The following is a 72089-nucleotide window of genomic DNA, read 5'->3' on the forward strand; positions in this document are numbered from 1 at the left end:
AACATTTCCGTGTATTGTTTATTCATTTCAACGAAGTGTACAGATACACCGTGATTTTTTGTCAAACAATTTACAATGTTTTCCTGTTACTTTTATTCATTTTAGTCTACCGAAACTCCGTTATGTGTTGTATATTTTAATGAGGTCCATAGAAACGCCTTAGTTTATTGTCAAAAAATTACCATGTTTTAACTTCATAAAAATGATTCAAAATTAACCGGTCTTATTTACATTTTTTTTTATATCTTGAAGGTACGGAAGCTCATTCGCATGCTTGCTCATCGTACTACTGTGGCAAGTTCTGTGGGACTGCTGGTTGCACACATTATTTATGCCGAGTACTCCATCCCGGGAAACTTTGCGTCTGTGTTCATTGCAGCAGGGTGAAAAATCCTTTCAGAGCTACTCAAGATGCTAAAAGTATTAACGAATTGGATTACACTCCACTGTAAGTATTTTAATTTCCAATTTTGTTGCATCATATTGAATGTTATAAATTTACAAAATGAAATTCATCAATAGACCAACATATGTTATATATCAAAAATATAAGCATGATTATTATATACATACCAACATTTAAGCTGAAAACATTAATTTCTATGTTGAGTGTACGATTGATTAAATACAATATGCCATTATATACACATTTCTAAATTTAAAATGGCAGAAACAAAACGAACGTTTGAAAAACTCTAGCAAGACTCGGAAGGTCTGTGTAGTTTGCTACGGAGAATAAGTGAGAATGGGGATATGTTGTCTTCCGTCGTGCCAACATCATTTGTCGTAAACAATAACGTTTTATTTATCAAACAAAGAGTGGTTGGTCAATTGAACGAGCATATTTAGAAATAAATATAATAGTATTTGAAAAGATTTAATTCAATTGTGAATATATTTTTATGTTGACTTTATCAGAAAATCCTTTACTTTTTCAGAATGAAGTCGATGGAAAATTTGGACAACGGAATGGATATGTTATAAGCAAACTTATGACATGCAGATCACAACCATGTACCTTTGCTATCATTCTTACCGCTTCCCCCCTTGCCACATTTTGTTCGAAATCGGTCAACAAAAAATTCCTCATCAACTTGAAAACTAACAAACGTTGTGTCATACACGTTCAGCTTTCCAGTCCAGAAGTAATATTATTATATAAAAGAAATAAACAAATTAGTATCTACGTGTGCCAAGATTTATCGGTGGTTATAGAAATAAAAATAACTGTTAACAAGAAATATGTGCATTTCTACGGACGTATCAAAAATAAGGGGTTTTCCTGCAACTATTTTATCTTTCTTTTCTTAGTTGTAGTCTTCATGTTCTAATAAAAAAAGCTTGAAAAACAAACTAGCGTTGTGATTTTAATCTTTTAATAACAGTATTACAGGGTAGGGAAATAAACCAACCTTCATAGAAATCCTCATTTAAAACAGACTTTTGATATTCTCAGATTTGAATACACTCAAAGGACAATAAAATATGACCAGAAAAAAAAGAATGGGATTCACGACAAAAAAACACATCTACAAGGAAACATTATACAATATAACAAAAGCAAAACCTGAGGGATCGCTTGGACCCCAAAAGGTGCGTTGACAGGGTAAATGATAGACGGAAGAAACAAAAAGGGTTGGGCAAATTGCAAACTCATAAGTCTTGAACAAACTAACAATGTCATGGCAAAATCGAAACACGACCAAAAGAAAAAAAACAATGGTCTACGAAACACACTTGTGTCACCCGTCGTGTTGCTCATGTAAGTACAGACCCAGTGATAAATCTTATTCGGTATGTCACATTCAAAGATTAGAAAATTGGGATTGTGGTAATAGTTATCAATGGTACCAGGCTTATAATTTGATACGCCAGACGCGCGTTTCGTCTGCATAAGACTCATCAGTGACGCTCAGATCAAAATTGTTAAAAAGTTGAACAAGTATAAAGTTGAAGAGCATTGAAGACCAAAAATTCCAAAAAAGTTGTGCCAAATACGGCTAAGGTAAGCTATGCCTGGGATAAAAAAATCCTTAGTCTTTCGAATAATTCATAATTTTGCAAACATTATATTTATAAAAATGACCATATAATTGATATTCATGTCAACACCGAAGTGCTGACTACTGGGCTTGTGATACCCTCGGGGACGAAACGTTCACCAGCAGTGGCATCGACCCAGTGGTGTAAATAGTTATCAAAGGTACCAGGCTTATAATTTGATACGCTAGTCGCGCGTTTCGTCTGATTAAGACTCATCAGTGACGCTCAAATCAAAATTTTTAAAAAGCCAAACAAGTATAAAGTTGAAGAGCATTGAAGACCAAAAATTCATAACAGTTGTGGTAACATATTCGTCGTCATCTGTGAAACAGATATTCCATAACGCTCAACAAACTCGAGATAGCATCCGTTATATTGTCGAAGGGATTACTTCAACTTCACTATTTGAAACTCTTGTTTTAAAGGCCTCCTGCTATGCATGCATCACCCGCCATCCAAATCCACAGTAAGTCAAAATGTCGCAATCAGCAATAAATCGACAAATTTACAGATTAGGCGAATTTTCGGGTACCTTAAACATTTATAGTAAAAATGTCAGTTGTTAGCTGAAACAAATACAACTCTTATCGGTCAACCAATTCTTGGTAGTAACCGTCAAGCTTATATTGCGTTGATTTCAGTTATTCTCCATCATACCTCTACAAGGGCAGTTTTTGTGACAGGATTCCTGCCCTGTTTGTAAAGTCCGTATAAAGTGAACTTTTACAGGCTAAACGAATCAATTGACTAATAAGTATTATTGAACCTTTTTCTTTGTTTGTCTTTTCGTCGTCTTTTGTTTTTGTTTTTTGTTTTTTGTTTTTTTGCCATGGCGTTGTCAGTTTTCTTTCGACTTAAGCGTTTTGAATGTCCCATATGCATAGTATCTCTCTATTACATTTGGTTTATGTGATTTCAGTTCTTCCTTTTCTTTAACAAATGTGTGATCATTTTTAAAACGGGAGCAATAAAAAATATATTTCGACAAAAACTGACAATACCATGGTCAACAAGAAAAGTAAAGAAAAGACAAATAAGAGTCCATTAAATGCTACACAGAACGCTAATATTTTTATGAAAAAGAAGCTTTTAAATATCATATGAAATGGGAGACATACCATTCAAATGCAGCTCGAATGTTGCTGCAACAAAATGGAAATTGAACTTTAGGATTCCTCAATTGTTTCATCAGCGAGTAAGAATTATCTAAGAAGTTGTACATACCATGAGCAACACAAGAGGAGTCACATGTACATTTGAAGAATCACATTTCCGGAGCACCTCAGATCAACCAGGTTTTTGGTGGGGTTAATGTTACTCAGTTTTTAGTTTAATGTGTATTATTTTGTAACAGTAGCATGTTGTTTGTCTTTTTGTCGTTTTGTTTTGTTGTTTTCCATAGTGTTGTTGGTTCCTCTTCTTGCGAATTTTGATTGACCATTTAGTATCTTTTCTCCCTATCTACGACTATTGAAGTCATCAATTTTGTCGTAACGTTAACAAATACACTCCAGCTTCAATTTTCGAAAAGTAAGTGTTTCTCAAATTTATTACAATTTACATACTGGAGTTAATTTTGTTTGGCAATTTGCCGCAGACAATAAATCAGTGCTTGCACGGGAGTTCCTAATTAGCATTATACATTTAGTAGAACTACTGAGATGGACATTATGAGTCAACTCAGAACTTATTCTTGCTTTTGTAGTTGACCACATCCAATAATGTCTAACACCATGGCCAAAAGATATGTGTAGGACACCATCTGTCCAAAAATTCAATGCTGTAATTGAAAAAAGAAAATATAGAAGAATAAACATTACATGACTTAGATAAGAGAATTATCTTCATGCTAAAATTTGACAAAGTCTTCAATTTCCAAATAAAAAGTATTGCATGTTCATCCCTTATTAAACAAACAAAACGGATGCCATGAATTACCAAAATTATTAAACAGCACAACATCTCACACTTGCTACCAACATCTAACTCTTTGAACATTCCTAGATTTACATATTGTCAGATGAGTTTAGACGAATTTAATGCTACATCAATGGTGAAAGACAACCCTCATGTCAATTTGCAAGACTTATTTTTCTTCGCAGAATGTACTTACTGAAATATATCATTTATACGTATTATGTAAATCCTTTCAAGAATAACCTGGATAATTTATCTGACATATTCATATACAGCATAAAAATGTAAAATACACAAGTGTTTGATGAAGTGAAACAAATAGTTGTTTCTATAAATTAATTACTAGACCACACCCGCGAAATCGCGGGCATTTAGAGCGTGGTTGAAAGTATGAAAACTGTTGTAGGATGAATTTTTGTAAAAAAAATTTATGACTGGAGAATTTCAGGAAAGGTATAAAAAGTATCTTAAACATGAACTGATGTCAATATAACATTTTGAATTTTTCACCAGTTCAAAATATTGGATGTAAATCTAAAGAATGTGAACGCAAAGGTCAACTATTTGAAGTAACATGAACGCACAATTTTTAGGAGGCGAGTTGCTTTGTTACCATACTTTTTGTTTCGTTGTGCAGAAGACAGAGTAATCGATATGTTAACCTTTTTAATTTCAGTCACTCGAAACAGATTCCACTGATGAAATCAAATTAGTATGTGATATTTGCAAATAAGATTTGAATTATGAATAGAGCCATAATAAAATACTCAATAAACAATGCGATTTGTGGACAAAACTGTCATATTTTACTGAAATCTGGAAATGGCGTCAGACTTAATAAGGTGTTGACTTTTAGGAAAGCAAATTAATTCTAATATGGGGTGCTTATTACGTCAATAGAATAGAGCCATAATAAAATACTCAATAAACCACAACCAATATAAATCGACGACGCCACAATGCGATTTGTGCACAAAAACGTCATATTTTACTGAAATGGCGTCAGACTTTTCAGTGGGTTCTTTACTATATCCATAGATTTGTTTTCATTTTCACATGGCCTGGGTCGTTATATTCATTAATGTTATCCCTTTCTTACGCTTGATATAAAATTCGAATATAACGACCCAGGCCATGTGAACATTTTCAACAAATCTTTAGCTTGCATGAATTATTTCGTAAATAAACATGTTTATATACCGGTTCCAGGGGTCCCAAGAAAACGGATTTTTATCGCTTCCAGGGACCGAAGGAATGTTTGATACCGTTTCCTGTAGCTCAGGTACCCAAAACATTGTATTGTTATCAAGTTAGGAATTAAGGGTTGTTTGTAGATTTACCAAAATTCTGTGTAATTTTAAACAGTCCTAAACGGATGTTTTGTCTATGACTTAAAAGTCCGTCCGATGACGGAAACAATATCCGGACGCCTTTATTTATGTTTTCCTCCCAAAATAACCCAAACGGAATAATCATAAGCGAGCATGACAAATGCGACTATGCATGGTACCTATAGGACACAGAGGCATGATTATTAATTTATTTAGGAAGGAAGAGAAGCAACACACAAAATGAGGTCTTCTCATTTAATAGTATAAAGTGGATAATAGATACTTACTTTGTGAATATGATACTTTTGAAAGAATATGTGAGAACACATGTTGCAGATCGCTTAACGAACTGAAGTCTGCAAGTCCAGTACATTTACTCTTGCAGTAACTCTGAAAAAATGAATAAATTTATGTCAAAAGATGCACGTTATTATGTTTTGTTTTGTGTCTCTTTGTCTTTTTCGTTTTTAGCCATGGCGTTGTCAGTTTATTTTTGACTTATGAGTTTGAATGTCCCTTTGGTATCTTTCGCCCTTCTTTTTTTTATAGTTCCTTAGGGTCTGTGACATTTCTGTTTACACGATTTTTTTTTACGGTGAATAGACTTTTTTATAAGTTCATAACGCGAACTGACCCTTTATGTGTCTATTCATTATTTGATTGATTTACATTTTTCGTATAAACCATGAATCTCTTTTTATTCAAATTCGTATTTCAAATTTACATAAAAATTCGTACTCTCATAACAATGTCGAAATTTTCTAAACATTGGTGGAAATTGTACTTGAAATTTGGTTTGAACTAGCTTTCAGTTTCTCTTGTTATACTAGTGGTACTTTTTGTCTTTAGTCGTTTGGGTAGTTCAGTGTTCGTCTTTCGTTGTTATCTGTTATGTGTTTTTTTTTTCGTTTATTGTTTTGTACATAAATGTGTGTATAATTGGTTTTCTTGTTTGATTTTTTCTAATTTTGTTATTTCGAAGTCTTTTATAGCTTACTATAACAGTATGATTTTTGCTTCTTGTTGAAGGCCGTACGATGGTCAGCAGTTCAATATGTTCATGTCATATGGTTTCTTGTGAATAGTTTCATTGCCAATAATATACATCTTTTCATTTTTATAATGTGCATTTATTTCCTTATTGTATTTTCAAAAAATGAGCATTTTATGTAAGTTTAAAAAAATATTTATTTGCTTAACTCATTCTTACCTCTGCATCATGCCAGGTCTTCGCCTCTTTACCAACATGGTAGCACGAATGTCCATAAAGCTGAAATCCTGAAGGACATTGTTTTGATGAATGGTGACCGCAACCTACAAACATAATTAGTATTATACATTAGGACATTTTAGGATACCCTAAACATAGGGCCCAAGGGCCCAAGATGGCGGTCACCGGGGAATTCCCCTCACACGAAATATAGATGATATAAACCGATTTAGAACGTATGACGTATGTCACATATTTCGACCAATGAAAAGACTGCAAATTTATATAACCAAATAAGGATGTTAATCCCCTATACACAAATTAAATCCATTTAAGGACATATCGTTTTCTTAATCGGATTATGATGAAAAACCTTACGTATGTTTGACCAATGAAATCTTTTGTATAATGATATAACGATAAAAGGATGTTAATCCCTGTTAGGGATTAAGTCGTCATCCTTCAGGAGATTACGTCGTCATTGTAGTAGTAAATATTGTTCAACATATTGTACAAACAAATACTATGTTGAGTATGCTTAATTTATGATATTTAAATGATTTGGTCTTTTAAGCAAGAGGGATAACAATAATTGAAGCAATATACATTGATTAAACATCGAATCGATTGTAAATCTGCTGCATATTAATAAAAAAGTAAAAGGATGTGCATCTCTTGCCGGGGATTAAGTCGTCATCCCATGGGAGATTAAGTTGTCATCCCATAGAAGATTAAGTTGTAATACATATATTTGACCAGTGACATCAGCTGCATATTACTATAACGGTATGCCGTGGATTAAATGGCCATTCCCTGGGAGATTAAGTTGTCATAATAGAATCCGATATGGTATTGTTGATTTTTTTTTCAATAAAACTATCACGGTCAAGTGGGGCAACCTCTATAAGAATGCAAGAAGCAATACCTACATCGAAACGATGGACGAATATTTTACTTATTCGTATGGGAGATTAAGATGTCATCCCATGGGAGATTAAGTTGTCATCCCATGGGAGATTAAGTTGTCATACATATATCTGACCAGTGAAATCTGCTGCATATTACTATAACGGTATAAGAATGTTAATCCCTTGCCGGGGATTAAATGGCCATTCGCTGGGAGATTAAGTTGTCATAATAGAATTCGATATAGTATTGTTGTTTGATATGTTGCTGATGTTTCTGGTGCGCGTCTTAGGGAGTAAAAAAACTCGGGCGGTCCCTATGCAGGGAAGTGAAAAGCCACCCAATGACTTCCTTTCTATTCACAATTATCCGTGTTGACCACAAATGTTTTAGGTCTTTCGCTCACATAGGCAGGTAAGTCGTCTGCGCAGCAAACGTCGACCAAGTTTCCCCTTAAAAGTCCCTCCAGTGCTTTTCCTGACATTGGTAGCTGAATTGATTTCTTTCGACACCATGGTCCTCTAGACCCTGAAGGTGTGCAAAGACTAGTCCACAGTCTCGACAAGCTATCAGGTCTTCTCTGTCATTTTCTATATCTGACGTTGTACTTTCTGTATCGAAACTGTCGTCGACTTTCATCTCTTCGACAGCTTCAGAGTTGTGAACTCCGCTGCCCGTTTGCAAGACATCAGTTTGGAGTCTTGACGACTCTGTCGTTCCTGGTTTCAGGTCAACCAACAGGAATACATAGGGTCGCCTCGTCGCCTCTTCAAATTTTCGTAGAAATAAATTCGACCTTTTCGGATACATCTATCGTCCTAGCGTCATGACGGGTTGACGATCTATGGGATTGCTAAAGAGAACGAGGTAATGCCAGTTTCGTCTCTGGGTAGGATCCTTTCCAAAGTACAAGTTTTTATTTATTTTAAAACCACTACCGATAAGTTTCTGTTATGACTGACTTCTGTAAAAAAGGCGTTGTTGATTCTTGAATCTTTGGCCGATGTTGACATCATATCATCCAATATGATCATATTCCTCATACTGGGATCGAAAAAGTCGTCACTTTCTAAATCAACCGGAATACCGTGCAAAAAATTCCACTCGCGGTAGCACTGTTTTCTGTATTTCCCCATAGAGTGGCTGCCATCTCTTGTACAACCACACGATCCTTTCTGGGCATGGTTGGCACATCCTCCTTACTTGTTGTAGCATGTTTTTCATAAAAAACGTCTTTCCACACGAGGTCGGTCCAGACATGATCATGGTGAACGGATAATCAAAAACAAAGTCTTGTAGTAACTGCTGCTGCTGAGGTACTTCGTTGTCTTCTTTTAGAGGAAGGTACTGCTGCTGATGCTGCTGCTGGTGTTGCCGCTGCTGCTGCTGCTGGGCATGCTTGTTTTTCATATCTCTTCGAAGATTGTGAGGCCAAGAATAAACGCTACGACATACGTTGCAACTGAACATCTTCACCTTTTCTGCATGTGTATTCAATGTTCTCTTATAGGTTTCTGTCGAAAGTGCAGCAAGCAAAACAGGTGGTCGTCTTTCAGGCGACAGAATTTGAGATTGTCGTCCCTCAAGACGAATTCGATTTGATACAGATCGGATCTGGTTACTCTGAGGTAAATTGGTTTTTCATATTCGATGTCCGCGATATCTTCGTTCAAAATCTCTGCCGATTGAAGAATAGGAAGAGTCGTTCCTCTGACGTACGTGTGGTCTACGAAATCCGAGCAAAAGTAGACCCGTCTCGTTGGTGTTTCAAATTGTGGTACGAACGATAACTCCAGCAGTGCACACTCCCATTCTCCATTCATTATGTAGCGTTTATGAAGTCTAAATGCACCGCCATTATTATTTTCAAAAAGCGAGAGAGAATCTTCGCTTGATACGAATAGGTAAAATTCGTTCATCGTTTCGCTGTAGGTATTGCTTCCTGCATTCTTATAGAGGTTTCCCCACTCGACTGTGGTAGTTTTATTGAAAAAAAAACCAACAATACTATATCGAATTCTATTATGACAACTTAATCTCCCAGGGAATGGCCATTTAATCCACGGCATACCGTTATAGTAATATGCAGCTGATTTCACTGGTCAAATATATGTATTACAACTTAATCTCCCATGGGATGACAACTAAACTCCCATGGGATGACGACTTAATCCCCGGCAAGGGATTAACATCTTTTTACTGTTTTATTAATATGCAGCAGATTTACAATCGATTCGATGTTTAATCAATGTATATTGCTTCAATTATTGTTGTCCCTCTTGCTTAAAGGACTAAGTCATTTAAATTTCATAAATTAAGCATACTCAACAAAGTATTTGTTTTGTACAATATGTAGAACGATATTTACTTCTCCAATGACGACTTTATCTCCTGAGGGATGACGATTTTCTCCCCAACAGGGATTAACATCCTTTATCGTTATATCATTATACAAAAGATGTCATTGGTTAAACATACGTAAGGCATTTCATCATAATCCGATTAAGCAAACGATATGTCCTTAAATGGACTTAATTTGTGTATAGGGGATTAACATCCTTATTTGGTTATGTAATTTTGCAGTCTTTTCATTGGTGGAAATATGTGACATACGTCATACGTTTTATATCGGATTATATCATCTATATTTAGGGTGAGGGGAATTCCCCGGTGGCCGCCATCTTGGGCCCTAGGAAACCTATGTTTTAGGGTATCCTAAAATGTCCTAAACTATAGTACTAGAATTCGCAATTATCTTAAAATGTTGTCAAAAACCATCCTTCGGGTGACGAAATTTTAAAAAAAACAATTTGTTTTCATTATGTTCTCATCATTGAATACACAAATTAAAACATTTCGTTTGATTGGTTTCGTCCATATCACTTTTAATGTATTATATAAAATTAAACATCAACGTTACTTTTAATGTATTAAGGAATCGAGAAGCTAAGATGAAAGACAGGCGAAAGATGCCACAGGGATATTCAAACTCATAAGTCGAAAACTAACTGGCAATCGTCACTTAAAACAAATTAGCAATCGTCAAATAAATTATCAATGATTGGTAACTGTTCCTTGAAAAAGATGTTATAAGACTTCAAAACAAAGATAATACTATTCAACAACATTTGTTTTAACTGTCTGATTATTGATGCTCATATGTTTTGCTATTCATCGATTGATACTTTCTAATTTCTGGTATTTAGTCAGGCTCTACTGTAGCTATGCAACCGTAGCTTTTACGTTCTTTATGGGTTTTTTTTACAATTTGCGGACCATTGTTCACAAATATCATAAGGACTATAAGAGCTATGGTACTGCAGCTAGCTCTACTGAGGATCAACTCATTTTCTGATTGAACATCCTTGGTAATATATGGTTTTGTGATATTGTCTGTTATAGATTCCGTTTGTTATAATATCTAACATTGTCTTATTTCCTCACGAATGCCATCACGAGTTGGTTGACCTTTATGGAATATTCATTTTACAGATGATAGCGGATATGTTCCAAATGTCGTAACTACAATCCCGTCCCCTTTTCCCCGATGTGACCTACCGAATTAGACTTATTACCGGGTTTGTGCTAGCATGAGCAACACGAAGGGTTTTTCATGTGGAGCAGAATATGGTTACCCTTCCAGAGCAGATGAAATCATCCCCAGTTTTTGGTGGGGTTCGTGCTGCTCAGTCTTTAGTTTTCTGTGTTGTGTTTTGTGTACTATTGTTTGTCTGTTGCTGTTTTTCTTTTTTAGTCATGGCGTTGTCAATTTATTTTCAACTTATGAGTTTGAATGTCCCTTTGGTATCTTTCGTCTCTCTTTTTCTTTGCAATGTTTATATATCATTACAAACTTACCAGTAATAACAGTCGTAGGAACTTGTGTTGTTGTTGTAGTCGGTGTAGTCGTTACAGTTGTCATGACAACATTGTCGTTGCAAAGGTCATAACTGCAACAACCTCCTTTTAGTTGTAATTGTTGTCTTTTGCCAAATATTTGCGGGCTGGATATCTTAAATCTCTGACAAAGCTTTAACATTAAAAAAGATAATATACAGTATGGTAATTATCTCTGTTTCTCTCTCTTGGTCGATCGATTGGTCGATAACATTTAAATTGAAAAAAAATTAAATTAGTGAGCACGTGTATGCATTCGGATGTAAAATGTTTTTAAGCCGAAGGAATCGCAAAAATTGTAAATTCTCGATCCTTTGAATGGTAAATTCGTAGTCTACTTTGTTAAGTTTTTGGACCTTTCAATGTCAGAGTTATAGATAAATTAATAGGGCGATATAATTTTGACATTAAGTGCAGAAATGTGCTATATCAGTCATAAACTTGACTAATTAATTTATCTGATCCAAATTTGCCATTGTACAGATAATCATAATGAATATAATCAGGCTTATTTATTTCAAATGACTCACATTAGCGTTGTGGAAAAAAATCTTGTACGTTTGCATTTTTTGCACTTTTTCAATACATGCAATTGAAAGAAGTTGGAATAATTCAAGCAAATATGTAAAAAAAAATTCAAAAGAAATAGATAAATACTGAAACAACTATTTTTCAATTTCCTTAAAAATAGTATTTTGTCGATTTGTAAAAGAAAAGGAAGACACCAAGGGCCTATTAAAAATAAATTGAAGAAAAAAATATCTTGTGATGATCATGCATATTCTTCAGATCGGAAGTCAAATTTAGAGGGAAATTAAAAATATCGTATATCTTTGGTCAGATTTCAAGACGAAATTTACAATAAAAAATCAATACAAAAGGCAATTAAAGATCTTTGAAAATACCTTTAAAAATACTCGAAACTTAGTCTCTCGATAAAATTGGAAGTATGAAATGCGAATGGGGAAGGATGTGGAGTTAGTTCTCTTTTGATGACTAATTTGCATTTTATTTTTGTGAATGAATATGTTCTTTGAACACAGTAAAGGTATGAATTATAGGGATTGAAGCATAGTTATATTTTGTTATTTAAGGAATGACTGTAATATTTTTTCTGTCTATGAAGAAATAACATCAAAAATGTGGTGCACACTGAATAACCCGCGTAGCGGGTTATTTTAAAGTGTGCACCACATTTTTTATGTTATTTCGAACAGACAGAATAAATATTACAGTCATTTCTTATAATTTAATTCTTAATTCCATTTTAAACCGGAGTAAATCATGATAAAACGTTGATGACGTCAAGGTCACATGACAAAATTATGTCTATGAGCTGATAAACAAAACAACGTCAGCCAATCGGAAGACGCGTTACATCCAAAATTAAATTATAAAACAATATCTTTGAAACTTCGACTATTTATTTTTCATTTTTCATAAAGTTGCAAATACATCAGGACACTTTACTTCGAGATAAAGTACATTACTTCGAGATAAAGTTATGAAACCGCATCATGAATAGCCTTTATAGATAACAATTCTATATCAGTGAAGTTGAGGAGGATTTGCTGGCGTTGTAGTATTTACCAAGCGAATTTGTCACCAAACATGGAAACCATGGACAATCAGATGACGAGGTTACTATTTACCCAACGGAGTCATGATTCAAATAGAATATGCTATCTGACTGTACATTATATTTCAGTTAATGCAGGTATAGTATATTATGGTAGTAAATCCTAAAGCAAAAAAAAAATGAAAAAACCACATACCTGATCATCCATACATCCAAGTCTGTATACCGGTCTGAGATCAAAACTTAATGTTTCAAGAGAATAACATTTCTGAAATAATTAGTTTAATAATGATAAGACACTCATTACATTATCTTTAAATTTCTGCTTACATTTACTATGTTATCTCATTTTTGCAAAAACAATTCTTAACAAATTATAAGTGCATTATACATGTAACACAATCATGTAGCAGTAGAGTGTGTTTCCTTTTTTTATTTTCTTAAAATGAATTTTGATGTTTCAAAAGGTCGAACTCACAATGTTTAATATTTTTAGACAAACTGCAGAAGGTTAATAAGGCCACCGGCGGACCCTTTAGAGAAATGTTCTTTAACATACAGAGATCGTGACTTCATCCTTACACAGGGTATTTACGTCCCCAAAACCCCTCCAACCCAATTCCGATTGGACGTGGCTGTGTATTTATTATATACTTAGTAGTAAATACAGAATAATAGTACAAAATGTATGTGTAATACGGTCAACGCCAATCGTGCTGTATCAGCCAACCATGATGATATCGATATCAGTCACGGTTGCAAAGACTTTAGCACACCTTTAATCTGTATGACGTCACGTCATTGATATCAGTCACTGTTGCAAAGGATTCATCAAACCCATAATCTGTATCACGTCATGTCACATAAAAACATATCTTCTTGAGGTATATAATTAAGTGTATATAATATGGCTTTTTCAATATCACACAACGTATCAATCCTCAACCAATATAATCCCTCGAGCAGAGCTCTTGGGGTTATATTGGTGTCTCGGGTTGATAAGGATGTGATATTGAAAAAGCCATATGATATTTTCTATTTATTATACATCCCACATAGCCAAACGGGGCGTAATCTTCATATTACCATTTAGGTTTAGCTAATTATTAAGCCAGGTTTAACTCAACATTTTAGTTGGAAAATGCATGTGCTAAGTCAGGAATATAGCAGATGTTCCGTGGTTCGATAGCGTTTGATTTTTTTTTAATTTTATGAACTTCCACTTTGAATTTCCCTTAGAGATCAGTAGTTTTGTTATTATTTTTTGTTATTTTTTTTTCCTTTATTCGAAATGACCTTGCAGTGATAAAACTGTCATTTCGTACTGCTTGTTTCAATTTCGAGATTTTTTTCCTAAAAATATCTCCCGCATTAAAAACAGCTCACCATGCCCCCGTTACATGCGGTGGTCGCCTTGCAGTCATCAATATGTTCTATGTCATTACAACTATTACATCTAACTGAAATGGCGGAAAGCAGAAAAGATATCATTAATATGGATAAAACATTAGCCAACAATCCGTTTGAAAAAATACACTTACGAATTACTTTTCCCATATACTAGAAGGGTAAAAGACGTTTGGGAAATACACATAATTGCTTGAGAAGTTCGAAAATTCATTAATATGTCTTTCGATACAAAAATAACAATAGCCCTCATTATTGTTTACGGGTTACCAGTAATTTAAAAGCATTTTTTGGATATTCAATTCATGACACTGTTAATGTCATACTACTATTTTAATTTGGGGAAAAATGAACTGTGTTACTGTATTAAATAAAGGCTTACGAACAAAAATCGAAGACATTTTTTTTTTTTTTATGTCACAAGACTTCTTACCTCTCGTAACTTAAACCTCAGATTGATCACTACGTTCAACATGCAGTTGCCACAAGCAAATTATTATTCCTGTTATTTGAAACCTTCTTTTACATTTGTTCCATTTGTTTTATATTTAATTTCTTCTTTCTGTAAACTTAAAGTTATAATATACTTGTTGTTATCTTGGTTCTGATTCCTAGTTGCGTCAATTCCAAAAACTTTATTTGCTTCTTCGCTAAGCACGCAGCAGTTAAGAGTAGGATCAAAAACTGTTCAGCTCTGAGCCAGAATAATATGCCGGTGAGGGTGACATGTCTTCGTGTGGATTATTACCTTGGTGACTAGTTCGTTAACAAACAAGCGGAGGAGTCGGTTTTGTACAAAGCACAGTCCGTATCCATATCACATTAACATGTTTTACGTCCTGAAATGCATGCAAAATGTATTTGCCACTGGACGTTAAATACCTCTTCATCAAAACACTGATGTAACTTCTTATTTTAACATGTGATACACCGAAAATACATGTTGGATTTTGTTTTGAATCAAACTAACATGTTTCTAAATTTGCAGCAGTGTGCTAACTTAAAAACAAATAATATTACGTTACTCACAGCAGCTTTTACACATCAGGGGACATAACTTCGAAGCAACACATGTATCGTTCTTACAGAAATCTGGGTTTAACTGTATTATACGTGTACAGATGGTTTCATCAATATTTCGACAGTCGTTGTTCAATGGTGAGATAGTTGTTTTATCTGCGATCGAAAAAGTTAAAGACGTAAATCATAATGACTACAATGTGGTTTTTAAAATTATCACAAGTTAACCCATGTGAAAACTATCTAAATTATAATAATCAAAAAGCAGATTTTAGAGGTCACAATTACTTTAAAGCATTTGGGTATATAATTGGCCAAACAGTATCCATCATAAGTTACTCGCACTCTCTGACAGTGCCAACCTATGAAATAGTTACGATATATCTAGCTAGAGATTATGAATTCATTCTTGAGGAAATCAAACATGGAGAACATTACACGTCTGACAAAGCAACGAAATCTTTTTTTTAAAACATTTTTTAGGGTAAAATGAAAACCAAAATACAGTTTAATTCACGTGATGTATATTTGAGGAATGTCAGTACTTGCTTTAAAAGAGTAATAACTGTCAATTCCCAATTAATTCACGGTGGCAACTCTTCAAAAGCAGTACTTAATGTTATTTGTATTCTAATGCAATATTCATGTAATATTTGAAAAAAAAATGAAATATAACAGAAACCATATCCAGAAATCAACGCCACTTTGCTTATTTGAATATTATACTAAAGAAATCGGATACGGGTCACGGAAATTATATTGAAATGATAGGGAATTTAGAAAAAAATGTCTGTTTTAACTTTGATTTAAGTGATAGACAGGTTGCCGGGGCAGAAAATAAATATACACAAAAATATGCACCATTTAAACGAAATATAATGACTGGCGTTGCAAAAATCAAGGTTCCTGAGCTATTTTAAAAATCGAAGCGAGAGGCTTTTAACATTGCAGTATAAAATACAGGCTAAAATGGCTGAAACGTCAAATTTGCAAACTTCGTGTTGAAAATTGGCTAACAAGGTCATTAGAAATACAGGTTGCCGGGGTGAAACTTGAAACTTGAATGTCCAAAGAATAAGCAAGTCCAAACCTTGTATGTTTAGTCGTTGAACTCTAGGCTCCCACGTAAAGTTAAAATGCCTCTATTTCAAAAAGAATAAACTCACGAAAACACGAAAAATTCACTAAATTCGCGTTCATTGTTTTGATTTTGACCGCCTGACAACTTTACGGAAATATCAGAGTAATAGGGATCATTCGTAATATTTCTTCCTGTAGACGTCGCTGGTGTTCCATAAGTGGTTGTCGGAAACGTTTTAATCAATTTGACGCTTGAATCGCATTACGTTGCACATGTCTACATTAGTAACCACAATCGACACTCGCTAATTTCACCAAACTAAGCTCCAAAATTGTTGTGTCCCCGGCTGCAATTATTCTGAAGGGGGACCACAGATTCCCAAAAGACCATGAAATTCTTTTAAAATGGAGAGGAGGCATCAAGAGAGTTGATCCACCCATCAAAAATATCTAGGGAAACCCGGCGGAAAATATTCGACCAAGTTTGCCATAACCAGCTGATAACCATGTCATGCCAGGAGATTATATATAACAACAGGATTAGGTTATTATGTATTTATATTTTTCTTATATTTAGTACAGTATTTAACCTCTTTGTTTTATTTTTTCTCGATTAAACAGCCCAATAATTTGACAGGTTATTATTTATTAAAATAGGGGGATGACACAGGGATGTATTTTATTCTTCAAATATACCCTCACACTTTGTAAGTTTTTTCCTAGTCTTCACATTTTTTCACCCTTTTACCTTTGTTTGCATTGTAAATAAGAAATAATAATTATGTTGTGCACTTAATTATAGCAAGTGAAATATATTTCCCTGACAAAACAATGCATGAAAGGAAGAGAACTACATGTATTGGGAAATATGATAATCCCTATATTGCATTCTAAAAAAAAACCATGGTACATATGAGCATAATTTTTCTATTTGTTTGTCGCAATAAAGTCTGAATTTTCTAAGGACTTTACATTAAACTTATGGCAAAAGCTGTCAGAACAATTTTTTTTAATTCTTCAAAGTTGGAAATCAAGAGTATTTTTGTTAGAAAAAAACATCACACACACACCCCTGCATTAAACGCTTGTCCTTTATGAATGATAAGAAAAATTTCTGAACCTGCAGTTTATTAAATAACATGATGCTTTGTGTTTTCCTGTTTTAATATTTCAGAAGCCATCATGGATAACAGACTTTTTACCCAACCATGAAGTGATGAATGGGATACATCTTTATGTTTGAAATGAGTTCATGGTTAAAATCCAAGTGGCTGCAAGTGCGGGGATCAATACTTCTGTCAGAACCAGATGTAAAAAAAATTTGACAAAGGTGACAACAATTGGCAAATAGTGGAATTATGGAACAGGATTTATTTACTAGCCAAGACAGTTCCTTATATTAACACACAAACTTTTCTGAAAGGGAAATTCCAACTAGATCAGAAGAAAGTAGTTTGTGATAGAAAAGTGTCGTCCAACCGAATTCACATTAAAAGAGTCCTTGTATTGTCTAAAAGTTACACAAGGGTAAAACTTAATGCCCCTCCTCCGCTGTGGCAGGGGAATAAACAATCTGAAACATGTAATTCCACGTGGAAACTTCTAATTAAACTTGGTTCCAGAATTATCTGTGTTTGCTGTGTTCTTTCTAATTTCATAAAAATACATTGTAAATAAATATGCATAAAAGATGAAATGGATTTACATGCAATTGATTTTATTATTTGTTCTAATGTGGTGCTGTTTCACGACTGCTTTCCCAGTTAGCACAAAAAAAAATAGAAAAATGTTGAAAAAAAATTGTAGAAAAATATCAAAATCATGCACAAATGTATGGCGTTAAAAATATTTTCAAAACATTTTCATGATACTTTTAAAACATCATTAAAATGTTACTGAATTTTGACAACAATGTTTGTAAAATGTCTTATAAATGATTTGAATGTGTTTGTTAATCAAATATCCCTGAAACATTTTTAAAACATATAAAAATTCATTTCTGCAGAATAAAATGTTTTGATAAAGTTCAAAAAATATTTTTTAACAAAATGTTTTAATAATCTTCATATTCTCAAAAAATCATTAAAAAATCATTTAAATGTTATTCGAAATATCATTATAAAAATGTTTTCTAACATAATCTTTCAAGTCTTTTTATAAAATATTCAGAAACATATAAACAATGTTTAATATCAGAGACAGATTTAGGAGTGGGGTGCCTGGGTCCCCCCTTTATGGCCCTTATGGAGCTACATTTATGGTAAATCCAGATTTTTTTATTACTCTCAAAACTTTGTCTAGTTTGGGGCCTGATGACCCCTTTTAATGCCCCCGCAACTGAAAGTTGTGGGCATATTATTTTACTCCTGTCTGTCCTTCTGTCTGTCTGTCCGTTCGTCCCATTATGGGTATATAGTTATTCAGCACAACTCCTCCTACAGTTAGAATCCTAGGAAGTTTTCACTTTGCTGTCTGTTTGTACATATATTGAAGATGTGCATGTGGTTATGGTTTTCATTTTTAGTGATATTTGCCCTTTTGGGAGATAGTTGAACTTTGTCATTTTTGGGGTATAAGCGGTTAAATGTTATAGTTATTTTAAAATAACACTTTGCATATACAGGGGCATCAATTGTGTCTCCCAGACACAATAATATCTCAAAGAAAGTCCTACATTGACTTTGTTTTAATACAGTTACATCAGTGTGGAGTGGGGGGGGGGGGGGTCACTTTATCTAGATTCAAAATCCTGGATCCACATTTGAGAAAACAACTGCCATCATACTGATCTTTACCCCACATCTCCTTTTACATTTGTCTGCATGCTGTTGATGCCGGCTTAATCTATATATTTTTTGTCTAATTTTGTCGGGTAAATGTCTCATTGACAAACCCCAATATTTCCTGTCTTAGATATCAATTTTATTGATAGTCCATTTTTTTGTATTTTGCACTGAACACATATGAAAAAGATGTGGTTTGATTGCCAATGAGACAACTCTCCACAAGAGACCAAATGACACAGAAATAATTACAACTATAGGTCACCGTACAGCCTTCAACAATGAGCAAAGCCCATACCGCATAATTTGTTTCACTTAAATAGAGGTATTAATTTTTATACGACCGCAAAAATTTTTTTGGGATCGTATAATGGTATGATGTCGTCGTCGTCTGCGTCGTCGTCCGAAGACACATTGGTTTCCGGACAATAACTTTAGTTTAAGTGAATGGATCTTTATGAAATTTTTTAAGAAAGTTTAATACCACAAAAGGAAGGTTGGGATTGATTTTGGGGATGATGGTCCGAACCGTTTAGGAATTTGGGGCCCAAAAAGGGGCCCAAAACAGGCATTTTTCTAGTTTCAGGATAATAACTTGTGTATAAGTATATTGACTGCTCTAAAATTGTACCACAATGTTTAATACCACAAGTAGAAGGTTGGGATTCATTTTAGGGGTTATAGGGCCAACAGTTTAGGAATTAAGGGCCAAAAAGGGGCCAAAAACAAGCATTTTTCTAGTTTCCAGACAATAACTTGTGTTTAAGTGTATGGATCTCTCTGAAATTGTACTACAAGGTTCCATACTACAAAGGAAAGGCTGGGATTGAGTTTTGGGGTTATTGCTCCAAGGGGGGGAGGGGGGGTCAAAAAGTTGGGGGGGGGGGATTTTTTTCACAATTTTTTTTAAGGGATTCATATTTTTTTTTCAAAATTTTTTAAAATTTCGAATTTTTGAAAAGTTTCAAGAAGAAATCTTCAATTGCACAGTATTGCGCAATGGATTTATAAGATCTTTGACCACATTTATTTTGTGTCAGAAACCTATATTATGTCAAAAATTTGATTACAATCCAAATTCAGACAGTATCAAGCTTGAATATTGTGTCCAAATTTGCCCCAACTGTATAAGGTTCGACCTCTGCTGTCCTATCAGGCTGCGCTCAGCAAAGCATTTTATTTCAGATTATAAATATCCTCATGCATTTCATTTGGTCCAGCATTGAACAAATTTTTTCTTAGAAGTGTTTTTTTATCTTTTGTTTGATCATGTGTAGCATCTGTCATTTTCTGTCTGAACAGCTTTTCGATGGTTTTCTTTGCTGTCTTGGTCAACAATACACAAGATAACAACAATAAGAAATGCAAAATTTTTATTTAATTTTGTCATTTCACTGTTCTTTTTCAATTTTTCTTTTGTTCCATTCTTTTTATTTCTCTTGACTTCTGCTGGCTTCTGTAAAGAAAATTTTAACAGATTAGTCCTGTTGTTTAGTGAGTAAACTAGTGGAGATAATTTAAATTTCATCAAATTACACAAGAAAATTTTATTTTAATCCAGTCTGGTTTCATTAAAATTTATATTGAAAAGCGACATCTAATCAGTGTGGCTGGATTCGGAAGATATACACGTATATCTGTGGAGTTTCAGGTGTATTATTATCATACGAGTCTGTAACGGTAGAGTTCACCAGTACTTAAATAAAACTGTACAGTACCATTTTCCCAACTGAGATTAGGACCTGTAACCTTTACTTGGTCTTACAAAAAATCAACTCTCTTAATGGTAATTGTATATTTTAACACAAATACATTTTTGTGATATAGATTGAGGCTATAAAAGGATAAATACCTTCACACAATCTGCTCCTCCAGAATGGTTTGAATCTAAGCTTATAAATTTTGGCTCTTCTAATTGATTCTACAAAAGATAAAAAAAAGTCAAAATATTAAATAAAATACAGTCAAGAAAAAATCACATAGTACTAGTCAGCTACAAAGGTCACAACATTCAAAAATGAAAGAAAATTCAAACAAGAAAACTAATGGCTTGATTTTAAATTATAAAATAAGACAATAAAAAAACAAATATATATGTATATATATCAGAAATTAACCAACTATAACTACTAAATTAAAGGCTCCTGACTAGGATTGACACATTAACAATTATCTATACTTACAAAAAATATATCTGGCCTAGCCTTGAAGGGCTAGTGATTAATCTCAGGCACTTGTCTCAGAAAAAAATTTCCTATAACACATGTTATATTAAGGTATATAGGAATTTTTTTTTTTGAGACAAGTGCCTGTGCGATTAATCATGAAAACTGTATAATGAATATATTGTCTTTCATGGTTACAAATATCTACCAGTAGAAAATGTCTGCAATATTTCACTATTTTATATTACTTTACTAACTAATACATTGTTGATGACGCTGAAAACAGCATACCTAATATATGCTATGTCTTGCTTTTGGACTCTGTCAAGGCAAGACAAAAAGGAAAGAAATCAATGATTCAAGTTCAAATATATTGATTGATTGTTGGAATCTTAATGTCCAGTGACAAATATTTAATGCATGTTCCAGGCAAAGTTTAATTAAACAAGCTAAGGAATGGTTTGAATTTTTTTAAAACATGTAGGTAAAGATTTTTTAAAGTACTATTACATAGATTAAATTCTGCTTGCCATGAAATATTTGAAAAACAAAATATCATGTGGATTTAATGGTATAACTAATGAAATTTTGAAAAATTCTTGTATGCTGAATGTTGGGCATGATATGTATATAAAATTATAAAACATTACTTTTTTCTTAAAAATTAATAAAATTTTCTCTCTAGCAAGTTCTTATTGGAGAGAAAATTTATTTAACCCATATTCAAAGGAAGATGTTTTAATAGCCCTTCAAACAACAGAGGTATAACCCTTTTTACTAGTTTAGGAACATTTTTTTTCTAGAGTATAATAGTTTAGAAAACTATTTAGAATCTTATAAGATTATCTGCCAAGAACAGATAGGATTCAAAAAGGACGTAGAACTACATGTATAGGGACCACATTTCTAAGTTTTAAAAATATTTAGTTGGGTCAGTTTTCATAATTATGTTCTAATCAATTTTGCAGAATTTGAAATTATTCCATATTTAAATAATTCCTTGTTTGAACTTGAATTGCAAATAAAACTTCATTATAGATGTACATATCTTTTAAAATTTCCAAAAATGGCCCCATCATGTTATATATAAAAAGTTTGCAGAGAAGGGCCTTTATATTTCTTTTACAGTGTCTTCTTTTTTTAAGTTGATGAAGCTGAGACATATTAAAAGATTTAAAGCTTAAAAATGTAGAATCATGTCTTGTTTAAAAGTGGTATTGGGAGGATTTAATACTTTCCTTGTGTAATTGTCCCATTTTCAAAAGTAATAAATTGTTTATATATAACTGGGACTAATAGACTATTAGTATAATAGTCCCAGTATATAACAAGTTAAATTTAATTTTCCCTTGCCCAGTCTGCATGGTCTGTATCACATTTCATGGCCAACAGATAATATCTGTATAGAACCCCTATTTTTAATTATTATTATACAAAATCATTTAATTGTATCCTAGAAAGTTTAATTATATATTCATGACTATTTATATGTTCAGTGGGGTTTTTATTTTGCTTTTTTCTAACTTGGGGTACATGTATTTGTCACTTGGTATTTCACACTAAATATTTCATATAAAATTGCATTTCAAAAGATTATTTAGGGGACATTTCTGATTTGATTTTATGCAACTTGGTACCAACAGCAGAATAATTATATTTGTTTATTTTCATTTTCTTCTGAGATAAACATAAATATTATTGTCTATTATAAACAATCTTGCTATATATTTATATTTCAACCAAATTAAATTGTAAAAAATAGTATATGTGTTCACATCAGGAGAAAATAAAAACAACAGACATTGACAGATGACAGAGCTATGACAAAACAAACAAATACTCTTTATATACATTTCAGCGTTTTTCAACACATTATTTGTAAAAATACAACCATAAATGCCTCCAATAAACGTCTTTTTATATGAAAAATATAGCCCAAAAATGTTGCCTTGTTGGTGACGAAAGCTTTTTGGCAATGTACTGTAGCGGCGTTTCCGCTTATAATAGAAGAAATCTCAATATTTTTTAAATACATCGTTTACCTTTCTATAAGATCTATATTTCTGTCTCTTGTGACAGCTCCACGTAACGTTAGTTCTGGAACAGACCAGGTATTGTAATCATCGGATGCCATTGTTTACGTTGTAAATACAGATGCAAGCGTTTTACGTGATTGAAGCGTTCAAGTAACCACTTATGGAACCGCAGCGCCGCCACGCGTGAAAAGTCGTGAATGATTCCTATTATAAACAAGGACTCTGTGACGGGCAACTTATAATATCCGTGTTTTAAAGATTTTAATGATATCAAGCCAGTCCAGTTCAAACTATTATCACGTGGTACAATTCTCATTTACATATTATGAATATTAATTAGCAAAAGTACTACTAATTTCTGGTTATGCTGCGATGGCGTAACGTTGTTGCCAATAACTCCGGCTTAAAACCGTAAAATTAACGGCACACATCATCATATGTAAACTGGCGTTACATATCAAATTGTGTTATAACTATCAGTTCCCTATGAAGACGAAAGGGTTTAACGACCTTGACTACCCATGAGGGTCTTGCACGGTCGGTTTCCTATGCCTTTGGTCTTCAACTTTATACACTCTTGTGACGACGTAGACCATGACGATTATTGTTGACGTCATGAGGTAAAATAGATATTGGCTTATTTTATTTTCACTTATCTAATTAAACTAAATTTAAAGATTAGCTTATAACAATTTAACAATTCATATTGTGAATATTCCAGATGAGAAGCGGGTGGTCGTTTCCATATAATGTTCTAATGCACAGCCATTTTGGAAGTCAAGGAAGCCCAATTGATTAAATTTTACAAAAAAAACAGAGCTATATTTTTTATTTTTCTATTGTCTGCTCCATTTCCTTTATCCCTTTGTCATAATAACATGAAAACATGTTTTATGAAGTAATAATTATTATGTATGGTTCATATATGAGCGTTGAAGTTTCCATGTATTGTATTTGAATTGTAATAGGTAGGTTTCTTAATGAGAAAACGCACTTGATGGAGGTGTTGTGATCATCTGATGTTGATGCTTTTCATATTCAATCTCCTCTGGAGTCATATCATTACATCTATCTTCGTGACAGCATGCAGCATCAACTCTAAGACTGCGTTTCATATTATCACCAAAGTAGCTTACACAAAGCTGAAATATCATAAATTAAGATAAATGTTTCTTTTGTAACTTATTATGGACACAACATATGACCATAAAGAAATCACGCATAGCACATCATAGCATAGTATCAACAGTTTCATTTACATTGGCATTATTAATGATATTTTTGCTATTACCTCCTCCCCCTCCATATTCTCAAGGAAGTAGTTCTCGCATTACCGTTAAAAGCAGTGATATATTTTACTTTATTGTTTATATTTGGCTACTTTTTTTGCCCTGAGCAAATATAAATCCTGATCAGACAGCAACGTATATAACACTTCTGACACAAAGAGAATAAACTAACAGAAAATCTAATTTATAACTGAAAAAATCTTTCATTTACATACAATGGTGTTGGATGTAAGATAATGAATTGAAACCCAAAGACACAAACACCCAAAAGACATAACGTTACAGTACCCAAATTGCACCGAGTACCCAAATTGCACCTATTTAGCAAAAATATCAGCGAAAATATTACAAGTTTTCATAGGGACTTAACAATTTGTATTGTTTTATTATTTGACATTATGCACGTCTCTCAAATAGGTAAATACATTTATATCAACAAATGAAGTATTCACTGCAGGAAGTAAAATCTACGGAAACGTCACAATGAGACGTCCACAAGAAGTCATCTTTTAAAAATGAACAAATGAAATATGTTACTGTCATCCATTTCTTAAAAAATGAATAGTAAGCATGGAATAATGTCAAATTATTCTAAATATTTGAAAAAATAAAATAAAACATCTGCCATTCGATTTTTAAGGATGTGAATTTAAGCATGGATGCAATTTGGGTACTCATCATTACAGAATCATGGATCGTTTTTAGGTCGGTTCAAACCCATTTTTCTATGATTCAATATGGATTCAAAATTAAATTGGTGGAAATATATGGTAAATAAGGATACATCAACAAAATAAACCCAGAATTGAAACTTTTGTCTGGATTATAAATAAACGTAGGTGAAAAAATTGTCAAAATATGTGCAATTTGTGTACCCTCACGTTATAAGTTATCATAATTTTATTATACTTACATCCTTTGTAGCACATCCCAGTTTATATATTTCTCTAAAATCGTCGGCGAATGACTGCGTGGTAAAACAATGCTAGAAAAAATGCCAATAGTAAATATATATACTACTGTCTTTAAAGCATTCATTCCGTTGAATAATCATAGAACGTATGCAAAAACAACTTATGCTAAAAGAGGCAACAAGCTGATATGATATGTAGCATTTTCTATTAAATTTGTCGTTTTACATCGTATTTTTTTATTCAACTACAGATTCATTTTTGAGGCTGCGGTGACCCAATTGTCTCAGTAGTTTATCTAAATTTATTACTAGCATGTAAAATCTGTGGTGGTGGGTTCGAATGCCGATTTAAATTGAAAAAATTGTCAGTTTTCCTGCCGAAGGTAGGTCGGTCGGTCTATACGTTCGATACGGTTACTCCGTATTCCTCAAATAACAAAATCTTGTCTTCGTGATATAGCAAGGATGATGAGAGTGGCGTTAAATATCAACAAACACACAAGCATCGACGTTTCTAAGACAGTTTGTTATTAACTTAATGGACTAATGTTTTGTTTTTGAGTTTTGTCTATTTCAATAATACATCATATTCTTTTCAAAATTGGTACTAACTAACTTGAGCCTCTTACAAATCGTTTAGGATTGTAATTAAATATAAAAGACTTACATGATCTTTTGAAGGACATTCTACCACGTTTGTGCAATTCTTCGGATTATCTACCTCATGACACTCGTAACAATTAGTAGCTGAAATAGTTGTTCCTAGAAATAAGTCTTATCAGAATACATTCATTTTTTCATTTTTAATTTCAACTGAAGAGTTGGTTCTACTTAGTTATTTGGGTCTATTTCTTTTTATTTCACTCATCTATTTCTGGTACCGTATCTACCAATGTGACTTGCAATATTATAGTTGGGAGATGTCAATGAGACAGCAAACCGACGACAAAACAACCAAAACATCTATCAAAATCTATATACACAAATGAAAAGGAAAACTGCTTAACTTGATGATTTCAAAGTGAATTTAATAATAATCTGAAAACCTTAGATTCGTCAGTTTTGAAAGCCAAAGAGATGTAAATGATAAAACGAAGCTCTAGAAAAAAGAAAAAAATGTTTTGACGTAATTTTACTTCTGTGAATTGAAACCTTATGGATTTTGAAAATATTACTGACAATTTCTAATTGAGAAATTAACAAAACAAATGTCTGAATCAAATCATGGCAATTTAAAAACCATTAGAACTCATAGTATACCTTTGAGACTAATTCTCCACAAGATGTCATGGCCAGAATCAATATAAATATATCGTATGATTATTCCAAATTTTCTACATTTCTAGATTCCATTTTAACACACGTGTTTGTTTTATCTAGCAAAGAAGTAAAAATCAAATCTACCTACGACAAAGTCCACAACTCCGTTGGCACAATGATGAGACACAGGTTTCGCTGCAAAATCCTGGATACTTTTGAATTAGTTGGGAGCAAACCTGGTTTTCTATGTCCTCACATCCATAAATTGTGTTAACGTGAAATACTGACAACACTGTTTTGAAATTAAAACAATATTAGTGTTTGCCAAAACAAATGTTCAACTCACAAGGCATGTATGTGAGTTAGCAGCTGGTTCATAGTTCAAATTTTCTAAGTTATAAGTAATAACAATTTGATTCGATAAAAAACACATGATGATATTCATAGTTAAAAGGAATAAAAAGAGATGTGGTGAATCGTTTTGTGACCCCTACAAGTTTATCGCCAATTCTCCTTTGTCTTGAATATATAAGTCCTTACGTGAATCACAAATTTCTCTTTAAAATTTATAAATTTAAATCAATAAAATGCAAACGTAGATGAACTTTTGAAACATGATATTTCTAATACACAAAAAAAACAACGAACGGACTTACATTTGTACACTCTAGTAACATGTGGAAAATAAATAGATAAACAATGGAAAACTAAAAAGGACATTTTCGAAACTTTTTGTCTTATGTTGTACGAAGGACTCAAAGTGACAATTTGATATTAAAAATATAATGCAAAAGTCTATCGGAAATGCATAAATGACCTGGTCTGATAGAAACAGATAATATAAAAAAATTCCCAAGAAACATTTTACCTTCGATATGTAAGGAGGGCTTGAAGTGTCACTTTGAAATTAATAATTGTCTAAAATTCGGGTAAATGAACCAATGGCATTGTCTAGACTCTCCTGATCATCCAATCTTAGCGGTCCCCAAGGTTGTTTTGCAATATATTTCGAATATTAAACTGGAAATTTGAGCCCTCCGTACATATCGAAAATGGAAATGTTCAGAGATTTCCTTGTGCTGTATTAATATCTATGCCTAGCCTTACTGTAACCCATATTTTATAGACATTGAAAAATTAGAAAGGTCTCGCTGGCCGTCATATAAGCGGTCTCCGGTACTTTTTGCATTATATTTGGAATATAGCGGCGCTTTGAACATGTCCATTACGGTTTTTTTATAATTAAATATGTTTCAAGTGTTAATGAATTGTTCGTGTTTTCATCTTTATAATTCAGGCATGTTCAAGTAATAAAATAATATTTTGGTTTATTTTTTATCGATGTCGATTGATAAACTATAAAGATAGAATCGTGGTCTATACATGTAAGGGGTTATATTTGAGGACAACAAAAATTTACGATTATGTGTAGGAGTCAGAAAAAGATTTCTATTTTCTTTTTTTTCATTCATTTCTACGAGGATATCATTTTTAAGAGTCTTTTAAATAGTCAGTTTTTATTATTTTTAACTGAGACATTTTGAATAACCGACTGCTGCATGTGCTGGCGACCGACTGTTGATTATTCAATATCGAATAACGAATAACAAATCGACCGCTAAATTGTACAAACATTTAGAAGACTACTTCAATATATAGATTTTTTTTTCTTATTAATAAGCTTGTTTTCTCATTGACTTATATATACCCAACACCTGCTTCTTTTATACTCTACTTCTAATTAGAGACTTTCCATATGGAGTAGAATAAAACTGGCTTTTTTTCAGTACTTAAACAGTAATTCATTCAGGTTGCATAAATATTTAATATTTTCCGTTAAATAAATTTGTGAATAATTTTGAAACTTTGGTGCATACAGCTGAATACATGAATTATAAATTCGATTGACTATTTACCTGTCAAAAGTGTATGCTTGTTCATATTTGTATTGATCAAGGTTAACTTTAATTCCGATAAGAAACTCGTGACAGTATTATATAATAATCTATACAGTATGTTATACTACAATAGATATGGAATTAAACATATTTTAAGGGGGCATCCAACTATTTGGTGATTTCGTACAATATATTGCTTTTTTATTTTCATTTGAGAGAGACACTCGTATGATATAGTTGAGTGTTTTTTTTAGAAATCTTTATTGTATTTTCTTAAACGTTCCTGTCGGCCCTCGTTTCACAAAAAATCTTACGACTTAATTTGTTTGTAAATCATCAACAATTCTGTAAAATTAAGATCAAGTTTAGTCATAAGATTTTTGTGAAGTGCAGACCTGATCGGGATTAAAGGGTTGAGGGAATATGTCAAAATATTAGAACCTCATCAGGGATTATCCTTACTTATCATATTTCAATGTCGTGGTCGGATTAACAAAGGTGCTTTAAATTCTTGGTTTAATTCCCTCATAAACGGATAAATGATCAAATATTTATGTACTTCTTTATTATTATATAACAGACTTAAAATTTGTAAAATTAATTTTTCATTATCAAATAATGTCTTGTCTGAACGGACGTTTTTCACCATATTGTTCAAACTCCGAAACAGTGTGCAATGTAACGTCCTCCTTAATTGCTACGCTACGTTGGCTTTAGTTTAGCGAAGCAACATAACCGCTGTTTCGGAGTTTGCCTATTGTTACGACAATCTTGTTAAAGTACATAGTTGAATAAATCAACCTACTAGAAGTACATTATGTTTGTGTACATATAAAAACGATCCTATTTTACTTTATTAATGTCAACTTTCCAACAATAGTGTCTCAACTATGATTTAAGACTTGACTGTATTTAGTATTAGGAATATGTACTTACACATATTTGATTGTATAAAACAATATTAAGATGGTTTCTACAATTGTCAGTACAATCACCTGATAACATTCGGATATGTTGGTGGTTAGTTGTTGTGGTCTGTTGAAATGTCCACTTTTTTCTGGTTATTCTCTATATCCTTTTTATGTATTTTGATGCTTTGACGGATTTATTTTTTACAGCAGTTATATCTGATGTATATTCATTTTGGTCCTATCTCAGTTGTTATTTTTTCGCTCTTTTAAATGTTTTATATTCGAAATTGTTGTGAAAAAAGCGTTAGAAAGTGTGAAGTGTTTAGTATAAGATATTTGAAAGTTAAGAAGTTACTTTTACGACTGGGTAGATACCTTTGCTGGCGGACCTATTGACCTGAGAGTATTATTAGCCCATTATGAAAATAAAGACATTATTTATGATAAAAGACATTATACTGTGTAAACCAAGGGTTTTCAACGTCCTGATAGTTGTGGAATTCATTAGACAGGTCTACATATATATTTTTGATATGTTCAGTTGTTTCAGATATTCGGTGTTTGCCCAAGGTTTCTAATTTCCAAATATGTCGACCACAAACATCACCGGAAAATTTTTTTGTCCGATTGCACATCAGGTGAATAAAATACAAGCGTTTAATGTTCCTCTTATATTTTTTACATGTTTCAACACATATGTCAAGCTCTTGGTGGCTCCGAAACTAAAAACAGTTATACATAAACTAATCAGCCGCTATTAAGATCTGCCATAAAACACCACATTATCCATATTACAAAAACATGTTGTGTTCTCCAGTTATTTCGTAAAACAAATAACTGCTATGATCTTACTTTTTGAACTGGAAGAAGTCAACTTTACCCTTATCTACATGTAATGAAAAAATACAGGCTTATTGAATGATGGTGTAATATGAACACAGGTCATGTTGTCAAATGCCTCAATAGTTAGGTGAATTAAATCTTTGCATTTCCATGTACATCTTTATTAAACTTCTATCGTAGATATTTTATATTTTGTGACGTAAGTTAAAAAACATCTTTGATCTTACACAATGAACTTGAATCCGAATATCTTTTTCATCTTTGTTTGCTCACTTAAAAGATTTAATTGTTTTCTTTGTTTTCTTTTCTACACCCCCCCCCCCCCCCCCCCCCCCCCTCTTAAAATGTTTGAGCATCTGCTAGTTGGGGAGGTTTAAAACGGTGTATAGGATATGAGAATTATGCAAATAATTACATCAAACCAAAGAATGATTACCATATACAAGTCAATTATATAACTTATTGTACATATTAGATGATACTTTTCGCTGTATATAAATGTCAGGTTTATATTTGTCTTGTCAGAAATGTTATTTGCGCTTCGAAATCGATTCTTTTTAATTTGATCAAAAGTTGTATTATGTCTTACACGTTTCTATGTACGTTCTCTTTCAGAATAACAATTCACTCATTATCTTTTTTCACGTTTTTAAATATTTATAAAAATGAACAACATTACTAACGTGTCAGTCTGATACAATTAACACATTGATTATAATAAATATACCAAGCCGTTTAATTCCTCTATGTATTTGATTGTTCGCTTGTATTGTTTCGTATGTTTGGTTGCAGTAAATATTCTATTCGTTAAATTGAAGTTCAATGAAGAATTGAAGATTTGAAAAATGACGTGACGTGCCCTATAAAATATTAATACGGACCGAAAGACGAACACGGACAGTTTTGCTATTGGTATTGTATTCAGTTTGATTGAAAAAAGCCTTTGGTTCGATGCAACTGTGAATCTTCATCAATATAAAAAGCAGTAATACCACAATGAGAATATTCAGGTGTTGGATTAGGAAATATAACAATAAATAATTTATTGCAAAACTCAAGAGAAGAGAATACACGGACAAAAGGCAGTTGCTGTGTTTTTAATTAATGTTCTTTTAAGTAGTTCGGAAAATTACAAAGTAATTAATTATTCACATCGAAGAAAATATGAATTCTCAATTTGATAGATATCGTGGATGAAATATTGGGTAATACAAATAACATTTTTGGATCATAATATGAATCCTAGGATTATATTTATGTTTGATGCGATGCATCAGAGTTAGTTTCTCCGAAGGGGTAGCATTTCCCAGTGAATTAAGAGTTTTAAGTTTAAACAAAGTAATTTGACGTACATATCGATTCTCTACGTTTGTCATTTTCTTTCTACTGAACTCTTGAAACAGACAGTTATAATCATTTTATACAGATAAAAGTAGAGGACTGTTTATTGCACCTGAGATACCGGTGAGATATACAAACATTTCTTCAATTAGATCTATATACTTATAACGTGAAACAAACATATCAGTTTGACGTGTAATATACAAGCTTTTAATTACATTTTGATCGAGAAAAATCGTTAGTACAACAATCAGTGTGGAAAATTGTCTTATTGAAAACTTTACAAATTAAAAACATTTTATTATTTAATGTTGATTGTAACCTTCGTGTCTATATGAGAAGTTTTAAATACTATGGAAGTGATTTGAAATAGAAGAAATTATTGATCATTTCAAATTTAAACGACTTGCGTCTAAGTCATAATTTATTTATTAATCTCAAGGAGATATATACATGGATGATATATGATCTGCATATAATATTTTCTGTGGTTGTCTGAATGCATGAATGCATGTGAAACATTGATAAATTCTGTAATGGCTATTCCTCTGGATAAAGAAGGTACCAGGAGAAAGGATATCAATTCGACGTCTAAATATCGGTTAGAAGATAGTGAACGAAAGCTACCTAGACCCATTGTCTTTTGGAGTGAAAATGAAAAAGATGCTTTTCGTCGAAATAAAGTTGTTCAAACGCGCTATTATATGCTTCTTGATGACATTGATACTCAGCAAAGGTCATCCGAGAAGAGCATTCGACATGAAGCACATAAATTCCGACAACGGTATAAAGCAGACGTTATATGCTCTAGTGACAATTCGTCATCTGTTGGGTTTTCGGATGTTACGAGTTTGACAGAGAGTGTTCCGAAAAAGATAATAAGAGAAAAATCATTTAGTTCTGATTCGGGAAGTGATAGTGATCATTGGACTGAAATTCCAAAGAAAGGAGTGATAACTAAAATAAGAAAATCTAATGTAAAATTCTCATTTTTGAATGATGTGATACCAGACGATAGTGCAACGGTCATTGATCAAGTCAAAGCATCAACAGATTTAAGTACTCAACGAAAGCTGCGTAGTCAGTCTGCTTCTCAGAGTAGGTCCACGAAAACAAATTTTTCGTCTGGAAGAAGCAAAAGTGCTGTTTTAAAAACTGATATCTACTCTCCTGGAAGATATGATCAGATGTGTTCTAGTAAAACTAAAACAGTTGTGAATCCTAGAGAAAATACAGAAGACATTTTAAAGCATAACAGGCAAACTAAAAAACCGAACGCTATCTTTTTTGATAGGTCACAAGCGGCTTATCAGTTAAGACGAGAATTGCAAAAACTGGCAAAGAACAGAAAAAATGGTGTAGTGAAAGTAGCGTACACAATGGAAGACGCCATTCGAGACGAGAAAGATAAACTTACGGCCAGTAGTAAAAAGGTAGCAGATTATATTCAGAAATTAGAAACCGATAAGCAAAACATGAAAATAAATGAATGGACATCGAAAACTATTGAACCAGTGATCTCTTAATACTAAAAATATTTTATTACTTACATTTTTATACCCATTGTATATGTAACACGTTTTGTAATGATCATATATAAAGTCTTTTTTCAGCTTTGCACGCTTTTTAAGATTATTTTGATTAAATAGTTTGTTTAAATGTGTATTCTTTATTTTAATAAGAACACGTACATTGCTTATAGGGATAGCTATGTTCTAATGTAACAAACCCTCAAAATATTTTTTTTTTCGTTAAATGGTTTCGACCGGAATTATGACCATGATTCATTTTATGATATAGCATTAGCTTTAAAGTTGCTTAATCAACTGCAATATATATATATATATATTTTTCTCGACACTTAAGTGCATCTTGATATTGTACACCAATATCAAAGGAAAAAAAATTGGATTTAATTTATTAGAAGTAAACATGTCTCAAAGAAGTTTGGAGCTGAAACGAATTTTCCAAATGAAGAAACATATTACATTCAGCTCACCGAATTAATTATTTTGTTGTTAAAAACCTTGCGTCATTATATTTAGAAAGGTTAAACTCAATGATGACATGGATTAGAAGGTAAAGAAGATTTAAACGTTTTATTGAATCATACCATATTATTATGCAAAGTAATTACTTATATTGATTATGTAATTGTATTTTTTATTTTGTATAAAGGAACTAGAAAGGACTCAAATGTCTTAAGTGAAACTACTAGGATGTCGAAAACTGCATATTTATTTCTGTTTCGGTATATTAAACGCCCTGGGCTGATATGCATAAAACTACTTAAGTTAAGATTTGTTCCGAACGGACGGATTTTTCTACATGTCCTACGATAAATTAGTGCTACGATTGGATATTTTAACTTAAATAGTTAATGCATATCAGCGCTGAATTATGTAAATACTCAATACAGGAGAAAATAAAACAAGGCCAACTTTTGATTCCTCGAGTAAAATAATAAATCAAATAAAATTCAGATGTAATACAATAAATTTCTATGCCAAATAATATCTTTTAGATGAACACAATACATTTCCAACTGTCAGTACAACAAGTGTCTTGTGTCTTTCTTCTTGAGACAGTCAAACAGTTCTTGTATTTACAAAACAAAATGCCAAAGGTATCAAAAATGTTTAATTTTTTAAAAATCTTTCTCAGTTTTACATTTGAATATTAGCAACAGCCTCACTCAAAAAATATCTTGGCGAACGATGTCTTTTACAAAGATGTTAATATGAAGCAAATAGTTTTTTGGTCAGACAAAAAAAATGAAAACTACACGTTAAAAAATTTCATGCGTCCGAAGCGCTTTTCTGGATTACCCTTCATTAGGAACGCTCAAAGCCGAACATTTGAAAGCCGATGATATATAAGAACCGAAACAATTAAAAATAATCATATTCATTTTTTAAAACATACACAGTGGCGGATTCATTGGGGACGTAGGCCTGTGGGCGTAGAGGGCAAACGCCCCCTTTGTTCAGCAAATTATATTTTATGACACAGAACAGTCAATAACAATTTTCGACTGGCTTCGCACGACGATCTTTTTGTCCTTTTCGACAATTCTTTCCCCCTCTTTCCATCAGATCCTAATACAGGCACATTAATGAAATTGGCAAATGTTTTGAAAACTTGTCAAATATTGACACCTTTATGACGACATAGTGACATCATACATGACAAACTGTGTACCATGCAAATAAGGTGATTATGTCATTCTTATTTAGCTACGAGAAATCAACTAATGAATGTGAAGAGAAATGGAGAATTCTACAGATTGAAAAAAATAATTTCACTGGCCAAGTAAAAGGTCTAATAACACATCCCCTCGTTTTTTGCTTTGACATTGTCAGTTTGTTTTCGACTTATGAGTTTGAAAGTCCCTTTGGTATCTTTCGTCTCTCCTAGACGGATATGAAAAGATGTCTTTTTGGTAATTTTTATCGTTGGGTTGCTGTCAAAGTGACATATACCCCAACATCTCGTTTTATTTATATTAAAACGATTATGTTCGTGAATTCATGAATTTAGCTTTTCAATTTATTTCATATGATTTTTACGTTAAATTCGACATAGAGATATTGCCAAGCGACAATTGATGCACTATGCAATCAGCAGTGATAAATAATATTGTAATTTATTCTAACATGAACCATTCTAGTATCTTAAGTGTCCTTTATTACACATTTTATCTCTGTAATTGGTATTTGAGATTAGTGTTTGAACAGATTTTCACTAATCATTTTGATACAGTGGTATGTACAATGTTGATAATAAGTACATATAATCTAGGCACAGTTTAACCATTTTTTGTTGACACGGTTTTCTTTTTATAATCCCAATGCGAAAATATATACCGAAACTTCTAAAAGTAAAGTTTTGTTTTAAAAACTCACAAATTATCACTTGAACTTGACGAATGTGTCTCTTCTTAAAATTATCTTGTTATCTTGTTATCGTTATAGTATGTACTATATGAACATGTGTAAGTTGTTAGCTATTTGGTGCCTTAACAGTCTACATAACTTGTAAAGAAACTGAGCAAAAACACAAAAAAGGAAAGGAACACAAAATAAAAAAAAAATATGACATCATTAACAAAAATAACACCATCTCCAAGTGACAGACCGACACTCAAACACATTAAACTGGATTGATGAGTACTCTTAGCTTATGTCATCTCAGTGTGTGTCAAGCTTATGTCATCTCAGTGTGTGTCAAGCTTATGCCATCTCAGTGTGTGTCAAAACAAACATAATCAAGAAAAACATCATAAAGAATAGGAAGAAAATACCCCTTCAAAATTCAAACATTAGTGAGAGACGATTAAAGAGAATGATACGGTTGGGAATATTATTTTTGCCTTCTCACGCTTGAATATAACTCCATAGACGACAAGTCAATCAAATTCATATCTCCAAGTGAAACAATGCTTTTACGAAAACCTCCAAAATGTCAAAAAATATTGTACAAAGTGACATTTTTATTCTGTCACAAAATGACTTTCTTGTTGAATCCTTTTACATTGCTATTTGTGTTTAAAGCATGACATTTATTGTTCAAAACGTCCAATATCTACATAACGGATATTTGACTGAAATTATGTAACTCGGTAGGGACAAATATTCAATAGTTTTACTTGATCAACCATTTATTCTTTAAGGCGATTGTATTATCTTGAAGGAAAAGTATTTTTAAAGATGGAGCATTATAATAGCAATGGAAGTAATTGTTCACATTAAATGTTGTTGACATATATGGTAATAGTTTTATTATCGTGACCAGCAGAACTTTGGCAGTCCCTTTTACTACCGTGACATGTGATATTTTGAATGTAAACATTTAGACATTTAAATGACTCGGCTATAATGAATTTCGTTTTTACAATTTCATTTTGTTGACAAAGTAAAACAGGAGTCAATTGGAAAATTAATAACTTGAACATCGATGCCATTGTATTCCTCAAAATTATTATTTGATAATGAAACATGTCATTTCAAACGCATATTTAATAGTATTGAAACGTTCGTACTACACAACTCCATTTCTAAATGACTACCGTATGAATTTCATTATACAACATAAAGACCCCCGAAAACCAGTCGAAAATACAAACGTAGTCATTCAGATTTGTTCAGTCAGAAGATCAGTTAAATGTAAACAATAATTAAATAGATGAGATTCGGTCCATATATATTTTAGATTTATTTCCTCCACTGATCTACATTTTGTGATATGAAATAGGGAAAATTCACTTTCCACGCAGGGAGAATAATAACTTTTTCAAACGTCATGAAAATCAAAATAATTTAAAGAAAATACTCTAAGAAGGGTTTTCATTTGTGAATTTGCTAAAAAGGTTCTGGATCCATAACCAAACATTTCATATTCTTTTGTCCCACATCTCTTTTTATTTATATTAATCAATCGACAATTTTAATGAAGAACTTATCTTAATGTTTAATAAAGATTACTCTTGTTCTACTCTACAACTTAAAGAGAGAGGTGTGGTTAAAATATCAAATATTATTCTATAGGACAGCACTTGTGTAAGTCACTTATTTATCGCCGCAACCGGTAATGTCGCGGTAGCGGTTTCATCCCGGGTCGGTCAACCAAAGACTTGAAAGATTGGTTAAAGTGTGCTCATGTCTTCCCTCTGCATGATATTGTAAACTAGCGCGTTAAAAAATTAGACTCGACGTGTGGGTCTAGTACAATTTATAACACCATAACATTATACAGTTTCAAGTTTTGTTGTCTCGTGTACAATTATCCCATATATAATCTCGTTCAAAATCTCAATACAATATATTTCAACGTGTGTACATGTTTAACAAAGGGTTATCAAATATGTTTCGGATTATTATGTGTCATATACTTTATTCTTAATATTCTTGGCGTATAGGTCTACATATTTTATGAACATCAAACATTATGAAGATTTCAATGTGTCAATAAGTCAAGTTATCTTCTGTTGTATACTTTCGGTATAAATCGATTATCCCGGTTTTCAATTCTAAAAAGTAAATAAAGAACAGAGAAAATGTGTTACAATATTGACACGATAATATATTATATATCAAGTCTTTGCATTGCATTATCTTCAGTATTTAATACGAGTTTATATTAGAATCCCTAGTCTAATAACGCTGTATATCATTATAATGAATGTTTCTAGATAGGTTAACCTCCATTCATTCACGTACAATGAACTATAAATTGTTCACTGGTTATTATATCCCCGCTCAATGTTCTTGACAAAATGTGACGAAAGTTTTACATGAAATCTTAAAGATACAATTTTTCTGCAAACAGAAAGTAGAACACAGAACGGACATAACTCGTGCAACATGAATGTAATGAAGCTTGGTGTCATATATATTAAGAAGCTATAACTTTTAGTTGTAAAGAAAAATATGCCCTTACAAAGGATATTAGAAAAACAGAAGGATAGTTCTTCCTATTGATTGTGGCTAAATGTGGTTCAAACTGGCCTAGTAGTTCCAGAGGAGGATATTTTTGGAGTACATCAGTTCTGTCGGACGATATATGATTGTCAATTATCTTGAAAACTATTAAAGATAGAGAGAAACTTATACTAGCAAAAATTATAAGTAAGAAAAGATCTTCAAATAAGTCAAAGTACTGAAATCGTCAGACGACTACTTATAAAAGTTATTGCTCTTAAATGACGTTTTTTATCAGATTTGTTTCCTCATTTTTGCCTAATGAGTATAATCTTGAAAACTATAATTGATACATTGAAATCTTAAAAAAACAAAACTGATAAACAAGACAAGATCAACAGATAGGTCAACAAAGCCAAAATTGTCAGTCCACTTCTTGAATGATGATTTTTATCCATGTTAAAACTATAGTAGATAGAGTGAAACTTAACAGAATATAAAGATCAGCAATACAAGATCAATAAAAAAGAGATTTTATTCAATGTTAGAGATTGGCAATTGTTGAAGATGCATATGAATCGCGATGAGCGGTACATGCTCTTTAGAGCCTCCAGTTTAAGTTTCAGAGTGGTTGAAATGCAAAATCACACGGCTCATAACGTAAATAAGAAGATGTTTCACAGTAGTATGATTTGCAATGAGACAACTCTCCCCCAGAGACCAAATGACATAGAAGTTAACAACTATAGGTCACCGTACGGCTTTCAACAATGAGCAAAACCCATACCCAAACAATAAGCAAAATGCATATTAGAGACTCAAACAAGATATAATTTACAACCGACTCAATATTTCCTATTTGCCTCTTGTTTTCAATTGACATATTCATCCTGAAAAGATCTATGGTCCTTTAAAATATAATTCCTGCTCAATAAGATATGGTTTCTTTCTTTTGATTGTTATGTACAGCTTTTATATAGCATCCCCATCGATTTCCGGACGAAAAGCAAACATTTTGTTCATTACGAAATGACATTACGAAATGACATGCATCATGACTCCTTCACAAATTAATTAATTGAAATGTATCATGTCAGGTATTGGGTTTTGTAATTGATTTCTCTCACATGTGAATGGATCTTATGATTTGCATGGCATGCGTTTATCTGTTAATATAATAAACTGAAATGAAATCAAAAGTGCAAAATGTGTCCATAGAATGTGTCAAAAACCTGGTGTATAGAAAAATAATTAAAGGATAAACACCTATTTGAAATAAAGATTTAAGCATGTGAATGTCAGTACGAAATTGATTTTACTTGAAGTGATTATTCTCCCCCGAAAACAAAATAAAGATGATTAAGAAGAAATCATTATCATGTTATCAACCAATATTTAAAACTGTGCTATACCTAATTTTCTACTGTAAAACGTGTTTTGATTGCTTGTTTTAACTGTGTTGCTTGTTCGTATTGTACGAATGTATATAGTTATGTGTCCTACATGTGCGTCCGTCCGAAATCCAGTTAAGATTAAGGCTTTAGGTAGTTTAATGAGAATTCGAAATCACATGAATATGAAACTTGGTACATATGTTTAATATAATGAGAACTTTCTTGAATATATGCAACAATTGTTTTTTTTCTCTCTGTTCTTAATTTTATTGTTCAATGAATATGGAAATGTGATAGTCTGAAATCGGTAAATTGCAAGGCCTATAGCTAAGGCAGTGGACCTTTGCTTTCAATTCCATACTGATTTATGTAAACAAATAAATAATGACATTGAAAATCTCACAAACTCTTTAACTGTTTATTGAAATACATTGAGAACAGTATTCAGAATTATTTCCACTTATGTAATTTATCAAAATATGTAAAATTATTTAAACATTTAATTGTTTTTTTTTTCTTCCTCCTATAATTACCATGAAGGGGAAAGTAGCGACCAGAAGAGTTCTGGAAATCAATATTGCATCTATTTGACAATAAACACTTTTTTTAGTCTTGTCGATAAATTTTCAACGATATGTATAACACATCTCTGAAAAATGATCCTATGATACAACACAACTGACTACAGATGCTGTTAACCGTCACGCGATTAAAACATGCAACTATTGCTTGTCACCTATATTGTCATATAACTAAAAAAATTGTATCCAGATATTGGTATGTTAATAATGTTTATTTTTTTTTTCAAATTAAGATAATTTCTGAAAAATGAAATCGTTAATCATTTGATGATTAAATGACTTGTATATGTTAATTAAATTGACGTCAAAGAAATTCAATGACATGTACTGTATTTTCTCAGTAAAATAAATATTGTGATCCAAAGAATGAATTATAATACATGTAATAATATTATAAAGATAATAAATTCTTTATTTAAAGTGGGTATGACATTCCATGTATATATAGATAAATTTTCACAAACTTGCACAAAAAGTAAATGAATGCAAGTAAAATCAAGATTTGTAAAAATGCCGATATTCAATATTCTGAATTATATAATTAAGTTTCACAATTTAACGATAGCGTCTATTATTCTACCGCGATTTCATTCGATCATTAGGAACGTCATTATGGACGACGTTTGATTTTTCTTATGTGACGTTTCTCTCATTGTTTATTACCGGTTTTTTAACAAATTTAAATTTTATTTGTACATATAAAGTGCCTAGAAAATCAACATAACAATTTCAGAGTATATCTAATTCTTTACTTCCTCCCCGACTTGGGCTGGAACCTGTACTTTTCACTTCTCAATTCTACGACAAAACCGCCTAGCATTGCAGAGACACCTTATCCCCTCCTCTAACGATAGCTGATGAAAAATCAGCTTTCGTTTCATATATTACGCTAGCAAAATGAAACATCTAAGTTAAACACGATACTCATACAAAAAAAAACTATTCTTAGAATTCGAAAATCAAAACTAAATCGCCACCCACAATGGTATTCCGCACTCCGTGACGTCTTGCAATCAATCAACTCAAACTGGTCCTAGAGGCTGGCGTTGAACTTTCAGTGAAGTGTTAAGCTTTGCTCTTTTTTTGAGTCCTCACTTTGATTTAAGAAGAACAGAAATAAAAGCACTGTTTCTTTACTTTTGGTTTTGTCAAGAGTTTGGATAGTTGTCTCATTGGCATTATTACCACATCTCCTTATTTTTATATTGAGATTTATTTGTCATGAATTAGTACATCTTATTCCCTTCTCCCAATATAATCTTCACCACGAACAAACTAAAATATACCATTCTTGATTCATTGTGTTGGTTCGTCTCTCTAATCTATTGGTATACGATTTTATGCACTGTTCCACACTGTCACTCTCTGAAATATATGAAATATAAAAAATCGTTAACACTATAAATAAGCAGACCCCGAAGCATTCAACGTAGCCTTTTTTTTGGCGAAAAGGATGTCACTGAAATGTTTCATGTAATATGTATGGAAATGAATAAATATATAGGATGAAAATCAACTACTTTGTATGAGGAACAAAAAGTTACAACAGCAATGGTTTTGATGTGTTATGCAATTTCTTCAAAATTATCCTTGTCTGTGCATAATCGCCCTTCAAAATTTGTCCAATTGGACGGCTGATTGTATTCTAGAAACAATTTGTGACCCCAATAGTGGACGGCATATTAACTACCGGTAAAACGTTGTTAACATAATAAGAACTATAAAGCCAACCGATTTTTATTCAAACTTGTATATCTTTATTTTTCACTGAAATAATATTTGCAGTGGACATGTAATGAAACAATGTATTTACTTTTTAACATATTTTCACAAAATGAAGAAGGCCGTCAGAAATAGAGTCCTGTAAAAATCATGACGTCAATGAAGTGTACGCTTGAATGAGGGATCAGACATATGTATACAAATTATATTCGAAAAATACACTCAGCGGACGTCATGCTTATCTTTCCTAGAGAATATGCCTCTCCTGCACAATGATTTATTTCATTAAAGATAACAACACAACCACGATTTTATACCTACTCCTTGTTTTGAATACATATGAATACAATCAGAATGAACATAATAGTGATAGGTAGTATTGTATATTGGGAACTTTTCTAATTTTTACCGACCAATGCTCACATATATTGAAAATTCCGCCTAAAAAGTAAAGTATGTCTGATATAAAATGGGTTTTGTTCGGAGCTTAAAAATGAGAGAAGATACCAGGGGCAGTCAAAGATGAAGAAAACAGACAAATCAATAACCGAAAGGAAATTTAAACAAGCAACCCCCCCTTTCTAAAAAAACAAACTTAAGAAACAAAAGAATATAAGAATACACAAACAAGATTATCGGAGAACACAAACCCGATAAAACAATGGTGAATTCAGGTTCTTCGAAATAGATAGGCAGTTCCCGTTCCAATATAGTCACCCGTCATGTTAAAGTAAAAATCCGATAACAAGTCGCATTCGTATATGTCATTAATTGTTTTTCATCTCTCCAAGTTTAAATCAGTTTTTAATACTAGTATTCTATGACCAAATGTAAATTCAGAATATTTTATATTTTTCGAAATATGCGACGGGATTAACATCGCATTTATCGTATATCCATCGTCTTATATCGATATTATCTTAAATGATACCAATATATCTCATACGCTTTCCCGTTGGTCAGCAATAGCAATAATAATAATAAACTTGAATTGCCATAGCAAGCAATATGGCAACATTTCATGAAGATATTTCTTTGAATTTGAAATTAAGGTCAAAGTTTTATGTTTGAAGGACCAAAATCCTTACTTTTTGAACAAATTCTTAATTCAGGGTATCTATTCTGGCATGAAAATTATTTTCAAAAAGATGAAATTTCAGTAACAAAATGTAAAACACAAACAGAATACATATGAACAAAACAACTTGACAACATTTAACACAGGTCTTGTCAATGTAAAGTCATGCAGTTGTGGGCTGTCCAACTAGGAAGAAATTTTATATTGAAAAAAAAAAGTTTTTACTTTTTAACTAGTTTGATATAAAACATACCGAACTAATTGAAGCTTAACCAGTCTTTCTGGGATAAAATCCTTTCCCGTTTGTGAATGATGAAAGCTCTTAATAAAGAAACCTTCTCGTATACTGTCACTGCACTACTTTGTATCAAAACGTAATCTTACATTTTATCTAAGCTGTTTATTTGCTAAATAACATTTGAAAACGAGTTATACAATCATAGTGTATCGCTAACATATAGGTGGAAGGGCTAAACATTCGAAATTAAGGTGGAAATTACCAATAAATTACCAATCTAAAACATTTTAGATTTTTTATTTTTATTTTCTTAATGTATGTAGGTTCGACTTTACACGTATGTGAGGAAATATTCCCGAGTCATACCGTGAAATAACCACAAATAAAAGGATATCTGAAAATTTTAAAGGTTTTTTTACGAGGTTGCACCCTTCAGGAATATCAAGCAATATCTGAGCGTTGACACAAGAAGTTCTTTTCTATGATACAGACAACCGTTAAAATTGTCTTAAATGTGTATTTTCGGGAGTTATCAATACACAACATAAATAATTGGTGTACACTTATGGAACGCCATAGCTGTCTTCCGTTGTTCATATTTAGTATATGCTGTGATCATTTAATTATTTTCAGCGTTTTTTTCTCGATTATGAGTGCCCTTTTCATTATGTTCAGTAGCATAACAATTATGTTGAGCAGTAACATCATAATGATCAGTAGAATAATCATTATATTGTGCAGATCTGGTATTATATTCAGCACTTTAATCAATATACTTAGCAGTTTTGGATTTATGTTTAGTAGGTAAATTATTCTATTGAGTAGATTTGTCTTTATATTCAGTACTTTTGAAAATATCTTCTGTCAACATATTTTTATATTATGTAGATTTCTCATTATATTGACTACAGAAACCGAAATATTCAGTGGTCAAACACACTTTATAATCAGTACTGTTATCATTATGTTGAGTGAAATAAATATTATGTTCTGTAGACTGATCATTATGTTCTGTAAAATAAATATTATGTTCAGTACAAAAAACTTTATGATCAGTGGTCAAAATGTTTTATGTTCGGTTCAATAAATATTATACTAAGTGGTTAATCGATTATATTCAGTGCTTTTTTCATCATGTGGTGGTGGAACTATACATTAAAATTATCCAAGACTTCGGGTAAGTAAAACCGAAATATTCCGAGTTGAAACACAGTACAACTCACCAATAAAAAGCTTCAGACCAAATATCAAATAATTCCTTTTATTAACAGCTGAGAAGTCTTTGACGAACATTTTAATTGGATGACGGACTAACGAGGTGATTGCACCAATCTGACGAGTGGGGGTATAATCTTATGGATGTGTAAATTTGGGTATTTACTCACAAACTTTACATAGAGTCATTTGAACTAAAGGTGGCTCAAGGGAATTATTCCACAATTTGTTTGTAAAATAATGATTCATTAAAGTTACATATGTTTAGAAAATTAGCAAAATAATTATTTAATTCAAAGAAAGCACCAAATTATTTAAAACTCATAGTTCTTTATTCCATCTGCAATATTTTAATTAGAAATGAAACAATAAAAAGCAAAAGATGTGAGTCTTGTCCTTATTTTAAAGGACAACAGGATTTATGCAAGGGGGGTAATTTGATAAAATATCTTGTATAGATCTCACAAGAGAACAGTGTTTGCCAAATACCATCAGTCAAAATAAGGCCGTGGTCCGACATACATCACTGATCTACCTGTCAAAATGTCCGGTAAACAAAAATCTTCTTCTCAAGATACCGCTTAGTCAAAACCATTTAAAATAAGGTATAAAACTGCAATTATGACAATCATCTGGTCGATTTGTTAATGATTGTATTTTCTATCAAAAATCTTCTGCGAAATGACGCCTTCAATAGCTGTGGCTTAATCAGTCATCATACAGAAAACTATTTTATAATTTTTACTTTGTACTGGATTTCGGTTAATACAGATATATTGTACGGCTGGTATACTCCACGTTTTTGCTTACAAGCAATCAAAATTTTCTCAGTTTCTCACATGCATTATTAATATACAAACCGACCACGTTTATTATCGATTTTTTTTCCTAATATCGGTTGAGAAGGGTGAAAATGTCATAGGAATAGAGAAACAAGAGGGTTCTCAAAAAGCCTGTATCGCTCACCTGGACCATGGCTCGTGAAAGATACTATCAAGATTTGCTCCGTAGTTTCAGAAGAGAAGATCTTTGAATGTGTTCTCATGGGGTCCATTGTTAAACTATGCTCCCCCTGGAGGCCATCTTGTATGGGGATGCGGGCCTGATGGACACCTTTTCAAGGAGGACCATCCAAAGACTATTGTGAATAGGTTTGGTTTCAATTGGTTTTCAAAGGAAAAAATCTTTGAATGTGTTCCCATAGGGTCCAATGTTAAACTATGATCCATAACCAGAATACAAAGTGATTTAAAAGCCTTATAAGAGCTTACCTGTAACAAACCAAGTGCATTTAAGCCATTTTTAAGGTCTTGGATTACTGGCCTGGGTGTGGAACTTTCAAACAATTCCTCTAACTGTTCAACACTAAGCAGCTTGGGGAGTGGTCCATTTTGAAGAAAAGATAATGCTAAAAAAGCAATTCTTTATACATTCTATTACTAATGAATGGGTTTCAGTAATGTCATTTATGTTTGAACTTACAGCAGTACAGTTTAGAAAATGTCTTAAATTGTGCCTATTGCATTCAATAAAATAAATTGGATTTAAAATCTTTTCAGTGCAAAATGATAAAACTTTTTTCTTGAAATTAAAAATATTCAATGCTATTATGATGAACTAATCAGATGTAATAGAAGTCTCCCATCAACTTAAATGATGAAGTCATTAGATCACATTTCAAGAGCAGTTTCACTTTCAATTTTGAATTTCTAATTAAGTGAAAAATAAAACGAATAAATAATGAATACGGTAAATAATAATTATAAATGCTTCAAAATTTTTATTTATTGTAATGATCAGCTTGATGCTATATTATTTACAATAAGAGGCTTTCAGGAGTCTTAACTGCTCATATTAAATTTATTATAAAACTTGAACTTTGCACATAAATTAAGGCCCGGCCAGCCCTCATCCTGAACATTCCACTTATGTCTTTGATCTTAAAGTTTATCTCAAACAAAGATTCCAGTGTCTCCTTCGGAATGATAAATTTGTCATTATGTTCCAATACAATGTCACTGTAATGGCAGCACATGATTCTCAACTCCATCATCTTAGCACGGCTACTAAGACCTAGTTCAAGGAAATCTTTCTGAGACAGTTTAGAAATAATGTCCGGAGTTATATTTTCTCTTTCAAAATTCTGCTTTAAATTATTCAAACCAGCTCTTTGGAGAATTTCATCCATTTTAAGAACCAAAACATCAACAACCCTTTGGAAAAATATGCCAACAAAATTGCCCGACTTCGTTTCAACTCGGAATATTTCGGGTTTACTTACCGAAGTCTTGGATAATTTTAATGTATAGTTCCACCACCACATGATGAAAAAAGCACTGAATATAATCGATTAACCACTTAGTATAATATTTATTGAACCGAACATAAAACATTTTGACCACTGATCATAAAGTTTTTTGTACTGAACATAATATTTATTTTACAGAACATAATGATCAGTCTACAGAACATAATATTTATTTCACTCAACATAATGATAACAGTACTGATTATAAAGTGTGTTTGACCACTGAATATTTCGGTTTCTGTAGTCAACATAATGAGAAATCTACATAATATAAAAATATGTTGACAGAAGATATTTTCAAAAGTACTGAATATAAAGACAAATCTACTCAATAGAATAATTTACCTACTGAACATAAAGCCAAAACTGCTAAGTATATTGATTAAAGTGCTGAATATAATACCAGATCTGCACAATATAATGATTATTCTACTGATCATTATGATGTTACTGCTCAACATAATTGTTATACTACTGAACATAATGAAAAGGGCACTCATAATCGAGAAAAAGCCGCTGAAAATAATTAAATGATCACAGCATATACTAAATATGAACAACGGAAGACAGCTATGGCGTTCCATATACACTTGTATAAAACTATCAATGGTTGTCCGACAATTATAGTAGCAATAAATAACATCTAAAAAGACAACAATCGGGTGTCATAAATTTATTTGTAAAAAGATTTGGTATATAGATTTTTGTTGAAATAAACAAACAAATCGGATGGACTTACTTCATAATCTAAAACCAGAATTCAAATTTATAAACATATTTTCATTTATTTTTCAGGAATAAAGAAATGAGTTTTAAGATTTTTTTTGTGTTTTGTCTATATTTAGGAGTAACGGAAACCAAAGTGTTCAAAAATTTCAACAAATGTCGCCATTTCTTTTACAAAGGACAAAGTCCAAGTTTTTTAAATCTTTCTGGGGATATTGTTTACATATGTCAACAGTACAACAACAAATTTTTTTATGCAACTCTTTATGATACAAAGAATAGAATTCCTGTATACAGTGCATTAGAACTAGACTTACGTTTTAATGGCAAACGTCTCGATGACAAATTTTTCATAGAGCCAATGCTAGCAACTAATGGAGGAGGAAACATGATCGAATTTGACTCTTCTAAACATTCGACGTATGGAAAAAAGCAAGCATTAGGTACGGACTACAGCAATAGTGGATATGACAGAGGCCATTTAAATCCACAAATGTTCAATACATTAGATGATGACACCAGATATGCAACCAATACTTTTACTAATATTGCGCCACAATATGAACCATTCAACCTAGGAACATGGCAGGACATGGAGAAAAAACTATTGAGCACTACAAAAGCTGAATGTAACTTTCCAGGAGCAAGAAGATATGTTATTGTAGGAGTGCAACCAAGTTCCAATAGATATATAGAGCGAGATATAGGTAACCAGCAAGATGTAAAAAGAGTTAATGTACCAAAATTTTACTGGACTGCCATTTGTTGTGATACCTCTACGGCGACTGACACTGATGATCGAGAAAAGGGTTGGTCGTTTGCATATAAAGCAGATAATATATATGACAGAGCCGTCACTGTTACTTTTGACCCTGTGGACAAATTTCTACCGAATCAGTACTCAAAAATATTTGCGGATTACACTAGCAATGGGAAAACCGTAGTAGGCTGTCAATTCAGTAGAGATGATGCTGTACGAATTATTACGCATATTAAACAAACTATCGGAGGTTTTCCAATATTTGAACCGAATCCTACATCACGCTTCTAACCAATAGCATTTTATCTAATACTATTCGGAATTAGTAAGAACCTTATAGACCGAATAATACCAGCTTAAAACTATTAACTGTTTATTAAAATGCAAGTCCGCAGTTATGCTTTTTAATTTATAATCAACGCTTGTCTTTGTTTTACAACACTATTGAGTGATCATTTTAACCGTTGTAATAATAGCAATATACATGCATAATCGTACAAAATTAATTGAAATGGACACTATGTCATATCAAATTTCTTTTTGTCATTTGGACGATGAATTGGGTGTTTATAGCACTGCCAGATCTTTTACTGTTTCTGTTAAATTCATTCACACTTTTTATAGACTCGGAACGATTTAGAGCTTAACATATTGTGTACACATAGTATAGATATAAGAAGATGTGGTATGAGTGCCGATGAGACAACTCTCAATCCAAGTCAAAAATTTATAAAAGTAAACCATTAAAGGTCACAGTACGGTCTTCAACACGGAGCCTTGGCTCACACCGAACAGTAAGCTATAAAGGGCACCAAAAATTACTAGTGTAAAACCATTCAAACGGGAAAACCAACGGTCTAATATATATAAAAAACGAAAAACGAGAAACACTTATGAACCACATCAACTAACGACAACTACTGAACATCAGATTCCTGACTTAGGACAGGTGCAAACAAATGCAGCGGGTTTAAACGTTTTAATGGTACCAAACCTTCACCCTTTTTCTGAAACAATAGTGTAACATCACAACATAGAAAGACACACTGTAAAATATCAACTGAAATAGCTTAACTCAATCAAAGGACATATTAACACCAGTGAACAAACACTGACTATATAAAGGAGTAGGTCCGGTAAGGGCCGATTTTGGCCTCAAATTTCAAGTTCATCTGATGAAAGATTTGGACACTTTTTAAACACTTAAGTGTCTACTTCAGTCGATTTAATTAGTTTATGTGAACGATTTACACTGATTTAGTCATTAAAGACGCCAAAATTCAAGCTTAAATATGAAAAATCTATCAAATATGCCATAATATGTCACTTTTCAGATGATTTTTGTCAAAAATGAAAGTGGCCGCATCCGTGTTCACTCTCAACCTTTATATATGTTATGTATTATCTATAATTAAATACAACTTACATTTAAATATTAAGAATGAACACAAATGCGGCCACTTCCATTTGAGACGGAAACCGTGTAAAATTTAGCTCAAATGCTAAAATTGTGAAGTTTTCAGTAAATTTAGCATGACTTAATGATGCTAGTACCCGATATATGTGCATTGTATTGTCAAAAACAGCCCATATTTATGTAACAGAAGTATTCTACTTTCCAATTAATAGCTAAAAGTTTACAGTTTAATAATTTTGTAAAACTGCTATATTTTGGGACCAAAAGGGGGTCTTACTGGACTTACTCCTTTGACCTATGATACAATGTAAATACGAAATAAATAAACTAAGGGAAGAATAATAAAAGAAACATGTTATATCGGTATGAAATGTTAAACAATTTAAGAAAAACAATATGCTCGAACAAAAATATCAGCCATTTGCAATAACTTTAAACACAGGTAAATGAAAATAATTTTGTTGTTAGTATAGTAATAGCATAGTATGTTTATTATGACACGTATGTTACGTTGTATCGGATGATTACGTACTTGATACAATAATTACAGTAAGCGTGAAACAAATTGTAAGGAACATTCGGTAGCAAATATTGAGTACAAAATCCGCGTTTATCCCATTGTAGTGTCGTAAAATTATCTTTAAATTTTCCCGTGAAAATAGGTCGTCTTGTAAAATCCGCACACAATTCCAAGGAAAAAATGTGTGGTCAGAAGGTACCATACTACAAAGTAGCACAACAGTGTATTTTTGAAAATGTCATTGGACATGTTTGAAGTTCTATATCTTTATTATGTTTTAAGATTAAAGGACAGATGAGGCACCAAATGAATGAAGAAGCGCTTGTTTAGATACATGATTACTGGTGTAGCAAATGGAAATATTTTAACAACGACCATATTTAGCAAAATTTTTATAATCCCCTATTCTACTATCTTTTTTAATAAGCACTTTGATTTAAATAACTATTAAAAAAAAGTTGATTTTGCATTGCTGAGTAAAAGAAACTAGTGAAAAAAAACTGTACTCCAAACTTTTGATTTTATTTCCTATATGGAAAGAACTTACAATTTTTTAAATTGAATTGGTGGGCATAAATACAAAATGTATATTTAGTATGGTGTTCACCACCCTAGGTTTATTTGTGTATGCTTTGATTTGAATGTCTTTTTCATTGGGTTCTATGTCATATTGTGTTCCACGGTGGCAGCCATCTTGGGTTCCATATTAGCAACAAATACTCAAAATTAGTATATGATCATCCTTGTTTCATTTATTCAAGATTTGATTAAATACTTGAGACAGTTTCAAAGACGAAGCTTTTTGTATGCATTTCCTAATTGGTTGTACGTTAAATTATGCCCCCAGTAGTGTCCATCTTTAATTTTAATTAGAGAAGCACCAAAAACTCAAAATTAGATGATGATGTGTGGACTATTGAGTTTTGATGTTTGAGATGGTTTATGATAAGCTATCTGTATGTATTTCTAATATGGTTCTATAACATGTATGTTGCAATATGTGGTCATTAATACTTATTTGGTTTTGCAAAATGAAACTTACAAATCATGATAATACTTACTAGTATTTATGATCATCATAGTCTCTTTAGTGCAAGATTTTGAGACTGTATAGCATACATGAAACATTTTTTTAAGTGAGTAATATGATCAATAGACAAGTCTTTTTTGTATTTTTCTTTAACTTTGTACAATTTGTTTCCAAGTTGTACTCTAGTTTGACCCATATCACTCCATTTTTCTACCTCATGGTCTATTTTGCAGCGTATTCTCGCTATGGTTGTCGTATCGTCATCCATGATTACCTTTGCTACAGTACAGCCTTTCTCTTCAATATTTTGCACTAAACTGACCCCAACATCTGGTTCCATGGCTTTAGAGGTGCCGTACTAATTTCGAGTACAGTTGTGCAGTGGTCGTTCTTTTCCCTTCCCTTCCAAATACGAGCAAATTCTGCAGTCTGTTGAACTTAAGTCCATATCAATTAACTTCCCGGTAAGATGGCCAATCATACTTCCGACCCCAGATTTTGAGTTGTATTTTCGTCAACTTCCCCTCTTCTGCCACCCCATGTCGTACTTAACAGACACCGGTACACTATCTCCACTATTTGAAACACTGAAAAATTTTAAAAAATCCATTTTGAAATACAACTAGGTATAGACACAATCGTGAGTTGTGTGTTTTTTTTTTATTACAACTCGATATACAACCAATACCTTCCTCATCTTTTATTAGCATAGAACGTGTTACATGTTAAACAAGAAATCAGAATATTTTAGTTTGAAATTATACATAGAAGTATATTGACCTCTACCTTTGGCCTCGGTCAATATTAACTGTTTTGCAGATAGAACAAATAAGACTCACTGAAGTGTCGAAGTAGCTTATTATTATTATGGACTATCATTCTATTATAGCAAACTCGTATTTGAATTATCAAGACTCATATGGTCGGACAAAATTAAAATGCATACGCTTTTCCTATGTGGAGCGGTATTAACGTCATAATATCGTTCTTGATTATTTCTGCTAATGGTAGAGAAAACAAAGACATCCATCGCGAAAATATTGAAAGGAATACTTCCTTCAAGGTCACTTCAAATTGGTTCATATTCTTTGAATTTGCTAGCCCCTAAATTTTTGAAACCTTAATAATTTTTCCTTTAAAACCACTTCAAATTGATTCATATTTCTTCAAATTCGCTTGAAAAACCTTATGTAATATTTTCATACGCCGTTCATGGAATACATTTTTTTAAATGTCATCAGTTGCCCAAAAATACAAAGAAAGTCACATTTTTTTTATGTTGAAAAATTATTTCTCGCACTTAAAAACAGAAGTTTTGTAGAAATAAATTTCAAATATCCCACCCTCTTACATGTTTGTACCAAATTTTAGGTATTGCTTGCTAAAAAAATTTAGCGATTTTTTTTTAAATTCGCACGCTCGCCCCAATTTTAGTACACAAACGTCCAAAAACAAGTATTCGTTTTGCAGTGGCTTAATGGAACACTTCATTTCTTTTATGCGAAATAGTTTTTATAAGAGAGCAAATATATATATATAGCAAGTGCATGTAAAATACCTCAACCGTTCCGATGCCTTCTTTTCTTCTTCCAACGAGTCATCCAAAGATCTCTTTGCAACTTGTTTGATCCTATTGACCTGATGTGGACCCATTCCAGTATCATACATAGCTGAAAGATACAAACCAGTTATTTTGTTCAGTATCCCATTCATATTTTTTTGTCAATTGATTGGTGTACTCATCCTTGTTTTTCATTTAGAAAAGAGTGATAAAAAATGTTATTGAAATATCTTTAATCCGAGTGCCACTTATATATTAAATGTAGGTGGTTCATTATTTGGAATCTTTTTGAAAAATGTAAAGTTTTGTATATCTTTTTACCTTTGCTAATTTTAGATGATCTCGAAGGGGTACGAACGGATTTGCAAAAAAAAAAATGAATCTGTGTCTTCCTATTTGGTTATTTTGGGTTCCATACGAACAAAAAACGTAACCACCAGCGACAATATTTGATTCTGATCGGTCCCAGCTTTTTCACAGCTATTTGTTATTTTTGTTATAACATTTCCTTTTGACAGAAGTGTTCCATTGGACCGATTTGGAGCCTTTTTTTTTTAGTTGTCAGGGTATATATGCAGATTGGGTCGTAACTTTTCAACATCAAAAATATAATTAGTGAGTAACGAGTGTGCCATTCTTAAATCCAATTTTATTTTAATTGGCTTTCTGCGAATACTCTTATTTCGGTGCTTTGTTTCTATTCATTTTATGTTAGTTGTCTGTCATATCTGTTTTTGTAAGATGTTTTGTTAACAAATATGCCGTTAGTTTTCTCAGTTGAATAGTTTCACATTTTTCATGTCTGGACCTTGTAAAGCCGACCATACGGTATGTGTTTTTCGTCATTATTGAAGGCCGTACGGTTGCCTTTAATTGCTTACATTCATTTCATTGGAAATTTGCTGGACAATTGTTGCATTGGCAATCATACCAGATCTCCTTATTTTTGCATAAAAAATTTAACCCCCCTCCCCCTTCCCCCCAAAAAAAAGAAAAGAAAATATCTATTTCATTTGAGAAAGGAACGGTTCGGAGAGAATTGAAATATTGTTTATCTACACATGAATCTTACTACACTACATATGAAAATTCGAGCCGACCAGTCTTTGCTCTTACGGCTTTCTGTCGCGTGCTTAACGTGGAAGCAGCAAATATCAATTTTCTAATCCATGGTTTGACCAGGACGGGGTTCGAGCCTCCCACACTCAAGCCGAGCATGCTACAACGAGACCGTGTAGGGATTGGTCAAAAATATTGAATAAATTTAATTGTTCTTCATTATGTGGGAGCGATCACAGTATATTTAATTATTGAGTTTAAGTCGTACGGATTTATATTATATTCGCTATAAAGATGACTTTTGAAAACTAACTTATGATGTAATTCTGTCATAAAAGATAAAGAACTTATTTTAATATTGTGGTTATTTCCGCCATAAATTTATACGATGTATCATCATCATCATCATCATCATCATCATCATCATCATCATCATCAGAATCATCATCATCATCATCAGAATCATCATCAGAATCAGAATCAGAATCAGAAGAAGAAGAAGAAGAAGAAGAAGAAGAAGAAGAAGAAGAAAGAAGAAGAAGAAGAAGAAAACAGCAAACAGAACAAGATCACGGATTTTGAAAAAGGGGGTGCATTAACCATATATATATAGCTCCATTACTTTGTACTTTTGATACACATATACCGCTATGTTAGATTTAAGTGTTTTGAATGGACTGGTTTTTGTTTGTTCATTTTATGTATGTTTTGATTATCAAACTGATCGAGATTAAAACAGTGAGTCCGGATACCATTAGCTAGAGTCTGGATCCCCAGAGTGTAAGTCCGGGGCGTTAGTCTGCGTTACTCTAAAAAAAAAAACTTGTGACTTGTTATAAATCGTGCAATAGCTTATGATTAGGGGCCTAGTCAGCATAAACAAATTGGATAGGAAACCTTATTTTCTGTAACGTCAGGATACTTTCAGCATTATTGTTTAAATTTTGACATTCTCACACAATGAAAATGAACTAAATAATAGTGTTATTTATCTGAGACAACGTGGGGCCAAATGACATACACATATAAAGTAAGAAATATTTTATTTGGCAAAAGTACAAAATTGTACGGCCACGGCTTGACAAAGAATGGGACTGCCGAGAAACATAATTGACAAGTCCCTAGTATATAATTAAACTTTATTGTCCATTCCTTATTCCTTATTGTCCATTCCTTATTCCTTATTTCCACATTATTCTTTTTCCTTATTTCCACATTATTGTTATTCCTTATAATGTCATTTCCTTATATATCAACATAATATCTTTATTAACATTATTGCTTCCAAAATATATCGGATGCTGGCCCTGGGAAACAGAAGCTCAGCGGATACATAATTCCATTATAAGAAGCATAATATATTTTTAGATGTTGTGTCGCTATTTTCGCCAAATGGTCGAAGTCTTTGTCTGAAGCCGTGACGAAGGATTGGGATTACAATCGAAATAAAGTATCTTATACGTTCAGGTATTTCACATCCAATATTTTATGGTAATATTCTTTACAAAGCACAAAAATGTCGGCATTCACCCCAAAAGCCAACCAAACCTTTAAACAGACTTATTCGGAAAGGATATAGTTACGATACTGTTGTCAAGTCATTAAGGATTGCATATTTTGGTATTAATATTGATTCACTCATAGGGTCTTTGCATCGGAAATAAACACATTTATTCTAAAACCAGTTGTTGGCATGATACGGGTTATGTTCTTCTCATATATTTTATGATGGTATGATACTAAACCCCTAACGGGAGGGATTGTACTTGATTTTCATATGATGAAGACATAATCTTTCAATCAGTTTAATTGAGGTCTGGAGCTGGTATGTCAGTAACTGCTAGAAGTCCTTTATTCATTTGTGTATCATTGTCATTTTGCTTAGTTTCTTTTGTTACCTATTCTGACATCGGACTCGGACTTCTTTTAAACTGAATTTTTACTCTGCGTATTGCTATGTGTTTCTTTATTCTACATTGGCTAGATGTATAGGGGGAGGGTTGAGATCTCACAAAACATGTTTAACCCCGCCGCATTTTTGCGCCTGTCCCAAGTCAGGAGCCTCTGGCCTTTGTTAGTCTTGTAAGTTTTTTAATTTCAGTTCATTTATATGTTTTGGAGTTTAGTGTGACGTCCATTTTATTTAGGGGCCAGCTGAGGACCACCTCCGGGTGCGGGATTTTCTCGCTTCGTTGAAGACCCATTGATGGCCTTCGGCTGTTGTCTGCTCTTTGACATATTACCCATTTCCATTCTCAATTTTATTTTTAACAGAGTTTGTCTTTAGTGCCGTGTGGAGACAGTAGAGTGCCTCCCCGTGCTTCAGGTTTATGCACTTATAATATACTAGTTAATGGAGTGTGTGTCCGAGCGAGAACATCTCTATGTTCATTACTTTAGGAATATGTATTCAAACCACAGTTTTCACTATTCAGCCCCATTCTACTATTAAGTCAGACGTCAGACGCTACCCTGATATACCCTGTCTTTTGTTTTTTGTCCTCAAGTTTTGTTGTTAACGTATTTTGTCGGGTACTTAATGACGGATAGCGTTTGACGTCTTTAGCCGAACAGTTTTATCAATTTTACTTTTTTATATTCCTGTGTGCTGGTTCATATTCTGGACGCCATTCTTTGCTCCTTTCAATTGGTAAAACAGATAACAAAAAACAAATCATGAAACTTCGAAATGGAAAAATACTTAATACTAAACTCGTTCAAAGGGTATCTACACGTCTTAATCTTCAAAATCGATTATCTAAAAATACTACAATCGCTAACATTTTTAATAACAAAAATCGTGGTTACCCTTCTATCTATAAGTGTCATGCCAAAAAATGACTTACATGTCCCCGTCTTTCCACCAACAATACGGTAAGGTCCACGTTTAATGGTCGCACTTTTTCCCTAAATTTTGAAACTGATATCACTTGAAAAACTAACAGAATTATATATATACTCACATGAAACAAACCGGGATGCGGTATTCAGTACGTAGGTGAAACTGGACGAGATTTATCTAAACGCACACAAGAACACCTTTATCGTTTTAAAAGACCCCATAAATTCAAAAGTATCATTTATCAACACCTAAAGAAGCACAATCATCCTTTTAAATATTTAACAGTTCAACCTTTAGAAGTAGTTAATTAGCAGGCTGGGGAATCTCATTCAAAATTTGTACGATCACGAAAAATAATTGAATTAAATTGGATAAAAAATTACAGACAGTCTATCCTCTCGGTCTTAACGACAATATCATGGGAATTGGTAATATATCTAGAACAGATTCTGTTAACATTTTGAATATAGTTTCTAAAACAGTACGTAAAAACCGTTCTCATGGGCGTAGAATAAATCGCAATCAAAGAAAATTTCGTAATAACAATACAAATATTTCGGACATAATTTCTATTTCAAAAAACAACGGTAGACAATATCTATTAACCAAGCTCTGTTCTTTGCCTGTTAATAAATTACATCAAATTTTGGAGGAATGCAACACAATTCCATATTGCAGTCCTAAGTATGAAATCGTTCAAATTATAATTGCATATTGTTATTCTAAATTGTTTCCCAAAATTGATCGCCCTGAAGATCACAAAAAACATTTTATTAAAATTAAATACGTCAATAAAGGTTTTGATTTTGTAAATATTGGCGGTATTTTTAATGATCATTCTGTTAAAGAACAAATTCCTGGCTATTTTGATAATACTGAACTCCCTCTTATTTGTTATGTTTACAAAAAATCTACCCGGAAATATGTGTTTAATTACAGCGAAGTGTGTAAAGATGTTAATATCAGTGACAATACACCTACCTCATGAAATTGCAGTAAACCGAATACATTTATGGCCCCAGTTCCCATGTTATAACAGGAGACCTTAAATAAAGGCAACAGTAGTATACCGCTGTTCGAAATTCATAAATCGATTGAGAAAAAAACAAATCCGGGTTACAAACTAAAACTGAGGGAAACACATCAAATATAAGAGAACTACGACACAACAGAAACACAACATTAAAATGTAACACACACAGAAACGAACTATAATATAACAATGGCCATTTTCCTGACTTGGTACAGGACATTTTTAGAAAAAAAATGATAACATCGTTCGTGACCGAGAGTTGAAATCATTCCTCAGTAAAGGACCTAAATATCGCCCCCGTCAATTATTAATTGGAATGAGTGTAGTAACATCATCCACGTCTCACTCCGTACTTGCTGCTCTAAATGAATAAAACGAGGAAAAGCTGACAAGAAATCAATAGATTCTTTTTTAATTCGGTAATGAAAATAGTTGATATACGTATTCAACATTTTAAAGATCATTTTACTCTTAAAAACAACCATAATAGCCCAATTTCACGTATCAAACATAAGCTAAAAGAACTCGCCAAGGAATATATTTTTGTCCCGGCTGATAAGGCTGCTAACAATATCATTATTGTTTGACGTAAATTTTACATTGATGTTCTACAAAAGGAAATCACGAATTCACCAACATTCCAACTGACTCCATTTTCGGAAAATGACATCTGTAACAAACATGAACTTTAAGCTACCTCTTTACAAGCAGAACCAAATACAATGAAAGTTCCAACTATGTACTGGCTTCCGAAGCTGCACAAAACTCCTTACAAATATAGATTTATTTCGTCTTCAAGCCATTGTTCCACTACTAAACTATATATTCTACTTACTATTACACTTGGTACAATAAAAAACATGGTAATAAATTGTTCAAATAAGGCCTTTGAAAATAGTGGAATTAATTACTTTTGGAGTGTCAAAAATTCGTTGGAAGTACATTTTGTACTTGATAAATTGCATGCTTATATTGGTGATTTCGAATCTGTTCAAAGATTTGATTTTTCTACCCTATATACCACGTTGCTTCATAATCTTAGTAAGAAAAAAATGATACACCTTATTAAATGGGCATTTAAAAAGTCGAAATGCGAATATATATGTTCAAACTCTTTTAGGTCATTTTTTAGTAACAACAAACAAAAGAACTATGTCAATTGGACCTGCTTTGATACTATAACTGCCCTTGAATTTTTACTAAATTACATTTTTGTTCGCTATGGAGATTCCGTATATCGTCAGGTTATCGGAATTCCCATGGGGACTAACTGTGCACCACTTATTGCCGACCTGTTTCTGTATTGTTATGAGTTACAATTTATGACTAAAATCAGCAAAGACCCATCGAAACAACATCTGATTCAAATATAGATGATATATTGACTCTCAATAATGACGACTTCAGTATGTACACTAAAGAGATTTATCCTGTCGAACTGACTTTAAATAAAGCTAATACTTACAATGAACACTGCTCTTTCCTGAATCTTGATATCTTTATCTTTAACGGGAAGCTTAATACCAAAATTTATGATAAAAGAGATGATTTTTCATTTCCTATTGTTAATTATTCATTTTTAGATGGTGACGTTCCCTTGTCGCCATCTTATGGTGTTTATATATCTCAACTTGTTCAATTCGCTCGTGTATGTAACAACGTATTTGATTTCAACGAAAGAAATCTCTGTATTACTGAAAAATTATTACACCAGGGTTTTCGATATCACAAACTAGTCAAAACATTTACTAAATTTTATCATCGATACAAGGACATCATTCGTAAATATAAATCAACATGCAGACATCTTAGACGTTCAGGTATTTCACATCCAATATTTTATGGTAATATTCTTTACAAAGCACAAAAATGTCGGCATTCACCTCAAAAGCTAACCAAACAGACTTATTCGGAAAGGATATAGTTACGATACTGTTGTCAAGTCATTAAGGATTGCATATTTTGGTATTAATATTGATTCACTCATAGGGTCTTTGCATCGAAAATAAACACATTTATTCTAAAACCAGTTGTTGGCATGATACGGGTTATGTTCTTCTCATATATTTTATGATGGTATGATACTAAACCCCTAACGGGAGGGATTGTACTTGATTTTCATATGATGAAGACATAATCTTTTATCAGTTTAATTGAGGTCTGGAGCTGGTATGTCAGTAACTGCTAGTATTCCTTTCTTCATTTATGTATCATTGTCATTTTGCTAAGTTTCTTTTGTTACCTTTTCTGACATCGGACTCGGACTTCTTTTAAACTGATTTTTTACTGTGCGTATTGCTATGTGTTCTTTATTCTACACTTGCTAGAGGTATAGGGGGAGGGTTGAGATCTCACAAAACATGTTAAACCCCGCCGCATTTTTGCGCCTGTCCCAAGTCAGAAGCCTCTGGCCTGTGTTAGTCTTGTATCTTTTTTAATTTTAGTTCATTGATATGTTTTGGAGTTTAGTGTGACGTCCATTTTCACTGAGCTAGTACACAGTTTTATTTAGGGGCCAGCTAAGGACCACGTCCGGGTGCGGGATTTTCTCGCTGCGTTGAAGACCCATTGGTGGCCTTCGGCTGTTGTCTGCTCTTTGGTCGGGTTGTTGTCTCTTTGACATATTCTTCATTTCCATTCTCAATTTTATCAATAATTTCAACCTGAAAAATAAAACAAAAACAGCAGAAAATCGAACAACATGAAATAACATATATACATAATCGTTACATTTTAAAATTATATCTTAAATTTTAGTGGTGGGTGGGTGTTTATCTTTTGAAACAACATTTGTTAATTCAAACGGAACCCAATTTTTTACGTCTTCTTCTTTCTGCTGCAGCGTGGGAAAGAAAGAATGACGTCACAGTTATCAACGTTAAAATAATCAACGTCACTCATAATACATTAATTCCACCACGTGTAAAAAGCGGGACAACTCTGAAAACTTAAGCCCACTTTCCTCCGATAACCGGATTTATTCTTCATAGGAATAAATCTTATAATCTGAGACAACGTGGGGCCAAATGACATACACATATAAAGTAAGAAATATTTTATTTGGCAAAAGTACAAAATTGTACGGCCACGGCTTGACAAAGAATGGGACTGCCGAGAAACATAATTGGCAAGTCCCTGGTATATATAATTAAACCTTATTGTCCATTCCTTATTTCTACATTATTGTCCATTCCTTATTCCTTATTTCCACATTATTGTTATTCCTTATTTCCACATTATTGTTATTCCTTATTTCCACATTATTCTTATTCCTTATTTCCACATTATTCTTATTTCCATATTTCCTCATTATTCTTATTCCTTATTTCCACATTATTGTTATTCCTTATTTCCACATTATTCTTATTCCTTATTTCCACATTATTCTTTTTCCTTATTTCCACATTATTGTTATTCCTTAAAATGTCATTTCCTTATATATCAACATAATATCTTTATTAACATTATTGCTTCCAAAATATATCGGATGCTGGCCCTGGGAAACAGAAGCTTAGCGGATACATAATTCCATTATAAGAAGCATAATATATTTGTAGATGTTTTGTCGCTATTTTCGCCAAATGGTCGAATTCAGTGGCTATGCCGAGTGTTATTGGACACTGAGTTCGACCACCGCCACAAATGCGGTAGCGACACAACACAATACTAAAAGAGTGATATAGACCCTATACTATTACCACCACAATGTATAACTAAAATTTTAGGAGGGGATTCAATTTGGAGGAGAAATTTTATTCTTGGTATAAGCCCCCCCCCCCTCCCGGCCCCACGCCCCATTTTATGCCACCTTTATCTTGCCACCATACCCTGTAATTTTTTCTATGCAGTCCTAAGCTACAGCCATCGTATGATCGTTTAGCTTCCACAAATTCTACAAACGCATTTTTTACAATCGAAGACCCAACAACCCAAACTGACTTGTGTTCCTGTTGACTTGAATATTCATCAAATAAAATAAGTATGAATTTGTAAAAATTGTTAATTAGATATTTAAAAAAACTCGTGTACATTTGTATTAATTCAATGTGAAAGGTTTTGAGAGAAAATCAATATCAGCTGTTATCATACTTTGCACTAATTAACGAATGTACCCCTTAAATGCATTTGACTTCCAGCGACCTAGTCTCTTTATCTCTTCCTCAGAGGTTCCTTTTTCAAAGTGGCTTGAAGCAGTACCGATGCGGAAAGAATGTGTTCGAAATGAAACTGAATCCGTTATCCCTACATGTATTAAAACCTTACTTAGAACACATGAAAACTGGTACCTTGTCACTGGACTTCCCCCAAAGTGACAGAATAAGGGGCCTTTTACCTTTGGTCTTTGCATGAAGTAATTTTTTAACCAATAAATTGGACAATCTTTTAGTTTAGTTTCTATTATTTCTATACATGTACCATGACCATATTGATCAGTTTTTGAGAATGGGATAACAATTTTAGCAATTTCAACGTGATCTCTCTTTGACAGTGTAACGTTCTCAATTGCTATTACTTGGTGCGCCTGCCACTTTTTACTGCGTACTATTTCACCTATCCTCAAAAACCCATGATAAGCCAACGAAAAAGCAGATGAAAACAAGTCTGCTTCAAATTTTGAAGAACAAACATTTGGTAATTTATCAATGGTACGTACTAATAGTTCCTTTGTAATTGGCAATCTTGTATCTGTAGATTTGTTTATACGTTTTTTAAAAACCCTCAAGCATTTTTGAACCAGGAAATATTTTGAAAACCCAGAATGTTCCATTGACTTACAACGAAAAGTTATTGCAGACAGATAACAGTTAACTGTCCTATAAGCCCTTTTGTTGAGTGACATATAAGCAATAGATGTAGTTACATGCGATAAAAGTGGTGGCCAAATGATATCATAATTATACAATTTACGGAACGCTTCTAAAGCCAATAAACCTGTACAATATGTCACTGATACTGAAGAATCCACTAGTTTGTTAATTTCAACATCGATATCAGCCTCAGAAAATCTCGTGGTATAATTGTTGGTAATGGATCTGCCGCTGGATCTATGCTTCTAAATCTTTCTCACTGTTTACGAGAGATTGCATCTGCTATGCAGTTGAGCCGTCCTTCGATAAACCATGCTTTAAATTGCATATTATACACCATTGTTTGCAATACGAGCGGTCGAACCAACTGCATAACTCGTTTTGATTTTGAATACTTTTTATTCAAAATAGCAACCAAAGAACAGTTATTTGTGTAACATAATTTGTTTGTCTCTCAATTCGAACGTAAATAAATATATGGCCAATAGTATTGGTACAAGTTCTAAAAAAGTCATATCTTTCATTATTTCTGTTTCGTGCCATTCAACGGGCCAATCAAAGTATGCCCATTGTCCAGAAAAGTATACTCCACATCCAAGTTTGGAATTTCCTGTACTATCAGTGAACAAATTTATCTGTTCATTTTGTCAACCAGACAATTTTTACCAAATTTACAACTTCAATTGGATAAATCTAGAAATGTGAACCACATATGCATATCCTCTTTCGTGCTAACAGAAACTCGAATAAAATGTTCTGGTTTAACTACTCTACACATTGCGTCACAAAAGCGCCCATTGAAAGCTCTCACTGCAGGAATTGCTCTTGCGCAGAAATTCAATAAACCAACCAGTGATTGTAACGCTTTCAGTATAACCTTTTTACTTTTTAAAATGAAGAACATTTTTTTCTTTGTTTCTCTCAACTTATCAAGCAGAATTCTTATAACCATTTTTATAGTGTCAATTTCTAAACCCAGAAAAATGATTTTAATTGATGGACCAATTGTTTTATCTTTCGCTGGAGGAATGCCCTTTTCTGTACAAACGTCATGAAAAGTATTCATAAGTATTAAACAATTTTTTGAATCTACTTTCCCGACAAAGAAAAAATCATCCAGATAATGCTCCACGGATTTCTGTCCCGATCGTAACCTTACCAATCATTCAACAAAAGTGGCAAATTTTTCAAACAAATTAAAAGCAGCCGCTAACCCCATAGGCAACGCTTTTTGGAAAAAGTAATTATTATCAAATTTAAAACCAAATAAATCAAAATGATCGGGATGTAATAGTATCAATATAAATGCCGAGGACACGTCCATTCGTCCCATCAGCCATTTTGGTCCTATTTCACTTATGGTATTAAGAACCTTGTCAAAAGAAGTGTATTGTACCGAACAATTTTTAGGGTCAATAAAAGTATTTACACTTTTACCAAATAGATATGACAAGTGATGAATGAAACGCCATCCAGACTGTTTTTTTTAGGAACAAGACCTATTGGAGATAAATGTAGATTTTTAAAAGGCCTGTATGAAAATGGACCCGCAATTCTGTCCGACTTTAACTCCTTTAAAAGTTTAATTTCAAGTTATTCTTTGTTTTGATATGCTGACAATAATATTAGTGAAATGACCCTTGAAAAGTTATATTTTCAAAATTGCCAGTCATACATGTTAAAAACCGTATCGTTTAAGTGTGGTGTGACTTTTTTATAAACTTCTTAGATTTATTCATTATTGGTTTCACTTTAAATTGCTTGCTGCGTAGCTGATGGAAACATTTAAGACAACGATAGTTTTCAAATCGCAGACGTCCATGCGACACGTGTCTTTAAAACCATGTGCGTGTCCTTTTTATCAAAAATATGGGTTTGTTAAAATTTCTATTTTCTGGAAACGAAATTCATGAATTCTACTGAATTAAACCAACAAATGAAAAGTTTCAATGAAATATCTAAGTAATTCTCGGTTATCTAACAGAAGAAAAAAAATATATATATAAAATCTTTATCATTAAATACTGGATCAAGACCATGTGCTTTTTCTATCTTCCAAACTTTCCAAACCTTTTCAATAAAATTTCAATTTTTTGAAAGACATTCATTTAATTTACCAAGTTAAAGTACTAAAATTCAATATTTATCCAATTTTTTTATCTTTCGAATATCTTTTGAAACATCATTTGTTAATTCATACGGAACCCAATTTTTTACGTCTTTTTCTCTCTGCTGCAGCGTGCGAAAGAAAGAATGACGTCACAGTTATCAACGTTAAAATAATCAACGTCACTCATAATGCATTAATTCCACCACGTGTAAAAAGCGGGACAACTCTGAAAACTTAAGCCCACTTTCCTCCGATAACCGGATTTATTCTTCATAGGAATAAATCTTATTATGTCACTACTTGTAATTTATGTTATTACAAGTAATTTCTTTCATCTTAATTACCTTTTCGGAGGCTATTTTATTTGTTTTGTATGTTTTTCTTCTTATTTATTTCATTTTAAACTACTGTAGGATCCTGATGGTATGTACATGTTTTTGTTTTGCATTAGATTCGGAATATCGAATAGGTCTTGTGCGTGTTTACCGCATCTCTACATTTTTGTTGTTGACTATTATAACTTTAATTGTGTTACACTCTAGTTAATTACCTATAGCAATCTTTGTATTGATGTCAAATATTGGTCTTGTTCTCTGTTTTCCTTTTTCATGATGCACATTGCCTGAATTAATTTTGTTCAACATTCCACAGTCACAAGTAATGTATATTATTGACCCCATGGCACATACTGTTTCAGATACAAATTTTGTAAACCTTAATTCTTCCTCGCAAAATTCATAACCGTCCATCAGCCTTTCTTGCAATTCTGCTGGTTCAAAAACTCGTCTCTCTCCAGGACTCCACACTTCAGGAATGTGTGTAGCCGGCCGTAAACTGTTACATGACGACGCGACTTTTCAGTATGCAAAACGTCCTTTGATGCGGGACGCCATATTGAAATCGGATAAATGCTCGAAATGGAACACGATAGTTTGCCGTTTTTTGGTGGGCCGAAAAGACAACGTCATAGAGCTTTTATCTCACAATACACATTGCGCTAGCTAATGCGCATAAACAATAGGCTGCTTGGTCTTTAAGGGCATACAATACAGTTTTTATCCCACGGTGATTTTTTTAAGAAAATTTTCATACAAGCTATTTTTCACCTAGTCAATTCAAATATGTAATAAAAAATATACCTTCATGTGCTACTTTAAGAGATAAATGGGGTCGACATTTCAGACATTTACTCAAAATTTCGGTTTTTTTTTTTAAATTTCTATCCTTTGGATAAACATACCTAACTTTTTTGTTTTAAAAGATAAACACAAGCGGATTTTTGTAAAAACATTTGGAAAATCCTCTTTACATAAGTATGCTCTACATTTGTACAACAATTCTTTGGAAATAATTAATTTTTATCAAAGTTTCATGATTTTAGAAAAAAAACGGCACTTTTTGCTGTATATTTATCTAATTCAAAATAATTTCATCGGTGACATTTTCATAAAAAGTGGTACAAATAATCTTCATACATAATCAAACCTAATGTCCTTTTAAAAAAGAGGGAGCCATGAAATCGTTTTCAAGTTACATCAGTCTGAATGATAAAAATCAGTAGAAAAATGCATCTTTTCCCGATATGTCACAGTTTGACGTCGCGAAAATAACATTTTACGTTAGCAACGTCATTACCTCCCCTGTAACTGTATCGTATGCCCTTAAATGTAGGGAAAAGATTTCTGCGAAAGAGCTATGTGTATTTATTTCTCAAATGGTTCTATGTTAAACTTTGATCTTTGGTGTCATCCTTCTTTGATCTGGATTGGTACAAAAAAGGATTCCTCAAAATATCTTTGCAATATTAGGCATCCATAACAAATTATTGGCACTAAGAGCCATTTTGAATTTCTGATCAACAGCAAATCTAAAACATTGTAAGGTACCTTCAAATTGAGATTCCTACAACATTTGGCTTCGGTTGGCAAATTGATTTTGCAGAAGAACATTTAACAAAATGTGAGAAGTTTATTGAAGACGATGGAATCAAATGCCAATGCCTCACACAGTAGTCTTGTGTCATTCTAGTTCCATCTTTGAACTATTTTCTGCCTTAACTCACAAGATGGTTGACAATGTGATAAATAAAATATGTTCAATTTAAAATTACCTTTAATAGAACTGTAAATCTGTTTTACATGCTAAGAATTTAATTATTTTTAGAAGTTAACTATGAAATGTGTTGGAATAGAAGAAATTTCATATTTTCACAAAATTGTGAATGAATAAGATAGCGCAGAATTTTGTTTTTGCCTTAACAAAATCCAATAACAAAATTCTACACTAACTACACTGATCAATTTTTATACTAATGATCAACACATAATCTCCTATTTTGATATTAACACTTTCCTTCCGGAAGTTTGTTTAATTGACTAATAATTTTTATATACAACGAATCGGGACAATTAATAGTTCAATATAATAAACTATTGACACAGAAATGCGTCTCCCTTTTTGAAATTTTGATATAATATTAATAAAATGCAAATGTTGAAATCAAAATGGCAATATTCAAACGTGTAAACTATACAAAACATTCAAATTCAATGAACCATGACTGAATGTGCAAAGCCAAATAACCTCCCTAGAAACGAGAAATGCCAATGCTTATAAAACTCCATACTAAATACCACTGACTTATCATCAGTGATTCCCTTTAAACTATTAACCTAAACACAAAATTTAACTTGTAAACTATGCAAAAGTTTAAATCTCAATGAACCATGATGATAGGGCGGGGCCATATAGTCTCCATTGTAATGAGACTTGCAAGTGCTTATACATGCTGGATAGCAAATGTCATAGACTTAACATGAGTGGTTTATCTTAAACTTATATAATCACATACATTTATATGTATATTATGCAAAATATTCAAAGTCAATAGATCATGGCCGAGAGTGAGGAGTCACATAATCTCCATGGAAATGAAATGTTCCAATGCTAACACAGCTGCATACCAAATACCAATGACCTACCACTAGTGGTTCCCCATAAACTGACCTAATCACAAACAAATACATTGTTGACGCTGCAGGCACCAGAAACAGCACACTTAAGTCTCTAGACAAAAATAAGAAGAAGTGGTATGATTGTCAACATGTAAACTAAGAAAAAAAGTTTCAAAGTCAATAGACCATGACTAAAGGGTCAAGGCGAAATAATCTTAATGGAGATATGTAAATGCTAAAACAACTGCATAGCAAATACCATTGACCTATTGATCTACTACTAGTGGTTTCCCATAAAACTAAAAATCACAAACTAATACATTGTTGATGCCGCCAGAAACTGTACACCTAAGTCTCGCTTTTTCGACTTCGTCAAAGCAAGACAAAAATAAGAAGAAATGGTATGATTATCAATGAAACAACTCTCCACCAGAAAGACTTACAAGGTTATAGGTCGATGTTAGGCTATTAGCAATTAGCAAAATCCATACAGTATAGCAAGCTATGAAAGGCTCCGAAATGACAAATGTAGAACGATTCGAAGAGATTACTAACGGCCTGTTGTTTTGTACAAAACAATCAAACGAATAACAAATGTGATGTACACATCCATCTAATTTTAGACTGTATGTTACCGGTAGACGTTCGTTTGTTATTTTGTTGTTGGGTTGCTCTCTCATTGATCTATATCCCACAGTTTTTATTTATAAACATAGATAACTGTAAAATGGTTTACATTTATCAAATGATTGATTGTTCGTGGTTATACAAATTTAAAAATTTCATGAATGTTCAGGGCGAGAACAAATTAACAATAAACACAAGTTTGGGAGGAAGGTAGGAAAAATGTGGACTGCCACATAAAAATGAGGTTATATTGAATAATTGAAATTTGCCATGCAAAAGGCCACCTAAGGAGCCCTCAAAGAGTTGTTTGAAGGGTTCTTAACCATTTATTATATCAGTGTGTAGCTTGTGCAGTTGAATTTCCTGTGGTAAATGTGTATAATTATATAGTTGATGTGATTGAGTGGCTTAAAAGTGGGTATAAGTCAAAACAATTGATTAAGTGAGTATGTTCATGCTAATTATTTGTTGTGCATTGTACAGATCTATTGAGTTCATTAAGACCCAATTTGATCCCAATTTCTATCAGAAATTTCACTTATCACTATTACACAAAAGTACCGCAATGAATCATAATTATAATAATGATGGTAGAAACATGGCTGTTTATTTTTGAATATTTACTCATATTACTGATGTACCATTGCACGTGGTTCATACATTTGTATTGATCAGTTTTCTTTATATGACGTTACAACTTGTATCAATTTACTTTTCCACCAGATTTATCCTGCAATTTCAATTGGCCGTTTTCAGGACTTGAAACATGTAGAGCATGCATCTACAAAAGAAAAACAACACTGGTATCATTATGTTGGCATAATAACGCTCTCAACGTACTTTCTGAGCATGCACTCGTCAGCTTAAATATCTAAAACTGATTAGTTTAATATTCTTTATCCCACTCGATGACTTTTAATTGACAATATTCATCTACCTTCTGCTAGGTCAGCAATTAAATTTTGTGCGACTTCACTGCACAAAAATGTATTTTTCATTTTGTATACAACTATTTCATACAAAACATACATACATATGTGAGGATTCATTTCATCTTGTCTAGGCGAAGTTATTTACGTTAAGCTTTTCAAAACATACATACATGTATAAAATGTACATGCTGGATGGTATGTTAAATCTCATCCTACCTTAGGGAAATTTTTATTTTGCCTTAGGAGAGATATTTGTGCTATGCTGTGGGAAAATCATTTTTTATGATTTTGTTCACAAGACTTTCCTGTAAAACATATATACCTATGTTTCCATTTCCATTCTGACTTGAAGAATTTTGTAACCATGCCAAAATACCCAACCTGCCCGCAGACGTCAAACGGTTGGTCAATGCATGATGTGTAGCTCAACAAAAAGTTTGTTATGGTTTAATAGATTCTAAAATTCCTTGCATGTACAATACAACATATCCTGCATCAGTTAAAATGCACATCACAACTCTTGTAACGCCATTTGTACAGGGTGCAAAAATCTTTTTATTTTACGGACCTGGATTGACGTATTTTGGCTAGTTAAGGTTTAAAAGTTGTAAAACGCACCAAATATTCATTCAATTTTATAAATAGTTTTTTCCCAATTCCGTAATTGACCCTGTAATTAACGATCCATTTTTGTAGTTGTCTCCCGTAGGAGGGACATACATTTTCATTGAAAATTCCGAGCTAGCAAACACAGCAACTTTGTGTTTTAGATATTTTAATTGTATTTAATTTTTTTGTCAGTAGATATATTTGACTTAAAACTGTGGACTCGCATAGCGAGTGAGGCATGCAAAGTAGAAGACGCTTACACTGTCAACTTATCTGGTCTCGTGACGTTTTGGAATTCATGTGATCCCCTCAGTTTTTTGTTTATTATCTTGATTTTTCTTTTTAATAGATTAATGAGAAGTCGAACCGCGTTGTGTCGAACTCAGTTGTGTCAAAAGCTCGGATGCGTCGAAATAATTTCTCGGTCCCGGTAAAATTCTCGTTTGATCAATGCATTTTAACTTCTGATGAGTCGAACAAGGTTGATTCGAATTCTTGGTTAAGTCGATTAAATTTCATAGTCCCGTCGATGTAAAATAATGTAAATTGACCTTGATGTCTCGAAGATTGAAAGTATGAAATTTTTGAAAATGAACACTTAAGGATAAATTCATATCGGATGTTTTTCTTTTGTAACCTAGGATAAGTAGAATACTTTCGTCCGGTCCCTTCGATTTTAACTAAACGAGGCTCGACTGTACAAGGTAGCTAAAAATGATATTGCTACTTAAAAAGCAACTACGATTTTTTTTTGTTTTTTTTTGTTGTTTTCTTTTAAAAAAGTTTCCTAAAGTAAAAACCTGAGAAGTTAATGCTGCAAAGCAACTTGACAGTTTTTTTGCAGCTTGTTAATATATCACTATCCTTATCTTTATAATACGTGCACTAAGTTTGCAAATTTGCCAAGGCAGGTGACTTAACATTTTCTGGCCTGCTAGGCAACCGTTACCAAGCCTATAATCATGAACAAAAAAAGACTGGAAATAAGAATAAATAAAAACCTTCAAGTTTTATTCTACAATTTATAAATCTATGGGGGAAAAAACACAAAAATTAACATATCACTATGCCATAGTGCACAGTAACATCAACCTTAAATTTTACAGGTCTTTATTTTCCTTCAACTGGTATGTATATATGAATTAACATATTAAAATTTAAAACGTGTTGCAAACAAAAACGAAGGAAAACAATAAATGAGACAAAGTATCTATATAGTCCTCACTCACCATAGAGTAAACCCTTTAACTTATCTGGTTAAAAAAATCAATAAAAGTAGTGGACACAAAGTAGGAGAAACGAACAAACAGAACGATCACATCATACCACTGCTATTAATAGCATGGGATATATTGAAGATACTTTAAAGGGCATTAGCTACAAGATATAAAAAAAATAAAATATGATTTTTTTGTTCAATCATTAGTGAAATAGTGAAATAATAATTCGCTTTTAGCAGCCAGTTTAGTTCAATTTTTTCAAAATAAGGTAAGAAACAACGCTGATGAACTATTCACTTGCAAGTGAATGATTTCGTCCTCATTGAATCCGTATTCATGAGACCTTCAATTTAACCGATTAACTAGATATTGGTTAGTCGTGTTCAGCCATTAAAAGGCAAAGAATGTCAACATTGAAAATGAAACAAAGATGAACCATTTCGTTGACTTATTCGATTCACAAAAAAATATTCTTATACAGGTAAAACGATGATTAACTTATTTTGTTAACCTATAACATGAAATCAACCAGACCTAGAAAAGTCCAATTGCACGAGGTCGCTATTTATTTATATGTATGTTTATATTTATATCGAGATATGTGACCGTCGGCAGTCTTCGGAGGTCATCTCGATGGCTATTTAGATGGCGTCTAGACTAAAATACACACGAACTGTTGATATATATTATCAAGTCCATGCATTGTTAATTGTTTAGTTTAGCGTTTTGTAATTTGGATATACGTTTTAGTATAATATAAATGAAATATGAGAATTTGAGTCAAATCGGTGAACATGAATTTGATAGCTAATGCCCCTTTATTAAGCAATGTTTAAAATGCATTGATATAAAATTTAAAATGTATGAAATTCATAATAGTCGGTCTATTAAAGGTGTGGAAATATGATACAGGAATAGAGCTTCATAAAGTAGCCACATAACTGTTTTGATATTTCAGTCAAGGTAATTGCATTTACCGTAACATGCATGGAATTCACCTTATTTTCCTTTGTTTAACTGTTATCTAATGAAAATGTAGCTTACAAATAATTTAGATCACGAATACGCCACATGTGGAGCAGGATCTGCGTACTCTT

General features: G+C 32.6%; 2 protein-coding genes and 2 long non-coding RNA genes across 4 annotated transcripts; 2 read left to right on the forward strand and 2 right to left on the reverse strand.

Annotated features, from left to right (window-relative positions):
- Nucleotides 1-3578: 3578 nt before the first annotated feature.
- LOC127736435 (uncharacterized) lies at nucleotides 3579-28308 on the reverse strand. Its single transcript, XM_052246979.1, has 12 exons — nucleotides 28257-28308; nucleotides 26985-27128; nucleotides 26244-26323; nucleotides 25577-25648; nucleotides 24369-24516; nucleotides 15320-15466; nucleotides 14270-14343; nucleotides 13080-13151; nucleotides 11266-11437; nucleotides 6502-6605; nucleotides 5579-5681; nucleotides 3579-3823 (listed from the first exon to the last, which is right to left on the reverse strand). Exons 1-12 carry the CDS (start codon nucleotides 28306-28308, stop codon nucleotides 3594-3596), a joined length of 1398 nt encoding a protein of 465 aa, XP_052102939.1. The 3' UTR covers nucleotides 3579-3593.
- On the forward strand, nucleotides 16560-18094 carry LOC127736501 (uncharacterized). Its single transcript, XR_007998993.1, has 2 exons — nucleotides 16560-16934; nucleotides 17565-18094. It is a non-coding gene; the product is annotated as an uncharacterized LOC127736501 (long non-coding RNA).
- LOC127736495 (uncharacterized) lies at nucleotides 20530-23579 on the reverse strand. Its single transcript, XR_007998985.1, has 3 exons — nucleotides 23381-23579; nucleotides 21026-21094; nucleotides 20530-20629 (listed from the first exon to the last, which is right to left on the reverse strand). It is a non-coding gene; the product is annotated as an uncharacterized LOC127736495 (long non-coding RNA).
- A 12012-nt stretch (nucleotides 28309-40320) lies between the features above and the next one.
- LOC127736502 (endonuclease domain-containing 1 protein-like) lies at nucleotides 40321-48652 on the forward strand. Its single transcript, XM_052247044.1, has 2 exons — nucleotides 40321-40419; nucleotides 47580-48652. The coding sequence occupies exons 1-2, from the start codon at nucleotides 40331-40333 to the stop codon at nucleotides 48559-48561; spliced, it is 1071 nt and encodes a 356-aa protein (XP_052103004.1). The 5' UTR covers nucleotides 40321-40330; the 3' UTR covers nucleotides 48562-48652.
- Nucleotides 48653-72089: the final 23437 nt, after the last annotated feature.

The sequence above is a fragment of the Mytilus californianus genome, unplaced genomic scaffold (genome assembly GCF_021869535.1).
Source record: "Mytilus californianus isolate M0D057914Y unplaced genomic scaffold, xbMytCali1.0.p SCAF_31, whole genome shotgun sequence".
Classification (NCBI taxonomy): domain Eukaryota; kingdom Metazoa; phylum Mollusca; class Bivalvia; order Mytilida; family Mytilidae; genus Mytilus; species Mytilus californianus.

Bases quoted from the DNA above. Each gene is read 5' to 3' on its own strand.
- LOC127736502 (XM_052247044.1), top strand. From the start codon at position 40,331: ATGCTGTTAACCGTCACGCGATTAAAACATGCAACTATTGCTTGTCAC. The intron at 40,420-47,579 runs GTATGTTAATAA...TTTATTTTTCAG, and splicing joins AAAATTGTATCCAGATATTG to GAATAAAGAAATGAGTTTTA.
- LOC127736435 (XM_052246979.1), bottom strand. From the start codon at position 28,308: ATGAATGAAAAAAAAGAAAATAGAAATCTTTTTCTGACTCCTACACAT. The intron at 27,129-28,256 runs GTAAATTTTTGT...ATTTCAAAACAG, and splicing joins TCTGACTCCTACACATAATC to TGTTGTCAGTATTTCACGTT. The intron at 24,517-25,576 runs GTAAGTATAATA...ATGATATTTCAG, and splicing joins TGGGATGTGCTACAAAGGAT to CTTTGTGTAAGCTACTTTGG.